Here is a 72,089-nt window from a genome sequence, read left to right on the forward strand (position 1 = left end):
CAATTCCAGCGGTGCTTTTGCTCTCCAAGCAGTCCTTGGAAAAGGCAGTCTATGCATTTTTCCGTAGATGCACCCTTCACATACTTTGTTTACATCTGAGATATCAGGTAGACCAACCACCATATTTTTATCTTTCAATAATTTAAGGCCCTTGAAATTGAGATGTCCATATCTCAAGTGCCATAAAATTGAGTCCTGACTAGTATCAACTTTAAGAGCAAATGTGTCATGTAGTGGCAGAGTCAATGGAAATGTTTTGTTTGGCATCATCTTCACTTTTGCCACTTCAGATTTTTTCTTTTTGTCGAAAATAATACATTGCTCAGCATCAAATGTCAGAGAAAACCCCTTTTTCATTAGTTGGCCAGTGCTTAAGAGATTCTGTGTTAATTCTGGAACATAGTAAACATCAGTAATTTTTTGAGGCTTACCTTCGTTTGAATGAAAGACAATGACTCCTCTGCCTTCAACTTTGAGAGTCTTTCCATCTCCAATCTTTACCTCAGACTTCTGACTTTCATCAAGTTCTGCAAATAGCTCTCGGATTCCGGACATATGATTACTGCAAGCACTGTCAATATACCAGCAGTGGTGTTGTTGCAGTTGCGTATTCATGCATGAAAAAGTTACTTGCGCGTCTCCATCCTGCTCTGAGAAATTAGCCTGATCTCTATTTTGAAACCAGCAATCCTTCTGAGAATGATTTGGAATTTTGCATCTCTTTCCTCTGCCTCGTGTTCGCCAATTTTGATTCCTCCCTCTGTTGCTGCTTTGGTTGTTGTAACTGCTCCGTTTGTTACCATCCTGATGTGAAGCTTCCCTCTTATCAGAGATGTTCATTTTTGCTTGAAAAGCTTGATCCATAGGCTGATTTGCAAATCTTTGTATTCTTTCTTGATGTGCTTCAAGAGCACCCATCAGTTCATCAAGAGTAAGTGTTGCCAGATCTTTAGAAACTTCAATGGCCGCTACCACATGTTCAAATTTTGCAGGAAGGCTTCTCAAGACCTTCATCACAATTTTTTTGTCTTCTAAGGTATCACCATAACTTATAATCTGATTCGTTATGGTTGAAACTTTGGAGAAAAATTCAGAAACAGTTTCGCTTTCTTTCATCTGCATATTATCAAATTCTTTCCAAAGTGATTGGAGTTTTACCAAGATTACTTTGTCATATCCTTGAAACTGCTTCCTCAGGATCTCCCATGCTTCTTTTGAAGTTTTAGCACTCATGATACGCGGAAAGATGGCTTTGCTGACTCCTTGTTGAATAAAAAGAAGAGCTTTTGCATCCTTTTTTCTGTTATTTTTGAATTCAGTTTGTTTGGCTGCTGACCAGGATGTTATCTCCTCCTGAGTTGCTGCTGCTGCTTCGTACCCCTCATCAACTAATTCCCATAGATCATGAGACATAAACAATGTCCTCATTTGAATGCTCCAGAAATCGTAACTCTCACCATTGAAAATCGGAATACTGTTTTGAGCACAGCTGAATATTGAATCATTACTTGTTGCCATGATATTTAAAAAAAAAAGAAGTAATTTGATGATTTGGGTATTTGTAGGAGTGAGATAAGATTAGCTCTGATACCAAATTTGTTGGGTACAGAACTTGAAGAAAACAGAAGATTTTATTGTTTCTTGATAAATTACATGTGCTGCTATAGCAGTCTTTATATAGATAGACAAAGTATCTAGACTCTTCCTAGAATTCATCATTAATTAGATACATGAATAATTTGGAGACTCTTGGTTTCATACATTGAACATTGATCATGACTCTAGGACTAGAATATTCTGGATACTTGGATTATAGGAATTACAAATTATCTTTTTAACAAGGTGCGCGCAAGCTGGCCCGAACACCTTTTCTTGTCAGAAGCTCAGCCTATGGTAAAATACAAAAAGTTAGCAAGTAGTTGTAATCACTCACTACCATATAAGCTTCTAAAAATACAGTTGATACTCAAGCAGACCCCATCAGCTCCGTTCCCCCTCCCCATGTTCATCTGCAAAGGTAAACTCTACGGTACGGCCTTGATCGGCCCAATCTGAGAAGGTGCAGTGCCACCAACTATATGATCGTACTTACAGGTCGACCAGAACTTACAAGTTCCATAACGGCTGAAGTGTGAGCAGACACTCTGCCCCTAAATCATTTACAAGAAAAAAAATAAAAGGTCTAGTTAATTTAGTTGTACCATTGAAATAGAATCTGTATATGGAGCAAAATGGTTACTGCTTAGTAATGCAAGCCCGTAACACTGTTTTAACAGCTATAATAAGTTAATATTCTTGATCTAGCTAAATAATTGAGAGAAGGACTCACAGGTCGCAAAGGTAGTCCTTGGTCATTGAGAGTGACAGCCGTCTCCAATTTTCTGGGGTGGTGGAACCTGCAGGAAGATCTGAACTTGAAATTCCCCGTTCTCATGTAGGAACTGCAGTCAGGCTGTCCAGGTTGTTCAGGAGATTCATCTATGTTCACCTGGCCCCGCGGATGTGCATAGAAGCTGGATTCAGTTGCTGGAACGGCCATCGAAAGTGCTGGGGGGAGGGGGAATAGGCAGAATCCCCATATGTGTTCAAAGGGAAATATAAATTTAGTAAAGGAGAACCATTGTAGTTTGTTAACACCATAAAAGTACCACTTATATTAGTACCAACATGGACTCATAACATTTTAGACCAACAAAAACAATTAAAACAACCATCTTAACTCTTAAGTAATTGCAATCTTATTTTCCAGAGATTGTCACATAAGTTAAGGAATACCTGATATCCATTCCATTCTGCATTTTCAGGAGCAGATGGGGTTGGTGGATAAATAATTCGCCTGAATGGGGTTGGCGGATAGATAACTGGCCTGGAAAAAGCAGTCTCATTTATTGCTTTTGTTGATGACCTACCTCTACCTGGTGAAGTAGTGTCAAGTCCTCCTGCTGCTGTAGGTTTCGGATGATGAAACCTACAGTTTTCACCATACTTGCATGAACCAGTTCTCATGTAGAAAGAACATACTTTCTCCCCCTGTTGCCCAATCAAAAAGCTTATTAGAAAATCTCCACTTAAGTGACAAGGGTAAAGCATATATGCCTACACCTACATTATATTTGACACAAGGATAAACTACTAATAATTATTAATATCTGTAGTAGTTGCAATTAACGAGCAAAATTAATATGAATAAGTAAAAAACACCTTCAGAACCTTATAACTGATCCTATATGGCTGATCTATATCTGCGTCCAACTGATCCTATATGGCTGATCTATATCTGCGTCCACTTTTTGATCAGATAGTAAGAATATCCCTCTTGGTTGAATATGGACTGTATACATACGAAAATTTGGATTCTGTGAAAAAAGGAGAGAAGTTTTACAACTCTAATCGGCAAACCAATAAAGTTCAACTCTGAATTTGGGGTCACTGCAGATTTTCCTTTGCCATGACTATACCAACAAGCTTTTCCGTATTTGCAACCACCCGCTGACAAGTAATACTGCAAAGGAAAAAAGAGGAATATCAAGCGAGGCTGTTATATACTTGCGTAGTTGCATTATAGTTCAGTATTGCCAGATGGAATCAAGCTGAGAAGTAGAACTATAAATTTTTCAATAAAAGTTCATAAGTAGACCCAGAAAAAAAGATATATATTTAATTGTAACCTTGCATTCTGTCTGTCTAGGCTTATCATAAATTTCTTCCTTTTGCTTAAATGTATCCCTGGGAGCCTGCAAAAATTTCACAGTTCATTATTAGGTTAACAAAACATTTTTAAACTCTCTACCACAAATTTTCATAAGAGCAATTGACATAAACCCTTAGTTTAGTAGAAGTAATCACAAGTTGTATTTTACCCGGGGCTTTCTTTGAAGTGGATGATTAAATTTGCATATCGAACCAAACATGCAAGTCCCAGTCCTCATATAAAGCGAACAATCTTCCGTGTAAGGCCTCAAAGGATAATGGCGACTTCCAAAATTTCCATCATTAAACCCCACGGAGTCCTTTTCAGCATTACCGGAACAGTGAGGTTCTTTATCATACTGCGCCTTTCCATTTCTCCCCACTACATCCCCTTCTTCATTCCAATACCAAGGAGGCACCTCCCCATACTGCTCATTTACATGCCTCATATTTTCATAGTTATCAAAATACAGTTGCTCCTAATTAGCTTTAGCTCGTACAGCAACATCATCCCAATTCTCACCCCAACCAGCTTCATAGTCCTCAATCACTTCTTTTCCCTTGTCAGCCATCTTATTCTTTACTTCAAGATTATAACTTTCTTCGACATCCTCACTATCACCACACTTACCACCGTCCTTCATTTCCTTAAAATCACCTTCACTTTCTTCCACCAAACTACGCTTTTCGGGGTTATCTCTTCGATTTTCGTCTCATCTTTAATACCATCCAAGTCAAAATCACCGCCTTCAATCTCAATCTCACTCCAATTGCTCCCCTCCTTATGATTACCCCTTCCTTCATTTTCTTAAAAGCACATTCATTTCCTCCCACAACACAACGGTTTTCAAGGTTTCTCTCTTCAATTTCCGCCTCCAAATTACGATCACCTCCTTCATTCTCAATCTCACTCCACTTACTCCCCTTCTTAACATTACTGTCTTCCTTCATTTCCTTAAAATCTCCTTCATTTCCTTCCACCGCACCACACTTTTCAAGTTTTTTCTCTTCGATAATCCATAGGCTTCCTCTTTAATGTTGGACTTAGGTTGGCACTTTAAGTTGTTCAGGGCCTTAGCTGATTAAAGAGAACCTTAGGCCATATATGAATAATCTTTCCAATAAAGACTTTCGATTTCCAAAGGACTTAAAGCCCCCTTATCTATTGAACTTTTCTCGAAATAATTTCTCTCGAAAGACTTGGCCTTTGCTTCAAATTCCGAAACAGTGTAACTCTTCCCACTCTCCGTCACAGACTTGATCACAGGATGGCCTTTTCCTTGGCAAAAACCAGCTTGCTGCACCCGGGTAGTGAATTCTCCTTTCGGGGAGGCAGAACAGGCCATTAAAGAATTGTTAAGTTGCAAAAATGAGGTTTTCATCGAGGGCGATGAGACAGGGGGTATGAATTCCCCGAAAGGCGAATTCACTACCCGGGTGCAGCAAGTTGGTTCTTGCCAAGGAAAAGGCCATCCTGTGATCAAGTCTGTGAGGGAGAGTGGGAAGAGTTACACTGTTGAGGAATTTGAAGCAAAGGCCAAGTCTTTCGAGAGAAATTATTTCGAGAAAAGTTCAATAGATAAGGGAACTTTAAGTCCTTTGGAAATCGAAAGTCTTTATTGGAAAGATTATTCATCGCCTAAGGTTCTTTTTAATCAGCTGAGGCCATGAACAACTTAGAGTGCCAACCTAAGTCCAACATTAAAGAGGAAGGGTATGGATTATCCGGAGCCAACCAAAAGAGGCAAGTCTTCTAGAGTTAAAGAATCAGCTGAGGCCACAGACCATGAACTACTTAAAGTATCTCAAAATTTGCCTAAGCAACCAGAACCTTATGTAATACATACTAAAGTTCGTATTATCATAAAATTCCTCCTTTTGCTTAAATGTATCCCTAACAGCCTGCATAAAGTTCGCAGTTCATATTTAGGTTAACAAAACACGTTTAACATAGACAGACTACCAAAGCAATAAACACTCTGTACAATCTCCAACCAAAGTAAAAAAGTTGCTATAGTGAAGCAATACATAATAATTTCACTCAAAACCACAAATTTATATATTTATATCCAATATCTTTTAAGAGTTATTGACATAAACCCTTAGTTGAGTAGAAGTAATCAAAACTTGTATAATACCTGGTTTTTCCTCTCAAGTGGATGATTAAATTTGCAATTCGATCCAAACCTGCAAGTCCCAGTTCTAACGAACAAGCTTCCACATCAGGCCTCAAAGGATAATGGCGCCTTCCAAAGTTTTCATCATTTGAGCTCCCTGAATCTTTTTCAGCATTCCTGTACCAATGAGGTCCTTTATCATTTATATCCCTCTCATTTTCATAGTTATCAAAACACTATCGCTCCTGATTAGCTTTAGCTCTTACAGCACCATCATCCCAATTCTCACCCCAACCATCTTCATAGTCCTCAATGATATCATCCCAACACCCCAACCATCTTCATATTCCTCAATGACCTCTTTTCCCTTCAAATCACAATCGCCACCTTTATTCCCAATCTCAATCCAATTACTCCCAATCTCATTTCCTTCCACAACACTACGATTGTTAGGGTCTCTCTCTTCCATTGCCATTTCATCTTCAATACCCTTCAAATCACAATCACCGCCTTCATTCCCAATCTCACTCCTAATACTCCCCTCATCTTTATCCCCATCCTTTATTTCCTTAAAAGCACCTTCTTTTCCATCTTTTTAAGACTTCTCTCTTCAATTTCCGCCTCATCTTTGATACCCTCCAAATCAAGATCACCATCTTCATTCTCAATCTCACTCCACCTACTCCCCTCGTTATCCTCCCCTTCATTCATCTCCTTAGTGTCTCCTACATTTCCTTCCACCACACTACGCTTTTCAGAGTTTGTCTCTTTGATTTCCGCCTCATTTTTAATACCCTCCAATTCACGATCACCGCCTTCATTCTCAATCTCACTCCACTTACTCCCGTCCTTACCCTCACCCCCTTCCTTCATTTCCTTATAATGACCTTCATTTCCTTCCACACCGCCTAAATTTTCGCTTTTTCTCTCTTCGAATTTCGCCTCATCATTAATAAAACATTTCCAATCACGATCACCGACTTGATTCTCATTCTCACACAACTTACTCCCAAACTCATCACCATCTCTAAACCCCCCAAACCACCTTGATTATTCTCACCACCAATTCCTTCCCCAAAGTTCCCACCTTTATCAGAACCCCTCTCTGTTTCGATAGCAAGCACCAACTCCTAACCCTCATCTTCACCACTTAAACCCATCTAGCTTCTTGATCACCAATTAATTCATTATCTAGGGTTTGATAACCAAAATCAAGACTCTGAAACCCTAGCTCTAGGCTTCTGGCTTAATTTCATTTTTTACAGGGTGATTAAACTCATTTGAAGCTCTTGGTTTTTTTTAATAACCCTCCACACCCACCAAATATTTCTCATCAAAAAAACCCCACACAATTTTAGTTAAAAAAGCTCACACACTTCTGCTCTGCTGCAACAAAATGCCTGTCTTTTGCTTCTAATTATGTAGGTATTTATTGTATTTGTGTGAATATAAAGTAGAAAAGGAAAATCCTGACAATAAAAATTAAAATAAAATATGCATGGATAATAATGTACTTTCTCTTTAAAGAAAATGCTTTCTTATCTTTTTTCCTTTTACTCACTATTTTGAAGATCCCAATTTTTTTGAAGATCCCCGATTAATCTTGAAGAAATATTTTATCGATTTATCGATTACACTCGATTTGACTAAAAAACCTCAATTTGTCAAAAAAAAATCTCTGATAATTTCCATTAAATCATGAATCGGCAGATCAACCAATTAGTACCGATTATCGATTTCAGCACCATGCTTTTACTCATAAAACAAATCCTACACATAAATATGTGACTATGGTGCATGACACTGATAATAAATTGATCACATAACAGGGAAATGCATAGCTAAAAAACACGGGTGTATGTAGTGCGTATATCTGATCCTCCTGCAGTTCCTTGCGGAATGTCAGGATGAATGTCTTAAAACTTCCTTAACCTGTACAGAAACAGTCCATGGTATATAGACATGATAACAAAATAAAGTAAAATACATATATTTATGATATATCAAGATATGAGATCTAAACTCCAGAATTATAAATAAATTTCGACCATCTAATCTAAGACAACATTGTGCACATTCCAATGTGGCTGATTAGTCTGTTTCTGAAATTAAGAAGGCTAAATCAACTGTATTATGAAAGACATTCCAAGGACATGTTAAACTAGAAACTACACCTACCTCTGCACATGAGCAACGAGGTTCTTAGCTAATGTTAACTTGCTTCATTTCTCTGTTTCTTCATGCCTTTCGATGCTCATTCTTCGAGCTACCCTGAGTGTCCGGTCTTCCTCCTGTGGCGACTGAAATCTGACACAAAGCGAAATGTTTTGCCACAGCCAGTCTCAGCACAGGTATATGGACGGTCACCTGTATGAACTCTGATATGTTCCGTCCGAGCCCAAGCCCATTTAAACGTCTTGGTGCAGCCTTCCCAAGTGCATTGTAGGGGGCGGTCCTCACGATGCACCTTCTGATGGTGGATCAGATATTTGTGCGACGCAAACTTCTTTCCGCACCCCTTGACCGAGCAGATATTTTTTCCATGGAGCCCCAGCTCTTTTTTGGAGCCAAAGTTCATCATGCATACTTCACATGAATACTTTGCCTCTGCTTTTTTGGAGCTGCTACCAGCTGATGCTTGAATTCCAGAAGCCGATTTTCCTCTGTTACTGGATGTCTTCAGTTCATCTTTTGCTACAACTTTGTGTGAAACATGTTCCGGGTCCTTTGGAGGCTGATTTAACTTTCTTGGCCTGAGTCTAGTGCTCGGCCCACCTTCCAAAATATCAGTGCCCTGGTCATGGGGAGTCTCCTCCTGGATTGGCTTTACCTTGGACTTATTTTTGTAAGTCCTCTTGTATTGTATAATACATTTGTCTTTTCTACTCCCAGAGGCCAAATCAGTTGTTCTATATAAATTGCCGGGCACTACATCAGGTTCTGGTGGCTTAGGTAAATTTTCGGATACTCTAACCTGTTCCTGGTCTGTCGCCTCGGTTGACTCTTCAACCCTTGGAAACTTGCTTGTTTGGGCTGGCTCAAGATCATCCATACCCTTTCTCTTTAATTTTGGAATTGGGTTGGCACTGAAAGAAAGATTGGACCCTTCACTATCTACAGCTGATTTGATTCTTTCCTTGTCTTCTTCAGTGGCTGTCCTGAAGGAAATATCGCTCGAAATTTGTTCTGCTCCCAGTTCATCAGCCACTAGTTTTGCTTCAGCCAGAAACTTGGGATAATCTGCACAATTGTCATTTCTAAATGTTATAAAAGGACAAGTAGCTTAATTTTGACAACTTTGTTCCAGTGTGCACCAAATTGTAAAGACAGTATGCAATTCATCAATAAATATAATGCATTTTACTCTTTATATGCTAATTAATTTGCCAAAAAACCTAAACGAAGACGTTACAGAGGAGAAAGGAGGGCAAAGTTCTAAGCACAGGATATCTCTCTACTGTAATTACAGGGTTATATACAATAACTGAGGTCCGGCGTGGCTTGAGTTCTCGCATTTTTAAATGTGAGAAATAGCAATTAGTTCCATTTCCGGAATTTTTCACGTAAAATAAATAAATAAATTAGTTGCCTTTTCATAAGTTAAAAATGCATCATGGGGCCAAAAGGATGGCACTTTGCCTGTTGAATTTGCTTCATTGTAGAAACTTTAAAGATCCATAATCATACTCACAAGAATATCTCATCAGACCTGACAACAGATTTACAAGCAATTACTTAAAATCACATAATTAAGTACTAACTATTACAACTAAATTATGTACCTGGATGACAAAGGAGTAACATGTGCATGCCCCCAAGCGCATCCAGTTTCTGTTTAACTCCAAAAGCATGCTGAAGACAGAAGACATGTGATGGAAAGGACTCCTCAGCAAGGTCGGATACTGGGGAAAACTCTCTCGCTTCAGTTTCAGAGTCGGAAGCATCCTCATAATTCAAAGCTATAAGAGCAAGTGAGGATATATCCTTGGGTGGTCTACTACTACAGGAAGCTCGCATCGGCCCTGCATTTAATCAAGTAAGATTAAATTGATTGCTAAAGTGAAGTAAAGCACGCCATCACACTACAAAATGTGGGTGTCTTTATACTGCCATATCAGATTACCTTCGTGATATGTATTTTACCTACTTTTCTGAAAGCTTAACCCTTAAATACACTGCACGGGAAACAACTACTATGGCACACACAAAATATAGTATGGGAGTCATAGCATGTCTGTGTTTGAGAAAGGGAGCCGATCTGTTTTCGTAAGCATTTACAAGTTTAGACACACTATAAAGCTACAGAAATGTTTACAACGGGTTTGACTAGAAATTTATACAGAGAAAAGGTCTAAACTAGTATGTAGTATTCATTACCTAAACCAGAATCCAGCACAGCATTCTTGGCAGATCCGGCAGAACGAAACCACCAATTACTAGCAGCAATGTCAGAAGCAACACCACTACCTCCAATATTGCCAAAATCAGCTAGCATGAGATTGTGAACATCTACTTCACCAGGTTTTATGATTGCAGCACAAGCAAAACATAAAACCCCACAAGCTAAACATGGGAAAAGTCCTGCATATGGCAACCACTCACATTGAACAAATCCATTTATGTTCAGGTTCTGAGAAGTCGTGGTGCACGAATAATTAATGTGTTTGTTATATAAAGGAATATTATTACCATCACGCAATTCAGGAAAATTTCCAACGATAAAATCACGGGGAAAAAGGATAGCTGCAGATCCTTTCCCAAGACTGTGAAGCAGGCTGATATCATGCTTCACATCTTGCAGAAAGAGCTCCTTCACCAGCCTTTCCCCTTCACCTTTCTTCTTCTCTTCTAATCCAGAACTTCTTGTTTCCATGCTCGCTGGTCCTCTGAAAATGTGAAATCAGATTTCATCAGAATGTAATTATGACTACATAAATGACTTCATCATGATACTTTCTACATATATGACTGTTCAGCTAAATCATGCAAGATGCAATCATAAACTCGAAGTAATTCATGTAGCATGGACAACCTTGAAGAGAATGACAGCGCAAGATCATAAAGCAATTGGATGTGGGAAATTAATGGAGGAGAGTTTATAGCAGCCCTGCGCATTTCAGCTTCTCTTGCAAACCGCAACCATTCAGGAGTTGCAATCTTTGAAGCTTCCGCACAGTTGAATCCTGTTTGCTTAATAAATGTCAAGATATATATAGTATCAATATAATAATAATACAGACAAAATCCAATGTAAACAGATGTCTAACCATGACTGAATCCTGAGTGGTAAGCCCTTGGAAAAGTGACTACGAATTCTCCTGGATTTTGTACCAACCTGGTTTCACAAGGGAATAAAGGAGGGGGAGGAAATATGTAAAATTGCCAGAAATATATATATATAATTACATAAATACAATTGATGCTCTGTGAGAAGGTCCTAATGATCAAGTCTACATGTGAAGAGTGGGAAGAAGAAAAAATCAGGCCTTTTGTTATTAAAATTCAACAGAAAAAAATAATTGCAAACTAGCATTTACGTAAAACTAATGGAAGATAAGTGTCAACCATGGATATGAAACACTTACCTGCAGCATGGTATGCCTGCGTTTACAATTAATTCCGGAGACAGGACGGTAGTCTTTTGACCAAGAGTAGCATAACTCACTGCAGTTGTTCACACTAAAACCAGTAAGTAATGAAAAAAAATATGCAGAACCATTCAACAGTTTCTATACTATGGTATTCTGAACAATATGTAGAATTTTATAACTGCTTCCCTGCATACAATGCATAAAGCTTCAACCCCGCAGAACTAAACGTTGAATTAGACATACAAATAAGAAGAATGGTTTGTTAAGCATGGCAATGGCAATTTCGGCACCCCAGAAAATCATATCAATTGCAAACAGCACATGTTAAAAGCAAATTATGACAAACTAAATGAGACAAATGGAGCATAATTTCAATAATAACCAAACTCACAGAGAGGATTCATCTCTCCATTATATCCGTGATTACGGATCACATCCTCAAAAGCGGCTGCCGCATGCTGAGGCACTCCATACCAGGTCTTCCTATCCCCGGTGTGCAGATAATTGAGGCTGTGCAGGTCATGATCCTCCACGTGCCACGCAAACCAGCTAAATAACATTCCTATATACACCATTGGGGATGTAACCCCGGGGATATCATCCTTCACAAACCTCAGCAGACACCTTCTGGACCTCGCCGCACCCCTCAAATTCCAATCCGTATCTCCCACATTCAAATCATCACTCAATCCATCTCCTCCCATCTGCTTCTCCAACTCCACAAAAGCTGATATATGCATGTCATTCGCATACTCAACCTCAAAGGGTTTATCAGCACTAGCATTCCAATAAAGGCTTTCGATTTCCAGAGGACCTAAAGCCCCCTTATCAATCGAACTTTTCTTGAAATAATTTTTCTCGAAACACTTTGCCTTTGCTTCAAATTCCTCAACAGTGTAACTTTTCCCACTCTCCCTCACAGACTTAATCACAGGGTGCCCTTTTCCTGGGCAAGAACCAACTTGCTGCACCCGGGTAGTGAACGTAGGCCTTAATTCGCCTTCCGGGGAGGCAGAACAAGCCACCAAAGACTTATTAAGTTGAAAAAAAGTACTTTTCGTCAAGGGCAATGAGACAGGGGGTATAATTTTACATATACCATACACACAAGCTTCTTTCTCAATTTTATGAATATAAGCAATTGGGTCCTCAAATTCTTCGAGGGTCGGACGAAATACGAGAGAGACAGAGTGAAAAGAAAGAGAGTAGCAGTGCTGGTATATTGTGTTTTTTTTGGGGACTAGTACCGGTAATATATAGACAGGGTGCTCCTCATTTTCGATTCAAATTTTTTTCTTTTCGATTTTACCCGCAGAAAAGAGAGAGACTAGGGATGTGTGGATGTGTTTTAGCCAAAACTTTACAAATAAAAGCGGTTATTTAATAAATTTCGGATTTAAGTATGATGAGAATGAAAATATTTTTTACTGTGTTCGGTGTTCAGCCACCTATTTGTGATTTTATCATTAATTTTGAATATCATATGTGTGTATTATCATCTTTTATTCTTGAATTGGATCTCATCTTGTTGAATTTGGCTTGCACTCTTATCTCAATTGCTTACGATTGTGTGCTATCATTTTTTTTATCACTTTAGAGGAGTGAAAGAGCTTCCAAGTTCATTTTTTGAAAACTGAAATATGTTACTCATGATCATATGTCCTTTTAGTTTGTTGATTTTGGATCTTTATGTGATGAATGAAATGTATATTTACTTTCTTTCGTATGTATTTGTGAAAATTTAAAAATTTTATTGGAAAAATATCGTGAAAATAAATGAAATATTATTGACATGGAGGAAAAAATTGAGGTTCTGAATTTTCGGTATAATGAGACCGTAGAATATCGTATTTATATATAATTCCATAGTATGTAGCTTTTAGAGTGTCAGACTATATATATATATAATATATAAGAATTATAAAGTATCATAGTTAACATGTAAGTTGTAGTTTATGATTTTATATATTTAATACAGAATGAGAAGTTTAAATTCTATCTATAGTCAGTTGTAGTTCATTAATATTTCTAAATATCTTGACTCCAAGTTAATTAGAATGATAAACGAGTAAAATGAACATTATTAAAGATTGATAATATATATGATATCATCTCCACTGAAAAGTTGCAGAGCATATGACCTGAAATTTTCTTCGAAACTGCATAATATATGACAGATACTATGATTTGCAAATAGTATTTGAGAAAAGAATATGTGTGTGGCAATATTGAAGAGTACGGATTAAGAAAGATTAGTGTTTGTAAGATTTCAAAAATAGAATTTGTCATCGAAGAATATTGGATGAATAATTGTAAATAGATGAAATAAATACATAATATACTTTAGGGTGTTAATTTTGTTATATACAAATAAAAGGAATCCTTCGAGACATAGATGCATGAAAGAATTAATATGACAAATTTCCCGCGTAGTAAGATTGCAGCTTTCTTATTTGTTGACATCAGATTTTACATAGATTTCACATATACATATTAGGTTGCAATCAGGTTGTAGTGCGTCAGATTTCGTATATGATACGGTTGCAAAGTGTCAGATACAACGTAATGCAAATTTACGAATGTGACTAAAGATATGATTTGCAGAGAGTCTTTGAGAAAAATGTGCATGTTGGTATAGAAGAGTATAAAATAACATATATAATTTTTGGTGATGTGAAAAGCATAATTCGTCAAAAAAAAAACCAAGGATATTGAATAAATATTTATAAATAGATGAAACTTTTGCATCATTTGATTTGATATTATTTTTTTTACAAGTAGGAGGAATCCTTTGACGTATATGGAGAAAAGATTTGAGATGACATACTTACAATAAATGAGATTACATGATATGGAGTTGTGTTATATACATAATGTGGATTATATACTATTAAAAATTACATATTCATGTGCTGGAACCAGTTTTCTCCTTGAGGATGTACCCCGATTCAGTTGCGATGTGAGAATAGTAACTAGGTTCAAAAGTGTGTGAGATAATAACTCCAACTGCTATGTGTGTATAGAAGTATATGAAGACAAACCTCTGCTAGCTCTTTTATTCCGGTCATTCTCTTCTCCTTCGGTCGTGGCTGAAGGGAATCGGAGGTGGGAAAAGTTGTTTCGCTCTTTTATTCCAGTCATTCTCTTCTCCTTCGGTCGTGGCTGAAGGGAATCGGAGGTGGGAAAAGTTGTTTCGCAAAATCTGGGGTGTGAATGTTGAAGTCCAATTTCCTGTTCTGCTCCACGAAGACGTGGTCTTCATGTGTTCAAAGAATAGGTTTTCGTCTATATGAGCTGTGTTTTAGTCCACTATTCCTGGTACTTGAATTTGTCACCGGCATCTAACATGTCCCCAGGCTGGCTTCGGTCAGGCTCGCTTGATCAGAGTCCAACTCGGCCCATCTTCGGGAGAATCCCTAGGTCGGCCTCGCTCTAACTTGTCGGCTGGCTTCGACCTTACCCAAGGGTTTACCATGATTGGACCTATTTGCCATGTGAAACAATGAAACCAAACTTATAACTTGTCAATGCACAAGTTTTATTTGATATTTTACATATTTGAATAATTTAATATGGAGTATAATTTTATTTTATATAATAATAAATTATAAAATATTAATTTTAAAAAATAATATAAAATATATTATCTTTTTATGTAAGTAAAAATAACATAAAATTTTAATTTTATTAGACTGTTGACATGATTTGATTCTTAAACCATTGTCAACATTTTAGGTATCAAAATATACAATTTTATTTCTATAGATACTCACGGTTATGAACTATTTGTATTGAGAGATATAACGACTATAATTCCTCATACTAAACTTCGAATCACATAACCTAATTTTTATTATTTATTATTTAACAATATAATAAAAATGGGGGAATCAATAAATACGCTTACCACAAGTTTACAAATAGGTAAACAAAGAATGGGGGTTATAAGATAAGGACAATGAAATAAATGTCATTTTTATTTTATTTATTGTAGAGCCATCTACTTGTGATTTTGTCATCAAATATTAAAAAATATATGCATGAAATTCTGTCTTTTGTTCTGCAGGATTTGAGCTGATTTTATTAAATTTGGTCATTAGTCTTATCTCAATTGCTTACGATTGTGTGCTACTTTTCTTTGTAATTATCACCTTAGAGGAGTGAAAGAGTTTTCATGTTCAATTTTCTTTTTAAATTAAAAATATGTTGTTCATGCTCATGTGTTTTCTCTTGTTTTCTCTTGTTTGCTATTTTGGATATGTGTATGATACATGTGATGTGCATTGAATATCTTTAATATTTCTTTGTGCTCTATAATTTTTCTGAAATGATGTTGTAGAAGTTATTTAAATTTTAGTTGCAAAAGGTGAAAATAATACTCTTGATATGGAGGAAAGAATTGATATTACGGATTTTTCGTGTAATGAGATTTGAGAAGTGAAAAAAATGTTTTGTTCTTAATTTTTCTACTTTTACAAAATATACATATACATTATAAAATAAGAAAAATATATGCATCAGTCTAGCACTTATTTATTTATTATTTTCTAAAGAAGTGGTTGCGGCATCCAAGTAATGCAACATTTACTACCAAACTTTGGAAGACAAATCTATAAAATTGGGAAGTATGGGGGAAATTTAAACTTAATAACCGGCCGTGAGATTTTAATTATATCAGTTTAAACATTATATTGGAAAACATTGAGACACAAAAGCAAGTAAAATGATAATTATTTTGAGGAAAAAACGTGATCTCGATGTCAATTTTACATCATCTTTGATGGCGGACAATAACTAACATTTTCTGGATGATATATATATCATACATGGCAGGTACCCCTTGCCCCAATGTGAATCCTTCCCTGATTACCTCCGCATATCTGAACCTCCTGCAGCTCCTTGCAGAATGTATAGTGATTGTGTACTTAAACCATGCTTAACCATCTATCAAAATCCATGGCATATAGACAAGATAACAAAAATTAATAGACAGAAGATATGAGAACTATAGTCCATAACTATACAAATTTTTATCATGTAGTTTGGTTCATATAAAATGTAAGACAACATTATGTACATTCCTTTGTGGCTGAAAATTCTATTCTGAAACTGAAAAGACTTAATGAAGCGGCCTGAATCAACGGTAATGTGAAGGAAATTCCAAGGACATGTTAAACTAGAAACGAGGTCCTCTTTTCACCGAGTAGCCTTCTTTGGAGGGTGCTTCCTTGTTCTTGACCTGAGTCTAGTCCTCGGTCCACCTTCCGACTTTCCAGTGCCATGGTCCTGGTCCTGTTTAGATGGAGGAGTCTCCTCCTGGACTGGATTTACCTTGAGCTTATTCCTCCTCTTGTATACAATAATACGTTGATCTTTAGGGGCCTTTCCAGATTCTTCAGCTACAGGAGACTTGCCCCTTGAGGAAGGCTCAACGTCAGCAAGTCTCTTCATCTTCAATGTGCCTTTGGTTTTCTCAGAAGATAAGCAAATTGTGTGACTTCTTGAAGATTTGCTAGGCGTTACGTCAGCTGAAGTATGTCGACTTTGGTTGGCACTGCGAGAAAGATTAGCCCCCAGCTTGGCAGCCCAGTCATCGTTCCCAGGAAAGGACCCTTCACCATCTAAAGCCGACTTGATTCTCTCCTTATCTTCTTCCCTGGCTTCCCTGAAGGAAATGTCACTCCAAATGTGATCCTCCCCAAGTTCATCAGCCATTAATTTTGTTTCAGCCAAAAACTTGGGATAATCTGCCAAATATGCATCGCTAAATATTATAAAAGGACTGGTAGCAGAGAAGGCACGAGTACTATCTAGTAGATTAATTTTAAAAATTTTGTTGCCATATGCACCAAATTGTAAAGACAGTATGCATTTCATCGACAGATATAATGCATTTTACTCTCTGTATGCTAATGAAGTTGCCAAAAAAAACAAAAGGAAACGTTACAAAGAAATGAGGGCAAAGTTGTGAGCACAGGATATCTCTCTACTTCTCTACTGTAATTGAATACAGGTTGACAGCAGATGACAGGGTTATATATAAAAATTGCGGTCTTAGGGTTTGGCTTGGGTTCTTGCATTTTTTAACGTAAGAAATGGCAATTAGTTTCATTTTTGGAAATTTTTGAACGTGTCTGGTCTTCCACTTGTGGCGACTGAAATCTGATACAAAGCGAAATGTTTAGCCATTGGAATTGAGAATGTGGAGATGAAGAAGAAATGTGTGTATTGATTTGTTTGTTTGTTTGTAGATGTGATGAGAATGTGTGAATTGGGGATTGTATTTATAATAAAGGAGGGGGATTGTTGGGCGGGAGTTGAGAGAATCCTGGCCGTGGATTTCAGGGATTGAATGGACGATGATGGATGGATTTGGTGCGGATCGATGACGTGGAGGGATGTTTGTGCTGAAAGATGATTGTATCCGTTGATTTGGATTGTGATAGGCTTTTTATTTATGGGGATTGTATTTTAAATAAAGGAGGGGGATTGTTGGGCGGGAGTTGAGAGAATCCTGGCCGTGGATTTCAGGGATTGAATGGACGATGATGGATGGATTTGGTGCGGATCGATGACGTGGAGGGATGTTTGTGCTGAAAGATGATTGTATCCGTTGATTTGGATTGTGATAGGCTTTTTATTTACGGGGATTGAATTTATAATAAAGGAGGGGGATTGGTGGGCGGGAGTTGAGAGAATCGTGGCCGTGGATTTCAGGGATTGAATGGGCGATGATGGATGGATTTGGTGCGGATCGATGACGTGGAGGCATGTTTGTGCTGAAAGATGATTGTATCCGTTGATTTGGATTGTGATAGGCTTTTTATTTACGGTTGTCAGTGATTTTACAGAAGTGAGGGGCGGATCGATGAGCTGGCTTGTCCCAGTTCATCAGACATTATTTTGTTTCAGCCAGAAACTTGGGATAATCTGCAAAATATGCATAGCTAAATGTTATAAAAGGACTGCTAGCAGAGAAGCCATGACCGCACAAGTGTTTGTGCCTCAATACCTATGCTATTAAGTAGGTTAATTTTAATAACTTGGTTGCAGTATGCACCAAATTGTAAAGGAGTATGCATTTCACAAGTAATTACTTTAAATCAAACAATTAAGTACTAACAATTACAACTAATAATGTACCTGGATGACAAACGAGTAACGTGGGCATGCCCCCAAGAGCATCCAGTTTCTGTTTAAATTCAGCAGCATGCTGAAGACAGAAGACATGTGATTTAAGTGAGTCCTCATCAAGGCCAGGTGCAGGGGAAACTTCTCTCAGTTCACTTTCAAGGTCGGAAGCATCCTCATAGGTCAAAGCTATAAGAGCAAGTAAAGATGTATCCTTTGGAGGTCTACTACAGGATTCTTCAATCCGCCCTGCATTCAATTAAGACAGATTAGATTGATTGCTAAAGTTAAAATCTATAAACTACTGTGTAGCATTCATTACCTAAGCCGGAATCCAGCACAACATTGTTAGCATATCCTGGGGAATGAGACCACCAATCACTAGCAGCAACATCAGAAACAACACCACTACCTCTGATATTGCCACAATCAGCTGGCAAGAGATTATGCTTTCCCACTTCAGTAGGTTTTATGATTGCAGCACAAGCAAAACATAAAACCCCACAAGCTAAGCATGAAAAAAGTCCTGCAGAAGCCAACCGCTCACATTGATCAGGTCCATTTTCTTGAGTGTAAATGTTCTGGTTCTGAGAAGTCGCAGTGCACGAAGAATTAATGTTTTTGCTAAATAGGGAATATTATTACCATTATGCAATTCAGGAAAATTTCTCCTAATAAAATCACGGGGAAAAAGTATAGCGGGAGATCCTTTCCCAAGAGTATGTAGCAGGTTGGTATTATGCGTCACATTTTGCAGAAAAAGCCTCTTTACCAGGCAATCCCCTTCACTTCTTTGTCCAATGCTCACTGGTACCCTGAGAATGTAAAATTACATAAACCTTAATCATGATACAATTATGACCACACATATGACTTTTCATTATGATACTTTCGACATATAAGACTGTTCAACTAAATCATGCAATTAAGAACTCGAGGTAATTCATGTAGAGTGAACCGCCCTGAAGAGAATGATAGTGCAAGATTATAGAGCAATTGAATGTGGGAAACCGATGGAGAGTAGTTTTCTGCAGCCCGACGAATTTCAGCTTCTCCTGCGAACTGCAACTATTCAGGAGTTGCGATATTTGAAGCTTCCGAACAGTTGAATCCTGTGTGCATTAATCAATGTCAAGATAGATAAAGTATAGATATAGTAATATTACAAACAAAATCCAAGGCAAAAAGATGCCTGACCATGACTGAATCCTGAGTGGTAAGCCCTTGGAAAGGTGACGACAAATTCTCCCGGATTTTGGACCAACCTGGTTTGACAAAGGATTAAAGTCACATAAATACATTGCCAGAAATTATACAGTTACATTTTTAGAATTGATGTTCTGTGAAAATGTACTAATGAGAAGATGAAAGAATCAGGCCTCTGGTTGTAAACATTCAGCAGAAAAATATGATTGCAAATTAGCTTTTCAGTAAAACTGATGAAAGATAAGTCTCATCCAGCTACAATTCCATACAGGTTGAAGATTAAAGAGTATTAAAAACATGGAGCATAGAACAGAAAAGAGTTACCTGTAACATGGAATGCCAGCATTAAGAATTACTTCAGGAGACGTGACCGTTGTCTTCTTAGCAAGAGTAGCATAACTAGTAAGTAATGAACAAATATATGCAAAACCCTTCTGAATTAAGTAACAGTTTATACAATGATCACAATATGGTATTCTATATCTGTATAAGAAGATGCTATGAACTGGAAGAATTTATTAAGTGCTCCCCACATAAAATGCACAAAGCTTTAATCTTGAAGTTAACCTTAAATTAGACATACAAATTAGAGAATTGGTTTGTTAAGCAAGTTTATGGCAATTTCGGCACCCCACAAAATCATATCAATTGCATATAGCACATGTTTAAGAGCAAATTATGATAAACATAGAATGAGACAATGTAGCATAATGTCCATATAGACCATTGGGGATGTAACCCCCGGTATGTCATCCTCAATAAACCTCAGCGGGCACCCTTCTGCCCTCGCTGTTCCCCTCAAGTTCCAATCAGTATCTCCCACATTTAAATTATCAGTGAATCCGTCTCAATCTCATACTCAATCTCAAAGGGTATCTGCATTCCCATACTCAATCTCAAAGGGTATCTGCATTCGCATTCCAATAAAGACTTTCGGTTTTCAAAGGACTTAAAGCCCCTTATCTATTGAACTTTTCTCGAAATAATTTCTCTCGAAAGACTTAATCACAATTCACAGGATGGCCTTTTCCTGGGCAAGAACCAACTTCCTGCACCCGGGTAGTAAATGTAGGCCTCAATTCGCCTTCCGGGAAGGCAGAAGAGGCCATTAAAGAATTGTCAAGTTGAAGAAATGTGTTTTTCATTAAGGGCAACAAGACAGGGGGTATGATTTTACATATACCATAAACACAAGCTTCTTTCTAAATTCGATGAATATAAGCGATTGGGTCATTAAACTCCTCAAGAGTTGGATGAAACTCAGGGGCTAAAGGGAGGGTTTTAAACCATCGCAAAACTTCTGTTTTATTGTGACTGTGAGGTTTGTACCCTGCTCTGCCTCTAATTCTTGGCATTGAATTTACAACTAAGAAGATACAACAATTGAACACACACAAAGAAATGTATATATCAAGAAATCAATACATACAAGATCTGTGAAGCTTCCAAAATGGCCACACACAGGGGCTTCAAGAAGAGAGACAGAGCGCAAAGAAATAGATTTTGCTGATATATTCTGTCCTTTCCAGGTACACAGAGATGGTGTCCCTGTTTGGTAATTCTTTTTTTCTTTTTTTCCTTCAAGTTTTCTCAGTGGACTACAGAGAGAATGATAATTGTTCTTGGGTGGTTTAATTAATACGAAATTTGTGATTTTTATTTTACAATTATTAATATACAAAGAGAGTGTCCTGTATAATTCTTTTTTACTTTCTTGTGATATATTGTATTTTTCGAACGTAAGATTGAGTTTTACATCATAGCTAATTATATTTTGCTGACTCTTAGAAATACATCTTTCATGAATTAAATCAGAAAAAACTATAGTGAGTTCTGGTTCGTACTCCCTCCGTCTCAATTTATAGGTCCAGTTTGGAAAAAAAATTTGTCCCAAAATACTTGTCCCTCTCTTTTTTCAATACAAATTTATCTACATATTAATTGTGATTTTTTTGAAACTCAACATTATTCTCATTTCTCAATGCACTAAATCCCTATATTTATTGTGATTTTTTTGAAACTCAACAATATTCTCACTTATCAATGCACTAATGATACATAAGATAAGATTCCATCAAACCAACTTTTTTCTTAATATGTGTGTTTATTCCAAAATGGACTTATAAATTGAGACGGAGGGAGTATTATGCATTTGCTTATGCTATTAATTATTTGTTATCTAAAAGTTAAGATTGAGTTTTACTTCATAGTTGATTGTTGAATTGTTTTTATTGAGTTTTTAGAAATATATCTTTTATGAATTAAATCAGAAAAAATTATTGTGATTGTTGATATTTTAGAAATATATCTTTCAGAAAGAATTATTATCAGTTTTGGTTATAATATTATGCATGCATTTGGTTACGCTATTAATTATTTATTTCCTCAGTTAATTGTTTTTGTTGAGTTTTTAGAAATATATCTATCATGAATTAAATCAAGAATTATAGTGAGTTCTATCCGCCAAGCAAATCTAAAAAAATCGCTTATGAGTAATACAAGTTAATAGGTTGATCCAATAAAGAAAGAATTCCGGCCAATCTGGACTAATCAAAAGAAGCATTATGTTCTGATGCTTTTAGATTGACCAAGATTTGCTTGTAAGTTGGTTAAGTAATTTTCTTATCATGCCTTCGGAAACATGAATCTGGAAACCTTTTGACAGCCGTAGACTGTTTGGGCCATCTACAGGCACATTAATCTTCTGAATATGTTGCCGAAAATCATACTTTTCACCGGAACACATTCGCGCCCTGAACAAGATATACACATATATGCCACTTCAGACTATTATCATAAACCATCCGATTATTCAGCAACCATAGTCTTGATACGTGGAAAACATCACAACATCCTTCAAAAGTCTCGAGTACAAAAAGTTTTCTAAGTATTTGTAATCACCAAGTATTGAGGAATAAAATACAAGGGCAGTATTGACGGTGACTTTGGCGAAGTCTTATCACCAATTAATCAGGATCAGACAAGTGATGCTTCCTCTGACAATGTAATCTTGGAACATGAAGATTAATCACATTCAGTTCTGCTCCCACGAGGTGATAAAGGTGCGCATAGTTCTGTTCAAATGGATGTATCAGAAGGAAGGGACTCATTCAGCCTTCATGTAAATCTTCCGTGATCAGCCCCATCTAAGAAGGCAGTGCCACCAGCTGAATGATCGTACTTGCAGGACGACCCAAACTTACAAGTTCCATAACGGCAGAAGTGTGAGCATACACTCTGACCCTAAATCATTTACGCATAAAGAGACCATTGACTGGCTCTTCCGCCACACTGAGCCATCAATCATTGCGGCCACGGGTACAGGAACGGTTCCCGCTCAATCAATATCTTGCTCATATGATGTTATTACATCATCACTGTCATCAACATCAATTTTTTCTCCTTCAAGTTCATCTACAAATGTGGTTCTCACTAATTATTCACCAAGAATGTGTAATTATGTGGGAAGAGTCGGGGTGAGTCTTCCTTTAAGTTCATCCAAAATGGTGGGAGCCACCATTGTGGGAGCCACCATTGTGGATGAATTTAAAGGAAGACTCACCCCGACTCCTCCCACATTATTAAACATTCTTGGTGAATTGTTGATGAACTTAAAAGATGAAAAAATTGATGTTGATGACTGTAATGATGTAATAACATCATATGAGCTTAGATATCGATTGAGCGGGAACAGTTCTTGTACCAGTGGCCACATGATTGATGACTTAGTGTGGCAGAAGATCCACTCAATGGTCTCCCCATGCGTAAATGATTTAGGGCCAGAGTGTCTACTCACACTTCAGCCGTAAAGTTCATCAACAATGATGCACCTTCCAATTGCTTATCATTAAGGATCATTTGATATGCAGGAGCCAAAAGAGTTCAAAGAGAAATACAAATTTAGCAAAGCAAAACTATGGTATGATGAAGTACTAGGAGCTACAAAAGCATCCTTATCAACCTTGGGAGCTTTGTCATATACATTCTAAGCGTCCGGTGACGAGAAACTAAATATTGTGAAAAACACAGCATAAGAGATAATATTTGAGGACAGACATGTGATTGTACAAGACATAAAAAACAACAAAGGGAAAAATAAACAATGATTTTAACCCACCAAGTTTGTCACGCAGAACTGAAAACAAGAATGTGACAAACTTATTTTGCTTCATAAAATCCACTTCTAGAAATTTTGACTGCGGAAAAGGAGACATTTATAACTTCAAAAAATTCCCCGTAAACAAAACACACAAACATATCTTATGATTCAACCTGCAGGCAATAATTTCAACTATCTTACAGTTACAGCTCATTTAACATTCACATATCAAGAGAGAATATAAACACAGCCAAAAGAAAGTGTGACTTGTTACAATATATCATAAAACTGAATACGCCAAGGAGAAAGAAAATCATGTATACCAGGAGTGAACCACCATATGATCAACCAATCTACCCTCGCCATATGATCAACCAGTTCTCATGTCGCAAGAACATTCTTCTTTCTTCCCTGTCACGCAATCAAAACGCTTATTAGAACATATATTCTTCATCAGGATAAATGGATTAATATCAACAAGCCCTGTAATTTGAAATCCTTTGTCTAATAAAAACAAATCATCACTCATGTCCTTATAAGTGTCTTTATCAACGAGCAAAATCAATATAAATAAGTAAAAAACACCTTCATAACCTTATAAGTGATCATATAGGCTACATCTAAATCTGCATCCAATTTTTCATCAGATACACATAAAAAATTTGAATTCTGTAAAAAAAGGAGAGAAGTTTTACCACTCTAATCGGCAAACCTATTGGATCTTGAAACTCTTCGAGGGTTGGACGAAACTCTGGTGTTAAAGGAAGGGTTTTGAACAATCGAAAACCCTCATAAGAAATTAACACATACAAGATTTGTGGAGCTTCCGGATGGGCCAGATAGAGGGGGCTTTAAGGAAGAGATACGAAAGAGACGGAGTGAAAGGAAAGAGAGACTGCCGGGGCCTGGGTACATATTGTGTTTTGTTTTAGGTATTAGTATCAGCAATATATAGACAGGGTGCCCCTGTTTTTTTAATTTGTTTTTTTTATTCCGGATCTTTCTTGTGATCAATGGGGGGATTTCTTTGCGGTTCCAGATCTTTCTTCTGATCAATGGGGGGATTTCTTTGCGGTTCCGGATCTTTCTTGTGATCAATGGAGTGTGCACTGAATTTCTTTTGTGTGTCTTTGAAGTTTTCAAGTTTTTATTAAAATAATATGGTAAAACTAAATAAACTGTTGTTGATATGAAAGAAAAATTTTAAGTTTCATCTCTCAGGATTTGTGTCGAGATGTCGTATTTCTGGTGTAATGAGACAGAGTGTCTCATTATATATGGACATATACTTACGTGGTATCATATTATAAAATATTTAGGTTTGTAGAGTTAGATTTTACATATAATATGAATTACAGGATATCAGATTTAACATACATATGCAGACCGTAGTTTATGATTTTATAATATAAGACAGACTATAGAGTGCAAGATTCTACATATGATTGAGTTTTTGGTGTTCTGAATACCTCTGCCTCACCTTAATTACTATGATGGACAAGTCTAATGTACATTATCATATATTTATGATATAAATGATATTATCTGCATGAAACATTACGAGTATATAAAAGCAAAGATATATAAAACTCCAAATATATGACATAAAATAAAATCACAGATATTGAAGAGTATGGATTAAGTAAGATTAGTTGTCGGGTAAGACTTCAGAAAAAGAATATGTAATTGAAGAATATCAGATAAGTAATTATAAATTGATCAAACAAGACTGTTAATTCTGTTATGTGAAACTGAAAGGATTATTACGACATATATGTAGGAAAGAATTGATATGACAAGTTTCTATGCAATAAGATTGTTGTTATCGTATTTTCTATATAATGCGAACATCATATCTCTTTTACCCAAATTGGCTGCGGATTTTGCAAATAATAAGGATTACAAAGTGTCAGATTTGACGTCATGGTGTTAGTATGTTTAAATATCTCAACTTCACATTAAACATCGGGGAATTAATAGACATAATGAACGTTATCGTCGATTATTAATATGGAATATATTGATAAAATGAATATTATTTAATATAAATTTATTTATGTATTTTGTGTCATGTTATGTATCTACTAAGGTTAGATTTTTAAACGGCACTAAATTACTTTCATGTTGTGTATTTTTCTTGTCGTGTATTCAACATAAAAACACAACACTAAATTTTTATTTCGTTTTGTGTATAATATTGGAGAGTCTAGCGGATACCTCGATGTCACTTTAACTATTGTGATAAACATGCACATAATGAATGTTATCGTATATTATTAACATAAACAGTATTTTTTTTTGACTTAATATAACATAAACAATATTATCAACAGCTTACTATCTTCAAAAAAAAATAAATTATCAAGAACTTACTAACTTTACACTCTGCTACTTTTCATCCAAAACGCTTAAATACTCATACTTATTTTCTTAGCAGTTGACCTTTCTAACTTTATATTCGCTTCAATTTGCATTTTCCGTCAAAGTTGATACTATTAACATTAAATAAAAAGATGTTTTTCTAATTTTATCATAAAAAGTGAGAAATTTAAATAAATTGATGTTTAATAATATTTTTTATTTTACAACGTAAATAATATATATTTATAAATTCATAAACCTGGATAAAATAATTTATAAAAATATTGTATGTAAATATTTTATTTTTTACTTGCTGCTCATCTAATAATAGAATAAAGTTTAGTATTTACTTGTGTTTATTTGTAATTTTAATGAAAATAAATTTCTCCACAACAAATTCTCAAGCACTCTGAGCAAGATATATACATGGCTGTCACCTTATACTGTTATGAATTGTGATAAACCATTCGATTATCCTGCAACCATAGTCTTCATACGACGGAAACATCACAACAAAGTTTTCTTGTGAGAAGCTCAACCTATGGTAAAATACAAAAAGTTAGCAAGTTGTAATCACTACGATATAAGCTTCTAAAACTACAGTTGATACTCAAGCAGACCCCAGCAGCTCCGTTCCCCCTCCCCATGTTCATCTGCAAAGGTAAACTCTAAGGTACGGCGTTGATCAGCCCAATCTGAGAAGGTGCAGTGCCACCAACTATATGATCGTACTTACAGGTCGACCCAAACTTACAAGTCCCTTACAAGTCATAACGGCTGCAGCTAAATCATTTACAAGACAAAAAAATAAAAGGTCTAGTTAATTTAGTTGTACCATAGAAATAAAATCTGTATATGGAGCAAAATGGTTACTGCTTAGTAATGCAAGCCCGTAAGACTGTTTTAAAAGCTATAATAAGTTAATATTCTTGATCTAGCTAAATAATTGAGAGAAAGACTCACAGGTCGCAAAGGTAGTCCTTGGTCATTAAGAGTGACAACCGTCTCCAATTTCTGGGGTGGTGGAACCTGCAGGAAGATCTGAACTTGTAATTCCCTGTTCTCAAGTAGGAACTGCAATCAGGCTGTCCAGGTCGTTCAGGATATTCATCTACGTTCACCTGGCCCCGCGGATGTGCATAGAAGCTGGATCCAGTTGCTGGAATGGTCATCGAAAGTGCTGGGGGAATAGGCAGAATCCCCTTATGTGTTCAAAGAGAAATATAAATTTAGTAAAGGAGAACCATTGTAGTTTGTTAACACAGATAAAAGCACCACTTATAGTACCAACATGGACTCATAACATTTTAGACCAACAAAAACAATTAAAACAACCATCTTAACTCTTAAGTAAATGCAATCTTATTTTCCAGAGATTGTCACATAAGTTAAGGAATACCTGATATCCATTCCATTCTGCATTTTCAGGAGCAGATGGGGTTGGTGGATAAATAATTCGCCTGAATGGGGTTGGCAGATAGATAATTGGCATGAACGGGGATGGCGGATCGATAACTGGCCTGAAAAAAGCAGTCTCCTTTTATTGCTTTTGTTGATGACCTACCTCTACCTGGGAGTAGTGTCAAGTCCTCCTGCTGCTGTAGGATTCGGATGATGAAAAAGCTTATTAGAAAATCTCCACTTAAGTGACAAGGGTAAAGCATATATGCCTACACCTACATTTTATTTGACACAAGGATGAACTACTAATAATTAATAATATCTGTAGTAGTTGCAATAACGAGCAAAATTAATATGAATAAGTAAAAAACACCTTCAGAACCTTATAACTGATCCTATATGGCTGATCTATATCTGCGTCCACTTTTTGATCAGATAGTAACAATATCCCTCTTGGTTGAATATGGACTGTATACATACGAAAATTTGGATTCTGTGAAAAAAGGAGAGAAGTTTTACAACTCTAATCGGAAAACCAATAAAGTTCAACTCTGAATTTGGGGTCACTGCAGCATTTCCTTTGCCATGACTATACCAACAAGCTTTTCTGTATTTGCAACCACCCGCTGACAAGTAATACTGCAAAGGAAAAAAGAGGAATATCAAGCGTGGCTGTTATATACTTGGGTAGTTGCATTATAGTTCAGTATTGCCAGATGGAATCAAGCTGAGAAGTAGAACTATAAATTTTTCAATAAAAATTCATAAGTAGACCCAGAAAAAAAGATATATATTTAATTGTAACCTTGCATTCTGTCTGTCTAGGCTTATCATAAATTTCTTCCTTTTGCTTAAATGCATCCCTGGAAGCCTGCAAAAAGTTCAAAGTTCATTATTAGGTTAACAAAACATTTTTAAACTCTCTACCACATATTTTCATAAGAGCAATTGACATAAACCCTTAGTTTAGTAGAAGTAATCACAAGTTGTATTATACCCGGGGCTTTCTTTGAAGTGGATGATTAAATTTGCATATCGAACCAAACATGCAAGTCCCAGTCCTCATATAAAACGAATAATCTTCCGTGTAAGGCCTCAAAGGATAATGGCGACTTCCAAAATTTCCATCATTAAACCCCACGGAGTCCTTTTCAGCATTACCGGAACAGTGAGGTTCTTTATTATACTGCGCCTTTCCATTTCTCCCCACTGCATCCCCTTCTTCATTCCAATACCAAGGAGGCACCTCCCCATACTGCTCATTTACATGCCTCATATTTTCATAGTTATCAAAGTACAGTTGCTCCTAATTAGCTTTAGCTCGTACAGCAACATCATCCCAATTCTCACCCCAACCAGCTTCATAGTCCTCAATCACTTCTTTTCCCTTGTCAGCCATCTTATTCTTTACTTCAAGACTATAACTTTCTTCGACATCCTCACTATCACCACACTTACCACCATCCTTCATTTCCTTAAAATCACCTTCACTTTCTTCCACCAAACTACAGTTTTCGGTGTTTCTCTCTTCGATTTTCGTCTCATCTTTAATACCATCCTAGTCAAAATCACCGCCTTCAATCTCAATCTCACTCCAATTGCTCCCCTCCTTATGATTACCCCTTCCTTCATTTTCTTAAAAGCACATTCATTTCCTCCCACAACACAACGGTTTTCAAGGTTTCTCTCTTCAATTTCCGCCTCCAAATTACGATCACCTCCTTCATTCTCAATCTCACTCCACTTACTCCCCTTCTTAACATTACTGTCTTCCTTCATTTCCTTAAAATCTCCTTCATTTCCTTCCACCGCACCACACTTTTCAAGTTTTTTCTCTTCGATAATCCATAGGCTTCCTCTTTAATGTTGGACTTTGGTTGGCACTTTAAGTTGTTCATGGCCTTAGCTGATTAAAGAGAACCTTAGGCCATATATGAATAATCTTTCCAATAAAGACTTCCGATTTCCAAAGGACTTAAAGCCCCCTTATCTATTGAACTTTTCTCGAAATAATTTTTCTCGAAAGACTTGGCCTTTGCTTCAAATTCCGAAACAGTGTAACTCTTCCCACTCTCCGTCACAGACTTGATCACAGGATGGCCTTTTCCTTGGCAAAAACCAGCTTGCTGCACCCGGGTAGTGAATTCTCCTTTCGGGGAGGCAGAGCAGGCCATTAAAGAATTGTTAAGTTGCAAAAATGAGGTTTTCATCGAGGGCGATGAGACAGGGGGTATGATTTTACATATACCATGCACAGAAGCCTCTTTTTCGATTTGATAAATATAAGCGATTGGATCCTTAAACTCCTCAAGAGTTGGATGAAACTCAGGGGCTAAACTGAGGGTTTTAAGCCACTGCAAAACCTCTGTTTTATTGTGACTTTGTGGTTTGTACCCTGTTCTGCCTCTAATAATTCTTGCCATTGAATTTACGAAAAGAAGATACGTAAAATCACTACCCCTGTTTCATTGCCCTTGATGAAAGCCTCATTTCTGCAACTTAACACTTCTTTAATGGCCTGTTCTGCCTCCCCGAAAGGCGAATTCACTACCCGGGTGCAGCAAGTTGGTTCTTGCCAAGGAAAAGGCCATCCTGTGATCAAGTATGTGAGGGAGAGTGGGAAGAGTTACACTGTTGAGGAATTTGAAGCCAAGGCCAAGTCTTTCGAGAGAAATTATTTCAAGAAAAGTTCAATAGATAAGGGGGCTTTAAGTCCTTTGGAAATCGAAAGTCTTTATTGGAAAGATTATTCATCGCCTAAGGTTCTTTCTAATCAGCTGAGGCCATGAACAACTTAGAGTGCCAACCTAAGTCCAACATTAAAGAGGAAGGGTATGGATTATCCGGAGCCAACCAAAAGAGGCAAGTCTCCTAGAGTTAAAGGATCAGCTGAGGCCACAGACCATGAACTACTTAAAGTATCTCAAAATTTGCCTAAGCAACCAGAACCTTATGTAATACATACTAAAGTTCGTATTATCATAAAATTCCTCCTTTTGCTTAAATGTATCCCTAACAGCCTGCATAAAGTTCGCAGTTCATATTTAGGTTAACAAAACACGTTTAACATAGACAGACTACCAAAGCAATAAACTCTCTGTACAATCTCCAACCAAAGTAAAAAAGTTGCTATAGTGAAGCAATACATAATAATTTCACTCAAAACCACAAATTTATATATTTATATCCAATATCTTTTAAGAGTTATTGACATAAACCCTTAGTTTAGTAGAAGTAATCAAAACTTGTATAATACCTGGTTTTTCCTCTCAAGTGGATGATTAAATTTGCAATTCGATCCAAACCTGCAAGTCCCAGTTCTAACGAACAAGCTTCCACATCAGGCCTCAAAGGATATTGGCGCCTTCCAAAGTTTTCATCATTTGAGCTCCCTGAATCTTTTTCAGCATTCCTATACCAATGAGGTCCTTTATCATTTATATCCCTCTCATTTTCATAGTTATCAAAACACTGTCGCTCCTGATTAGCTTTAGCTCTTACAGCACCATCATCCCAATTCTCACCCCAACCATCTTCATAGTCCTCAATGATATCATCCCAACACCCCAACCATCTTCATATTCCTCAATGACCTCTTTTCCCTTCAAATCACAATCGCCACCTTTATTCCCAATCTCAATCCAATTACTCCCAATCTCATTTCCTTCCACAACACTACGATTGTCAGGGTCTCTCTCTTCGATTGCCATTTCATCTTCAATACCCTTCAAATCACAATCACCGCCTTCATTCCCAATCTCACTCCTAATACTCCCCTCATCTTTATCCCCATCCTTTATTTCCTTAAAAGCACCTTCTTTTCCATCTTTTTAAGGTTTCTCTCTTCAATTTCCGCCTCATCTTTGATACCCTCCAAATCAAGATCACCATCTTCATTCTCAATCTCACTCCACTTACTCCCCTCGTTATCCTCCCCTTCATTCATCTCCTTAGTGTCTCCTACATTTCCTTCCACCACACTACGCTTTTCAGAGTTTCTCTCTTTGATTTCCGCCTCATTTTTAATACCCTCCAATTCACGATCACCGCCTTCATTCTCAATCTCACTCCACTTACTCCCGTCCTTACCCTCACCCCCTTCCTTCATTTCCTTATAATGACCTTCATTTCCTTCCACACCGCCTAAATTTTCGCTTTTTCTCGCTTCGAATTTCGCCTCATCATTAATAAAACCTTTCCAATCACGATCACCGACTTGATTCTCATTCTCACACAACTTACTCCCAAACTCATCACCATCTCTAAACCCCCCCAAACCACCTTGATTATTCTCACCACCAATTCCTTCCTCAAAGTTCCCACCATTATCAGAACCCCTCTCTGTTTCGATAGCAAGCACCAACTCCTAACCCTCATCTTCACCACTTAAACCCATCTAGCTTCTTGATCACCAATTAATTCATTATCTAGGGTTTGATAACCAAAATCAAGACTCTGAAACCATTTCATTTTTTACAGGGTGATTAAACTCATTTGAAGCTCTTGGTTTTTTTTAATAACCCTCCACACCCACCAAATATTTCTCATCAAAAAAACACCACACAATTTTAGTTAAAAAAGCTCACACACTTCTGCTCTGCTGCAACAAAATGCCTGTCTTTTGCTTCTAATTATGTAGGTATTTATTGTATTTGTGTGAATATAAAGTAGAAAAGGAAAATCCTGACAATAAAAATTAAAATAAAATATGCATGGATAATAATGTACTTTCTCTTTAAAGAAAATGCTTTCTTATCTTTTTTCCTTTTACTCACTATTTTGAAGATCCCGATTTTTTTGAAGATCCCCGATTAATCTTGAAGAAATATTTTATCGATTTATCGATTACACTCGATTTGACTAAAAAACCTCAATTTGTCAAAAAAAATCTCTGATAATTTCCAATAAATCATGAATCGGCAGATCAACCGATTAGTTCCGATTATCGATTTCAGGACCATGCTTTTACTCATAAAACAAATCCTACACATAAATATGTGACTATGGTGCATGACACTGATAATAAATTGATCACATAACAGGGAAATGCATAGCTAAAAAACACGGGTGTATGTAGTGCGTATATCTGATCCTCCTGCAGTTCCTTGCGGAATGTCAGGATGAATGTCTTAAAACTTTCTTAACCTGTACAGAAACAGTCCATGGTATATAGACATGATAACAAAATAAAGTAAAATACATATATTTATGATATATCAAGATATGAGATCTAAACTCCAGAATTATAAATAAATTTCGACCATCTAATCTAAGACAACATTGTGCACATTCCAATGTGGCTGATTAGTCTGTTTCTGAAATTAAGAAGGCTAAATCAACTGTATTATGAAAGACATTCCAAGGACATGTTAAACTAGAAACTACACCTACCTCTGCACATGAGCAACGAGGTTCTTAGATAATGTTAACTTGCTTCATTTCTCTGTTTCTTCATGCCTTTCGATGCTCAATCTTCGAGCTACCCTGAGTGTCCTGTCTTCCTCCTGTGGCGACTGAAATCTGACACAAAGCGAAATGTTTTGCCACAGCCAGTCTCAGCACAGGTATATGGACGGTCACCTGTATGAACTCTGATATGTTCCGTCCGAGCCCAAGCCCATTTAAACGTCTTGGTGCAGCCTTCCCAAGTGCATTGTAGGGGGCGGTCCTCACGATGCACCTTCTGATGGTGGATCAGATATTTGTGCGACGCAAACTTCTTTCCGCACCCCTTGACCGAGCAGATATTTTTTTCATGGAGCCCCAGCTCTTTTTTGGAGCCAAAGTTCATCATGCATACTTCACATGAATACTTTGCCTCTGCTTTTTTGGAGCTGCTACCAGCTGATGCTTGAATTCCAGAAGCCGATTTTCCTCTGTTACTGGATGTCTTCAGTTCATCTTTTGCTACAACTTTGTGTGTAACATGTTTCGGGTCCTTTGGAGGCTGATTTAACTTTCTTGGCCTGAGTCTAGTGCTCGGCCCACCTTCCAAATTATCAGTGCCCTGGTCATGGGGAGTCTCCTCCTGGATTGGCTTTACCTTGGACTTATTTTTGTAAGTCCTCTTGTATTGTATAATACATTTGTCTTTTCTACTCCCAGAGGCCAAATCAGTTGTTCTTGATAAATTGCCAGGCACTACATCAGGTTCTGGTGGCTTAGGTAAATTTTCGGATACTCTAACCTGTTCCTGGTCTGTCGCCTTGGTTGACTCTTCAACTCTTGGAAACTTGCTTCTTTGGGCTGGCTCAAGATCATCCATACCCTTTCTCTTTAATTTTGGACTTGGGTTGGCACTGAAAGAAAGATTGGACCCTTCACTATCTACAGCTGATTTGATTCTTTCCTTGTCTTCTTCAGTGGCAGTCCTGAAGGAAATATCGCTCGAAATTTGTTCTGCTCCCAGTTCATCAGCCACTAGTTTTGCTTCAGCCAGAAACTTGGGATAATCTGCACAATTGTCATTTCTAAATGTTATAAAAGGACAAGTAGCTTAATTTTGACAATTTTGTTCCAGTGTGCACCAAATTGTAAAGACAGTATGCAATTCATCTATAAATATAATGCATTGTAGTATTTTACTCTTTATATGCTAATTAATTTGCCAAAAAACCTAAACGAAGACGTTACAGAGGAAAAAGGAGGGCAAAGTTCTGAGCACAGGATATCTCTCTACTGTAATTACAGGGTTATATACAATAACTGAGGTCTGGCGTGGCTTGAGTTCTCGCATTTTTAAGTGTGAGAAATAGCAATTAGTTCCATTTCCGGAATTTTTCACGTAAAATAAATAAATAAATTAGTTGCCTTTTCATAAGTTAAAAATGCATCATGGGGCCAAAAGGATGGCACTTTGCCTGTTGAATTTGCTTCATTGTAGAAACTTTAAAGATCCATAATCATACTCACAAGAATATCTCATCAGACCTGACAACAGATTTACAAGCAATTACTTAAAATCACATAATTAAGTACTAACTATTACAACTAATTATGTACCTGGATGACAAAGGAGTAACATGTGCATGCCCCCAAGCGCATCCAGTTTCTCTTTAACTTCAAAAGCATGCTGAAGACAGAAGACATGTGATGGAAAGGACTCCTCAGCAAGGTCAGATACTGGGGAAAACTCTCTCGCTTCAGTTTCAGAGTCGGAAGCATCCTCATAATTCATAGCTATAAGAGCAAGTGAGGATATATCCTTGGGTGGTCAGATACTGGGGAAAACTCTCTCGCTTCAGTTTCAGAGTCGGAAGCATCCTCATAATTCATAATTCATACCATACTAATATAGTATGGGAGTCTTAGCATGTCTGTGTTTGAGAAAGGGAGCCGATCTGTTTTTGTAAGCATTTACAAGTTTAGACACTATAAAGCTACAGAAATGTTTACAACGGGTTTGACTAGAAATTTATACAGAGAAAAGGTCTAAACTAGTATGTAGTATTCATTACCTAAACCAGAATCCAGCACAGCATTCTTGGCAGATCCGGCAGAACGAAACCACCAATTACTAGCAGCAATGTCAGAAGCAACACCACTACCTCCAATATTGCCAAAATCAGCTAGCATGAGATTGTGAACATCTACTTTACCAGGTTTTATGATTGCAGCACAAGCAAAACATAAAACCCCACAAGCTAAACATGGGAAAAGTCCTGCATATATATTGAAACCACTCACATTGAACAAATCCATTTATGTTCAGGTTCTGAGAAGTCGTGGTGCACGAATAATTAATGTGTTTGTTATATAAAGGAATATTATTACCATCACGCAATTCAGGAAAATTTCCAACGATAAAATCACGGGGAAAAAGGATAGCTGCAGATCCTTTCCCAAGACTGTGAAGCAGGCTGATATCATGCTTCACATCTTGCAGAAAGAGCTCCTTCACCAGCCTTTCCCCTTCACCTTTCTTCTCTTCTAATCCAGAACTTCTTGTTTCCATGCTCGCTGGTCCTCTGAAAATGTGAAATCAGATTTCATCAGAATGTAATTATGACTACATAAATGACTTCATCACGATACTTTCTACATATATGACTGTTCAGATAATCATGCAAGATGCAATCATAAACTCAAAGTAAGTCATGTAGCATGGACAACCTTGAAGAGAATGACAGCGCAAGATCATAAAGCAATTGGATGTGGGAAATTAATGGAGAAGAGTTTATAGCAGCCCTGCGCATTTCAGCTTCTCTTGCAAACCGCAACCATTCAGGAGTTGCAATATTTGAAGCTTCCGCACAGTTGAATCCTGTTTGCACAATAAATGTCAAGATAAATATAGTATCGATATAATAATAATACAGACAAAATCCAATGTAAACAGATGTCTAACCATGACTGAATCCAGAGTGGTAAGCCCTTGGAAAAGTGACTACGAATTCTCCTGGATTTTGTACCAGCCTGGTTTCACAAGGGAATAAAGGAGGGGGACGAAATATGTAAAATTGCCAGAAAATTCTATAATTACATAAATACAATTGATGCTCTGTGAAAAGGTTTTAATGATCAAGTCTACATGTGAAGAGTGGGAGGAAGAAACAATCAGGCCTTTTGTTATAAACATTCAGCAGAAAAAGATAATTGCAAACTAGCATTTACGTAAAACTAATGGAAGATAAGTGTCAACCATAGATATGAAACACTTACCTGCAACATGGTATGCCTGCATTTACAATAACTTCCGGAGACAGGACGGTAGTCTTTTGACCAAGAGTAGCATAACTCACTGCAGTTGTTCACACTAAAACTAGTAAGTAATGAACAAAAATATGCAGAACAATTCAGCACTTTCTATACTATGGTATATATTCTGAACAATATGCAGAATTTTACAAGTGTTTCCCCGCATAAAATGCATAAAGCTTCAACCCCACAGAACTAAACGTTAAATTAGACATACAAATAAGAAAAATGGTTTGTTAAGCATGGCAATGGCAATTTCGGCACCCCGCAAAATCATATCAATTGCAAACAGCACATGTTAAAAGCATACTATGACAAACATAAAATGAGACAAATGGAGCATAATTTCAATAATAACCAAACTCACAGAGAGGATTCATCTCTCCATTATATCCGTGATTACGGATCACATCCTCAAAAGCGGCTGCCGCATGCTGAGGCACTCCATACCAGGTCTTCCTATCCCCGGTGTGCAGATAATTGAGGCTGTGCAGGTCATGATCCTCCATGTGCCACGCAAACCAGCTAAATAACATTCCTATATACACCATTGGGGATGTAACCCCAGGGATATCATCCTTCACAAACTTCAGCAAACACCTTCTGGACCTGGCCGCACCCCTCAAATTCCAATCCGTATCTCCCACATTCAAATCATCACTCAATCCATCTCCTCCCCTCCGCTTTTCCAACTCCACAAAAGCCGATATGTGCATGTCATTCGCATACTCAACCTCAAAGGGTTTCTCAGCATTAGCATTCCAATAAAGTGTCTCAATTTCCAAAGGACTTAAAGCCCCTTTATCTATCGAACTTTTCTTAAAATAATTCCTCTCCAAAGACTTGGCCTTTGCTTTAAATTCCTCAACAGTGTAACTCCTACCACTCTCCCTCACAGACTTAATCACAGGGTGCCCTTTTCCTGGGCAAGAACCAACTTGCTGCACCCGGGTAGTGAACGTAGGCCTTAATTCGCCTTCCGGGGAGGCAGAACAGGCCACCAAAGACTTATTAAGTTGAAAAAAAGTACTTTTCGTCAAGGGCAATAAGACAGGGGGTATAATTTTACATATACCATACACACAAGCTTCTTTCTCAATTTTATGAATATAAGCAATTGGGTCCTCAAATTCTTCGAGGGTCGGACGAAATTCAGGGGCTAAAGGGAGGGTTTTAAGCCATTGCAAAACCTCTGTTTTGTTACAAGGGCGTGGTTTATACCCTGCTCTGCCTCTAATTCTTGCCATTGAATTTACCAAAAAAGTATACAACAATTAAACAGACACCAAGAAATGTATATATCAAGAAATTAATACATACAAGATATGTGTAGCTTTCAGAAGGGCCTGATACAGGGGCTTTGAAGAAGAGATACGAGAGAGACAGAGTGAAAAGAAAGAGAGTAGCAGTGCTGGTATATTGTGTTTTTTTTGGGGACTAGTACCGGTAATATATAGACAGGGTGCTCCTCATTTTCGATTCAATTGTTTTCTTTTCGATTTTACCCGCAGAAAAGAGAGAGACTAGGGATGTGTGAATGTGTTTTAGCCAAAACTTTACAAATAAAAGCGGTTATTTAATGAATTTCGGATTTAAGTATGATGAGAATGAAAATATTTTTTACTGTGTTCGGTGTTCAGCCACCTATTTGTGATTTTATCATTAATTTTGAATATCATATGTGTGTATTATCATCTTTTATTCTTGAATTGGATCTCATCTTGTTGAATTTGGCTTGCACTCTTATCTCAATTGCTTACAATTGTGTGCTATCATTTTTTTTATCACTTTAGAGGAGTGAAAGAGCTTCCAAGTTCATTTTTTGAAAACTGAAATATGTTACTCATGATCATATGTCCTTTTAGTTTGTTGATTTTGGATCTTTATGTGATGAATGAAATGTATATTTACTTTCTTTCGTATGTATTTGTGAAAATTTAAAAATTTTATTGGAAAAATATCGTGAAAATAAATGAAATATTATTGACATGGAGGAAAAAATTGAGGTTCTGAATTTTCGGTATAATGAGACCGTAGAGTATCGTATTTATATATAATTCCATAGTATGTAGCTTTTAGAGTGTCAGACTATATATATATATAATATATAAGAATTATAAAGTATCATAGTTAACATGTAAGTTGTAGTTTATGATTTTATATATTTAATACAGAATGAGAGGTTTAAATTCTACCTATAGTCAGTTGTAGTTCATTAATATTTCTAAATATCTTGACTCCAAGTTAATTAGAATGATAAACGAGTAAAATGAACATTATTAAAGATTGATAATATATATGATATCATCTCCACTGAAAAGTTGCAGAGCATATGACCTGAAATTTTCTTCGAAACTGCATAATATATGACAGAAAACTATGATTTGCAAATAGTATTTGAGAAAAGAATATGTGTGTGGCAATATTGAAGAGTACGGATTAAGAAAGATTAGTGTTTGTAAGATTTCAAAAATAGAATTTGTCATCGAAGAATATTGGATGAATAATTGTAAATAGATGAAATAAATACATAATATACTTTAGGGTGTTAATTTTGTTATATACAAATAAAAGGAATCCTTTGAGACATAGATGCATGAAAGAATTAATATGACAAATTTCCCGCGTAGTAAGATTGCAGCTTTCTTATTTGTTGACATCAGATTTTACATAGATTTCACATATACATATTAGGTTGCAATCAGGTTGTAGTGCGTCAGATTTCGTATATGATACGGTTGCAAAGTGTCAGATACAACGTAATGCAAATTTACGAATGTGACTAAAGATATGATTTGCAGAGAGTCTTTGAGAAAAATGTGCATGTTGGTATAGAAGAGTATAAAATAACATATATAATTTTTGGTGATGTGAAAAGCATAATTCGTCAAAAAAAAACCAAAGATATTGAATAAATATTTATAAATAGATGAAACTTTTGCATAATTTGATTTGATATTATTTTTTTTACAAGTAGGAGGAATCCTTTGACGTATATGGAGAAAAGATTTGAGATGACATACTTACGGTAAATGAGATTACATGATATGGAGTTGTGTTATATACATAATGTGGATTATATACTATTAAAAATTACATATACATGTGCTGGAACCAGTTTTCTCCTTGAGGATGTACCCCGATTCAGTTGCGATGTGAGAATAGTAACTAGGTTCAAAAGTGTGTGAGATAATAACTCCAAGTGCTATGTGTGTATAGAAGTATATGAAGACAAACCTCTGCTAGCTCTTTTATCCCGGTCATTCTCTTCTCCTTCGGTCGTGGCTGAAGGGAATCGGAGGTGGGAAAAGTTGTTTCGCTCTTTTATTCCAGTCATTCTCTTCTCCTTCGGTCGTGGCTGAAGGGAATCGGAGGTGGGAAAAGTTGTTTCGCAAAATCTGGTGTGTGAATGTTGAAGTCCAATTTCCTGTTCTGCTCCACGAAGACGTGGTCTTCATGTGTTCAAAGAATAGGTTTTCGTCTATATGAGCTGTGTTTTAGTCCACTATTCCTGGTACTTGAATTTGTCACGGGCATCTAACATGTCCCCAGGCTGGCTTCGGTCAGGCTCGCTTGATCAGAGTCCAACTCGGCCCATCTTCGGGAGAATCCCTAGGTCGGCCTCGCTCTAACTTGTCGGCTGGCTTCGACCTTACCCAAGGGTTTACCATGATTGGACCTATTTGCCATGTGAAACAATGAAACCAAACTTATAACTTGTCAATGCACAAGTTTTATTTGATATTTTACATATTTGAATAATTTAATATGGAGTATATTTTTATTTTATTTAATAATAAATTATAAAATATTAATTTTAAAAAATAATATAAAATATATTATCTTTTTATGTAAGTAAAAATAACATAAAATTTTAATTTTATTAGACTGTTGACATGATTTGATTCTTAAACTATTGTCAACATTTTAGGTATCAAAATATACAATTTTATTTCTATAGATACTCACGGTTATGAACTATTTGTATGAGAGATATAACGACTATAAGTCCTCATACTAAACTTCGAATCACATAACCTAATTTTTATTATTTATTATTTATTATTTAACAATATAATAAAAATGGGGGAATCAATAAATACGCTTACCACAAGTTTACAAATAGGTAAAGAAAGAATGGGGGTTATAAGATAAGGACAATGAAATAAATGTCATTTTTATTCTATTTATTGTAGAGCCATCTACTTGTGATTTTGTCATCAAATATTAAAAAATATATGCATGAAATTCTGTCTTTTGTTCTGCAGGATTTGAGCTGATTTTATTAAATTTGGTCATTAGTCTTATCTCAATTGCTTACGATTGTGTGCTACTTTTCTTTGTAATTATCACCTTAGAGGAGTGAAAGAGTTTTCATGTTCAATTTTCTTTTTAAATTAAAAATATGTTGTTCATGCTCATGTGTTTTCTCTTGTTTTCTCTTGTTTGCTATTTTGGATATGTGTATGATACATGTGATGTGCATTGAATATCTTTAATATTTCTTTGTGCTCTAAAATTTTTCTGAAATGATGTTGTAGAAGTTATTTAAATTTTAGTTGCAAAAGGTGAAAATAATACTCTTGATATGGAGGAAAGAATTGATATTACTGATTTTTCGTGTAATGAGATTTGAGAAGTGAAAAAAATGTTTTGTTCTTAATTTTTCTACTTTTACAAAATATACATATACATTATAAAATAAGAAAAATATTTGCATCAGTCTAGCACTTATTTATTTATTATTTTCTAAAGAAGTGGTTGCGGCATCCAAGTAATGCAACATTTACTACCAAACTTTGGAAGACAAATCTATAAAATTGGGAAGTATGGGGGAAATTTAAACTTAATAACCGGCCGTGAGATTTTAATTATATCAGTTTAAACATTATATTGGAAAACATTGAGACACAAAAGCAAGTAAAATGATAATTATTTTGAGGAAAAAACGTGATCTCGATGTCAATTTTAGATCATCTTTGATGGCGGACAATAACTAACATTTTCTGGATGATATATATATCATACATGGCAGGTACCCCTTGCCCCAATGTGAATCCTTCCCTGATTACCTCCGCATATCTGAACCTCCTGCAGCTCCTTGCAGAATGTAAAGTGATTGTGTACTTAAACCAGGCTTAACCATCTATCAAAATCCATGGCATATAGACAAGATAACAAAAATTAATAGACAGAAGATATGAGAACTATAGTCCATAACTATACAAATTTTTATCATGTAGTTTGGTTCATATAAAATGTAAGACAACATTATGTACATTCCTTTGTGGCTGAAAATTCTATTCTGAAACTGAAAAGACTTAATGAAGCGGCCTGAATCAACGGTAATGTGAAGGAAATTCCAAGGACATGTTAAACTAGAAACGAGGTCCTCTTTTCACCGAGTAGCCTTCTTTGGAGGGTGCTTCCTTGTTCTTGACCTGAGTCTAGTCCTCGGTCCACCTTCCGACTTTCCAGTGCCATGGTCCTGGTCCTGTTTAGATGGAGGAGTCTCCTCCTGGACTGGATTTACCTTGAGCTTATTCCTCCTCTTGTTACGTTGATCTTTAGGGGCCTTTCCAGATTCTTCAGCTACAGGAGACTTGCCCCTTGAGGAAGGCTCAACGTCAGCAAGTCTCTTCATCTTCAATGTGCCTTTGGTTTTCTCAGAAGATAAGCAAATTGTGTGACTTCTTGAAGATTTGCTAGGCGTTACGTCAGCTGAAGTATGTCGACTTTGGTTGGCACTGCGAGAAAGATTAGCCCCCAGCTTGGCAGCCCAGTCATCGTTCCCAGGAAAGGACCCTTCACCATCTAAAGCCGACTTGATTCTCTCCTTATCTTCTTCCCTGGCTTCCCTGAAGGAAATGTCACTCCAAATGTGATCCTCCCCAAGTTCATCAGCCATTAATTTTGTTTCAGCCAAAAACTTGGGATAATCTGCCAAATATGCATCGCTAAATATTATAAAAGGACTGGTAGCAGAGAAGGCACGAGTACTATCTAGTAGATTAATTTTAAAAATTTTGTTGCCATATGCACCAAATTGTAAAGACAGTATGCATTTCATCGACAGATATAATGCATTTTACTCTCTGTATGCTAATGAAGTTGCCAAAAAAAAACAAAAGGAAACGTTACAAAGAAATGAGGGCAAAGTTGTGAGCACAGGATATCTCTCTACTTCTCTACTGTAATTGAATACAGGTTGACAGCAGATGACAGGGTTATATATAAAAATTGCGGTCTTAGGGTTTGGCTTGGGTTTTTGCATTTTTTAACGTAAGAAATGGCAATTAGTTTCATTTTTGGAAATTTTTGAAGGTGTCTGGTCTTCCACTTGTGGCGACTGAAATCTGATACAAAGCGAAATGTTTTGCCATTGGAATTGAGAATGTGGAGATGAAGAAGAAATGTGTGTATTGATTTGTTTGTTTGTTTGTAGATGTGATGAGAATGTGTGAATTGGGGATTGTATTTATAATAAAGGAGGGGGATTGTTGGGCGGGAGTTGAGAGAATCCTGGCCGTGGATTTCAGGGATTGAATGGACGATGATGGATGGATTTGGTGCGGATCGATGACGTGGAGGGATGTTTGTGCTGAAAGATGATTGTATCCGTTGATTTGGATTGTGATAGGCTTTTTATTGATGGGGATTGTATTTTAAATAAAGGAGGGGGATTGTTGGGCGGGAGTTGAGAGAATCCTGGCCGTGGATTTCAGGGATTGAATGGACGATGATGGATGGATTTGGTGCGGATCGATGACGTGGAGGGATGTTTGTGCTGAAAGATGATTGTATCCGTTGATTTGGATTGTGATAGGCTTTTTATTTACGGGGATTGAATTTATAATAAAGGAGGGGGATTGGTGGGCGGGAGTTGAGAGAATCGTGGCCGTGGATTTCAGGGATTGAATGGGCGATGATGGATGGATTTGGTGCGGATCGATGACGTGGAGGCATGTTTGTGCTGAAAGATGATTGTATCCGTTGATTTGGATTGTGATAGGCTTTTTATTTACGGTTGTCAGTGATTTTACAGAAGTGAGGGGCGGATCGATGAGCTGGCTTGTCCCAGTTCATCAGACATTATTTTGTTTCAGCCAAAAACTTGGGATAATCTGCAAAATATGCATAGCTAAATGTTATAAAAGGACTGCTAGCAGAGAAGGCATGACCGCACAAGTGTTTGTGCCTCAATACCTATGCTATTAAGTAGGTTAATTTTAATAACTTGGTTGCAGTATGCACCAAATTGTAAAGGAGTATGCATTTCACAAGTAATTACTTTAAATCAAACAATTAAGTACTAACAATTACAACTAATAATGTACCTGGATGACAAACGAGTAACGTGGGCATGCCCCCAAGAGCATCCAGTTTCTGTTTAAATTCAGCAGCATGCTGAAGACAGAAGACATGTGATTTAATAAGTGAGTCCTCATCAAGGCCAGGTGCAGGGGAAACTTCTCTCAGTTCACTTTCAAGGTCGGAAGCATCCTCATAGGTCAAAGCTATAAGAGCAAGTAAAGATGTATCCTTTGGAGGTCTACTACAGGATTCTTCAATCCGCCCTGCATTCAATTAAGACAGATTAGATTGATTGCTAAAGTTAAAATCTATAAACTACTGTGTAGCATTCATTACATAAGCCGGAATCCAGCACAACATTGTTAGCATATCCTGGGGAACGAGACCACCAATCACTAGCAGCAACATCAGAAACAACACCACTACCTCTGATATTGCCACAATCAGCTGGCAAGAGATTATGCTTTCCCACTTCAGTAGGTTTTATGATTGCAGCACAAGCAAAACATAAAACCCCACAAGCTAAGCATGAAAAAAGTCCTGCAGAAGCCAACCGCTCACATTGATCAGGTCCATTTTCTTGAGTGTAAATGTTCTGGTTCTGAGAAGTCGCAGTGCACGAAGAATTAATGTTTTTGCTAAATAGGGAATATTATTACCATTATGCAATTCAGGAAAATTTCTCCTAATAAAATCACGGGGAAAAAGTATAGCGGGAGATCCTTTCCCAAGAGTATGTAGCAGGTTGGTATTATGCGTCACATTTTGCAGAAAAAGCCTCTTTACCAGGCAATCCCCTTCACTTCTTTGTCCAATGCTCACTGGTACCCTGAGAATGTAAAATTACATAAACCTTAATCATGATACAATTATGACCACACATATGACTTTTCATTATGATACTTTCGACATATAAGACTGTTCAACTAAATCATGCAATTAAGAACTCGAGGTAATTCATGTTGAGTGAACCGCCCTGAAGAGAATGATAGTGCAAGATTATAGAGCAATTGAATGTGGGAAACCGATGGAGAGTAGTTTTCTGCAGCCCGACGAATTTCAGCTTCTCCTGCGAACTGCAACTATTCAGGAGTTGCGATATTTGAAGCTTCCGAACAGTTGAATCCTGTGTGCATTAATCAATGTCAAGATAGATAAAGTATAGATATAGTAATATTACAAACAAAATCCAAGGCAAAAAGATGCCTGACCATGACTGAATCCTGAGTGGTAAGCCCTTGGAAAGGTGACGACAAATTCTCCCGGATTTTGGACCAACCTGGTTTGACAAAGGATTAAAGTCACATAAATACATTGCCAGAAATTATACAGTTACATTTTTAGAATTGATGTTCTGTGAAAATGTACTAATGAGAAGATGAAAGAATCAGGCCTCTGGTTGTAAACATTCAGCAGAAAAATATGATTGCAAATTAGCTTTTCAGTAAAACTGATGAAAGATAAGTCTCATCCAGCTACAATTCCATACAGGTTGAAGATTAAAGAGTATTAAAAACATGGAGCATAGAACAGAAAAGAGTTACCTGTAACATGGAATGCCAGCATTAAGAATTACTTCAGGAGACGTGACCGTTGTCTTCTTAGCAAGAGTAGCATAACTAGTAAGTAATGAACAAATATATGCAAAACCCTTCTGAATTAAGTAACAGTTTATACAATGATCACAATATGGTATTCTATATCTGTATAAGAAGATGCTATGAACTGGAAGAATTTATTAAGTGCTCCCCACATAAAATGCACAAAGCTTTAATCTTGAAGTTAACCTTAAATTAGACATACAAATTAGAGAATTGGTTTGTTAAGCAAGTTTATGGCAATTTCGGCACCCCACAAAATCATATCAATTGCATATAGCACATGTTTAAGAGCAAATTATGATAAACATAGAATGAGACAATGTAGCATAATGTCCATATAGACCATTGGGGATGTAACCCCCGGTATGTCATCCTCAATAAACCTCAGCGGGCACCCTTCTGCCCTCGCTGTTCCCCTCAAGTTCCAATCAGTATCTCCCACATTTAAATTATCAGTAAATCAGTCTCAATCTCATACTCAATCTCAAAGGGTATCTGCATTCCCATACTCAATCTCAAAGGGTATCTGCATTCGCATTCCAATAAAGACTTTCGGTTTTCAAAGGACTTAAAGCCCCTTATCTATTGAACTTTTCTCGAAATAATTTCTCTCGAAAGACTTAATCACAATTCACAGGATGGCCTTTTCCTGGGCAAGAACCAACTTCCTGCACCCGGGTAGTAAATGTAGGCCTCAATTCGCCTTCCGGGAAGGCAGAAGAGGCCATTAAAGAATTGTCAAGTTGAAGAAATGTGTTTTTCATTAAGGGCAACAAGACGGGGGTATGATTTTACATATACCATAAACACAAGCTTCTTTCTAAATTCGATGAATATAAGCGATTGGGTCATTAAACTCCTCAAGAGTTGGATGAAACTCAGGGGCTACAGGGAGGGTTTTAAACCATCGCAAAACTTCTGTTTTATTGTGACTGTGAGGTTTGTACCCTGCTCTGCCTCTAATTCTTGGCATTGAATTTACAACTAAGAAGATACAACAATTGAACACACACAAAGAAATGTATATATCAAGAATCAATACATACAAGATCTGTGAAGCTTCCAAAATGGCCACACACAGGGGCTTCAAAGAAATAGATTTTGCTGATATATTGTGTCCTTTCCAGGTACACAGAGATGGTGTCCCTGTTTGGTAATTCTTTTTTTCTTTTTTTCCTTTAAGTTTTCTCAGTGGACTACGGAGAGAATGATAATTGTGCTTGGGTGGTTTAATTGATACGAAGTTTTGTGATTTTTATTTTACAATCATTACAAAGAGGGTGTCCTGTATAATTCTTTTTACTTTCTTGTGATATATTGTATTTTTCGAACGTAAGATTGAGTTTTACATCATAGCTAATTATATTTTGCTGACTCTTAGAAATATATCTTTCATGAATTAAATCAGAAAAAACTATAGTGAGTTCTGGTTCGTACTCCCTCCGTCTCAATTTATAGGTCCAGTTTGGAAAAAAAATTTGTCCCAAAATACTTGTCCCTCTCTTTTTTCAATACAAATTTATCTACATATTAATTGTGATTTTTTTGAAACTCAACATTATTCTCATTTCTCAATGCACTAAATCCCTATATTTATTGTGATTTTTTTGAAACTCAACAATATTCTCACTTATCAATGCACTAATGATACATGAGATAAGATTCCATCAAACCAACTTTTTTCTTAATATGTGTGTTTATTCCAAAATGGACTTATAAATTGAGACGGAGGAAAGTATTATGCATTTGCTTATGCTATTAATTATTTGTTATCTAAAAGTTAAGATTGAGTTTTACTTCATAGTTGATTGTTGAATTGTTTTTATTGAGTTTTTAGAAATATATCTTTTATGAATTAAATCAGAAAGAATTATTGTGATTGTTGATATTTTAGAAATATATCTTTCAGAAAGAATTATTATCAGTTTTGGTTATAATATTATGCATGCATTTGGTTACGCTATTAATTATTTATTTCCTCAGTTAATTGTTTTTGTTGAGTTTTTATAAATATATCTATCATGAATTAAATCAAGAATTATAGTGAGTTCTATCCGCCAAGCAAATCTAAAAAAATCGCTTATGAGTAATACAAGTTAATAGGTTGATCCAATCAAGAAAGAATTCCGGCCAATCTGGACTAATCAAAAGAAGCATGATGTTCTGATGCTTTTAGATTGACCAAGATTTGCTTGTAAGTTGGTTAAGTAATTTTCTTATCATGCCTTCGGAAACATGAATTGGAAACCTTTTGACAGCCGTAGACTGTTTGGGCCATCTACAGGCACATTAATCTTCTGAATATGTTGCCGAAAATCATACTTTTCACCGGAACACATTCGCGCCCTGAACAAGATATACACATATATGCCACTTCAGACTATTATCATAAACCATCCGATTATTCAGCAACCATAGTCTTGATACGTGGAAAACATCACAACATCCTTCAAAAGTCTCGAGTACAAAAAGTTTTCTAAGTATTTGTAATCACCAAGTATTGAGGAATAAAATACAAGGGCAGTATTGACGGTGACTTTGGCGAAGTCTTATCACCAATTAATCAGGATCAGACAAGTGATGCTTCCTCTGACAATGTAATCTTGGAACATGAAGATTAATCACATTCTGTTCTGCTCCCACGAGGTGATAAAGGTGCGCATAGTTCTGTTCAAATGGATGTATCAGAAGGAAGGGACTCATTCAGCCTTCATGTAAATCTTCCGTGATCAGCCCCATCTAAAAAGGCAGTGCCACCAGCTGAATGATCGTACTTGCAGGACGACCCAAACTTACAAGTTCCATAACGGCAGAAGTGTGAGCATACACTCTGACCCTAAATCATTTACGCATAAAGAGACCATTGCCTGGCTCTTCCGCCACACTGAGCCATCAATCATTGCGGCCACGGGTACAGGAACGGTTCCCGCTCAATCAATATCTTGCTCATATGATGTTATTACATCATCACTGTCATCAACATCAATTTTTTCTCCTTCAAGTTCATCTACAAATGTGGTTCTCACTAATTATTCACCAAGAATGTTTAATTATGTGGGAAGAGTCGGGGTGAGTCTTCCTTTAAGTTCATCCAAAATGGTGGGAGCCACCATTGTGGATGAATTTAAAGGAAGACTCACCCCGACTCCTCCCACATTATTAAACATTCTTGGTGAATTGTTGATGAACTTAAAAGATGAAAAAATTGATGTTGATGACTGTAATGATGTAATAACATCATATGAGCTTAGATATCGATTGAGCGGGAACAGTTCTTGTACCAGTGGCCACATGATTGATGACTTAGTGTGGCAGAAGATCCACTCAATGGTCTCCCCATGCGTAAATGATTTAGGGCCAGAGTGTCTACTCACACTTCGGCCGTAAAGTTCATCAACAATGATGCACCTTCCAATTGCTTATCATTAAGGATCATTTGATATGCAGGAGCCTAAAGAGTTCAAAGAGAAATACAAATTTAGCAAAGCAAAACTATGGTATGATGAAGTACTAGGAGCTACAAAAGCATCCTTATCAACCTTGGGAGCTTTGTCATATACATTCTAAGCGTCCGGTGACGAGAAACTAAATATTGTGAAAAACACAGCATAAGAGATAATATTTGAGGACAGACATGTGATTGTACAAGACATAAAAAACAACAAAGGGAAAAATAAACAATGATTTTAACCCACCAAGTTTGTCACGCAGAACTGAAAACAAGAATGTGACAAACTTATTTTGCTTCATAAAATCCACTTCTAGAAATTTTGACTGCGGAAAAGGAGACATTTATAACTTCAAAAAATTCCCCGTAACCAAAACACACAAACATATCTTATGATTCAACCTGCAGGCAATAATTTCAACTATCTTACAGTTACAGCTCATTTAACATTCACATATCAAGAGAGAATATAAACACAGCCAAAAGAAAGTGTGACTTGTTACAATATATCATAAAACTGAATACGCCAAGGAGAAAGAAAATCATGTATACCAGGAGTGAACCACCATATGATCAACCAATCTACCCTCGCCATATGATCAACCAGTTCTCATGTCGCAAGAACATTCTTCTTTCTTCCCTGTCACGCAATCAAAACGCTTATTAGAACATATATTCTTCATCAGGATAAATGGATTAATATCAACAAGCCCTGTAATTTGAAATCCTTTGTCTAATAAAAACAAATCATCACTCATGTCCTTATAAGTGTCTTTATCAACGAGCAAAATCAATATAAATAAGTAAAAAACACCTTCATAACCTTATAAGTGATCATATAGGCTACATCTAAATCTGCATCCAATTTTTCATCAGATACACATAAAAAATTTGAATTCTGTAAAAAAAGGAGAGAAGTTTTACCACTCTAATCGGCAAACCAATTGGATCTTGAAACTCTTCGAGGGTTGGACGAAACTCTGGTGTTAAAGGAAGGGTTTTGAACAATCGAAAACCCTCATAAGAAATTAACACATACAAGATTTGTGGAGCTTCCGGATGGGCCAGATAGAGGGGGCTTTAAGGAAGAGATACGAAAGAGACGGAGTGAAAGGAAAGAGAGACTGCCGGGGCCTGGGTACATATTGTGTTTTGTTTTAGGTATTAGTATCAGCAATATATAGACAGGGTGCCCCTGTTTTTTTAATTTGTTTTTTTTATTCCGGATCTTTCTTGTGATCAATGGGGGGATTTCTTTGCGGTTCCAGATCTTTCTTCTGATCAATGGGGGGATTTCTTTGCGGTTCCGGATCTTTCTTGTGATCAATGGAGTGTGCACTGAATTTCTTTTGTGTGTCTTTGAAGTTTTCAAGTTTTTATTAAAATAATATGGTAAAACTAAATAAACTGTTGTTGATATGAAAGAAAAATTTTAAGTTTCATCTCTCAGGATTTGTGTCGAGATGTCGTATTTCTGGTGTAATGAGACAGAGTGTCTCATTATATATGGACATATACTTACGTGGTATCATATTATAAAATATTTAGGTTTGTAGAGTTAGATTTTACATATAATATGAATTACAGGATATCAGATTTAACATACATATGCAGACCGTAGTTTATGATTTTATAATATAAGACAGACTATAGAGTGCAAGATTCTACATATGATTGAGTTTTTGGTGTTCTGAATACCTCTGCCTCACCTTAATTACTATGATGGACAAGTCTAATGTACATTATCATATATTTATGATATAAATGATATTATCTGCATGAAACATTACGAGTATATAAAAGCAAAGATATATAAACTCCAATATATGACATAAAATAAAATCACAGATATTGAAGAGTATGGATTAAGTAAGATTAGTTGTCGGGTAAGACTTCAGAAAAAGAATATGTAATTGAAGAATATCAGATAAGTAATTATAAATTGATCAAACAAGACTGTTAATTCTGTTATGTGAAACTGAAAGGATTATTACGACATATATGTAGGAAAGAATTGATATGACAAGTTTCTATGCAATAAGATTGTTGTTATCGTATTTTCTATATAATGCGAACATCATATCTCTTTTACCCAAATTGGCTGCGGATTTTGCAAATAATAAGGATTACAAAGTGTCAGATTTGACGTCATGGTGTTAGTATGTTAAATATCTCAACTTCACATTAAACATCAGGGAATTAATAGACATAATGAACGTTATCGTCGATTATTAATATGGAATATATTGATAAAATGAATATTATTTAATATAAATTTATTTATGTATTTTGTGTCATGTTATGCATCTACTAAGGTTAGATTTTTAAACGGCACTAAATTACTTTCATGTAGTGTATTTTTCTTGTCGTGTATTCAACATAAAAACCCAACACTAAATTTTTATTTCGTTTGTGTATAATATTGGAGAGTCTAGTGGATACCTCGATGTCACTTTAACTATTGTGATAAACATGCATAATGAATGTTATCGTATATTATTAACATAAACAGTATTTTTTTTGACTTAATATAACATAAACAATATTATCAACAGCTTACTATCTTCAAAAAAAATAAATTATCAAGAACTTACTAACTTTACACTCTGCTACTTTTCATCCAAAACGCTTAAATACTCATACTTATTTTCTTAGCAGTTGACCTTTCTAACTTTATATTCGCTTCAATTTGCATTTTCCGTCAAAGTTGATACTATTAACATTAAATAAAAAGATGTTTTTCTAATTTTATCATAAAAGTGAGAAATTTAAATAAATTGATGTTTAATAATATTTTTTATTTTACAACGTAATAATATATATTTATAAATTCATAAACCTGGATAAAATAATTTATAAAAATATTGTATGTAAATATTTTATTTTTTACTTGCTGCTCATCTAATAATAGAATAAAGTTTAGTATTTACTTGTGTTTATTTGTAATTTTAATGAAAATAAATTTCTCCACAACAAATTCTCAAGCACTCTGAGCAAGATATATACATGGCTGTCACCTTATACTGTTATGAATTGTGATAAACCATTCGATTATCCTGCAACCATAGTCTTCATACGACGGAAACATCACAACAAAGTTTTCTTGTGAGAAGCTCAACCTATGGTAAAATACAAAAAGTTAGCAAGTTGTAATCACTACGATATAAGCTTCTAAAACTACAGTTGATACTCAAGCAGACCCCAGCAGCTCCGTTCCCCCTCCCCATGTTCATCTGCAAAGGTAAACTCTATAAGGTACGGCGTTGATCAGCCCAATCTGAGAAGGTGCAGTGCCACCAACTATATGATCGTACTTACAGGTCGACCCAAACTTACAAGTCCCTTACAAGTCATAACGGCTGCAGCTAAATCATTTACAAGACAAAAAAATAAAAGGTCTAGTTAATTTAGTTGTACCATAGAAATAAAATCTGTATATGGAGCAAAATGGTTACTGCTTAGTAATGCAAGCCGTAAGACTGTTTTAAAAAGCTATAATAAGTTAATATTCTTGATCTAGCTAAATAATTGAGAGAAAGACTCACAGGTCGCAAAGGTAGTCCTTGGTCATTAAGAGTGACAACCGTCTCCAATTTCTGGGGTGGTGGAACCTGCAGGAAGATCTGAACTTGTAATTCCCTGTTCTCAAGTAGGAACTGCAATCAGGCTGTCCAGGTCGTTCAGGATATTCATCTACGTTCACCTGGCCCCGCGGATGTGCATAGAAGCTGGATCCAGTTGCTGGAATGGTCATCGAAAGTGCTGGGGGAATAGGCAGAATCCCCTTATGTGTTCAAAGAGAAATATAAATTTAGTAAAGGAGAACCATTGTAGTTTGTTAACACAGATAAAGCACCACTTATAGTACCAACATGGACTCATAACATTTTAGACCAACAAAACAATTAAAACAACCATCTTAACTCTTAAGTAAATGCAATCTTATTTCCAGAGATTGTCACATAAGTTAAGGAATACCTGATATCCATTCCATTCTGCATTTTCAGGAGCAGATGGGGTTGGTGGATAAATAATTCGCCTGAATGGGGTTGGCAGATAGATAATTGGCATGAACGGGGATGGCGGATCGATAACTGGCCTGAAAAAAGCAGTCTCCTTTATTGCTTTTGTTGATGACCTACCTCTACCTGGGAGTAGTGTCAAGTCCTCCTGCTGCTGTAGGATTCGGATGATTAAAAAGCTTATTAGAAAATCTCCACTTAAGTGACAAGGGTAAAGCATATATGCCTACACCTACATTTTATTTGACACAAGGATGAACTACTAATAAGTAATAATATCTGTAGTAGTTGCAATAACGAGCAAAATTAATATGAATAAGTAAAAAACACCTTCAGAACCTTATAACTGATCCTATATGGCTGATCTATATCTGCGTCCACTTTTTGATCAGATAGTAACAATATCCCTCTTGGTTGAATATGGACTGTATACATACGAAAATTTGGATTCTGTGAAAAAAGGAGAGAAGTTTTACAACTCTAATCGGCAAACCAATAAAGTTCAACTCTGAATTTGGGGTCACTGCAGCATTTCCTTTGCCATGACTATACCAACAAGCTTTTCTGTATTTGCAACCACCCGCTGACAAGTAATACTGCAAAGGAAAAAAGAGGAATATCAAGCGAGGCTGTTATATACTTGCGTAGTTGCATTATAGTTCAGTATTGCCAGATGGAATCAAGCTGAGAAGTAGAACTATGAATTTTTCAATAAAAATTCATAAGTAGACCCAGAAAAAAAGATATATATTTAATTGTAACCTTGCATTCTGTCTGTCTAGGCTTATCATAAATTTCTTCCTTTTGCTTAAATGCATCCCTGGAAGCCTGCAAAAAGTTCAAAGTTCATTATTAGGTTAACAAAACATTTTTAAACTCTCTACCACATATTTTCATAAGAGCAATTGACATAAACCCTTAGTTTAGTAGAAGTAATCACAAGTTGTATTATACCCGGGCTTTCTTTGCACCTTCAGCCGTAAAGTTCATCAACAATGATGCACCTTCCAATTGCTTATCATTAAGGATCATTTGATATGCAGGAGCCTAAAGAGTTCAAAGAGAAATACAAATTTAGCAAAGCAAAACTATGGTATGATGAAGTACTAGGAGCTACAAAAGCATCCTTACAACCTTGGGAGCTTTGTCATATACGTTCAAAGCGTCCGGTGACGAGAACATAAATATTGTGAAAAACACAACATAAGAGATAATATTTTAAGGACAGACATGTGATTGTACAACATAAAAAACAACAAAGGGAAAATTAACAATGATGATTTCAACACACAAGTTTGTCACGCAGAACTTAAAACAAGAATGTTTACAAACTTATTTTTCTTCATAAAATCCACGTCTAGAAATTTTGACTGCGGAAAAGGGGACACTTATAACTTCAAAAATTTCCCCGTAACCAAAACACACAAACATATCTTATGATTCAACCTGCAGGCAATAATTTCAACAATCTTACAGTTACAGCTCATTTAACATTCACATATCAAGAGAGTGTGACTGTTATAATATATCATAAAACTGAATACGCCAAGGAGAAAGAAAATCATGTATACCGGGAGTGAACCACCATATGATCAACCAATCATACCCTCGCCATAATCAACCGTTCTCATGTCGCAAGAACATTCTCTTTTCTCCCTGTCACGCAATCAAAACGCTTATTAGAACATATATTCTTCATCAGGATAAATGGATTAATACAACAAGCCCTGTAATTTGAAAACATGTCAATAAAAACAATCATCACTCAGTCCACAAAAGAAATATACATTTACCACCGACAAGATTCTTCATAAACTGTCTTATTAACGAGCAAAATCAATATAAATAGTAAAAAAACACCTTCATAACCTTATAAGTGATCATATAGGCTACATCTAAATCTGCATCCAATTTTTCATCAGACACACATAAAAATTTGGATTCTGTAAAAAATGGAGAGAAGTTCTACTACCCTAATCGGCAACCAATTGGATCTTGAAACTCTTCGAGGGTTGGACGAAACTCTGGTGTTAAAAGAAGGGTTTTGACCCATCGAAAACCCTATGTTCTGTCGTAAGAAATTAACACATACAAGATTTGTGGAGCTTCCGGATGGGCCAGATAGAGGGGGCTTTAAGGAAGAGATACGAAAGAGACAAAAGTGAAAGGAAAGAGAACTGGCTGGGGCCTGGGTACATATGTGTTTTGTTTTAGGTATTAGTACACATATAGACGGGGTGCCCCTGTTTTTTTAATTTGTTTTTTTTATTCCGGATCTTCTTGTGATCAATGTGAGAATTCTTTGCGTTTCCGGATCTTTCTTGTGATCAATGGAGTGTGCACTGAATTTCTTTTATGTGTGTTTGTAGAATTTTCAAGTTTTTATTAAAAAATATGGTAAAACTAAATAAACTATGGTTGATATGAAAGAAAAATCTAAAGTTTCGTCTCTTAGGATTTGTGTTGAGATGTCGTATTTCTGGTGTAATGAGATAGATGGTCTCATTATATATGGACATATCCTTACGTGGATCATATTTAAAATATTTAGGTTTTTAGAGTTAGATTTTACATATAATATGAATTACAGGATATCAGATTTAATATACATATGCAGACCGTAGTTTATGATTTTATATATAGACAGACTATACAGTGCAAGATTCTACATATGATTGAGTTTTAGTGTTCTGAATACCTCTGCCTCACCTTGATTACTACGATGGACAAGTCAATGTACATTATCATATATTTATAATAAATGATATTATCTGCATGAAACATTACGAGTATATAAAAGCAAAGAATATAAAAACTCCAAATATATGACATAAATAAAATCACAGATATTGAAGAGTAGGGATTAAGTAAGATTAGTTGTCGAGTAAGACTTCAGAAGAAGATATGTAATTGAAGAATATTGGATAAGTAACTATAAATTGATCAAACAAAACTGTTAATCTGTTATGTGAAACGGAAAGGATTCTTACGACATATATGTAAGAAAGAATTGATATGACAAGTTTCTATGCAATAAGATTGTTGTTGTCGTATTTTCCATATAATGCAATCATATATCTCTTTTACCCAAATTGGCTGCAGGGTGTCGGATTTTGCAAATAATAAAGATTACAAAGTGTCAGATTTGACGTCATGGTGTTAGTATGTTTAAATATCTCGACTTCACATTAACCATCAGGGAATTAATAGACAAATGCACATTATCGTCGATTATTAATATGAATATATATTGAATAAATGAATATTATTAATATAAATTTATTTATGTATTTTGTGTCATGTTAGGTATCTACAAGGTTAGATTTTAAACGGCACTAAATTATTTTCATGTAGTGTATTTTTCTTGTCGTGTATTCAACATAAAAACACAACACAAATTTTTATTTCGTTTGTGTGATAATATTGGAGAGTCTAGTGGATACCTCGATGTCACTTTACCTATTGTGATAAACATGCATAATGAATGTTATCGTATTATTAACATAAACAGTACTTTTTTGGACTAATATAACATAACAATATTATCAACAGCTTACTATCTTCAAAAAAAAAAAAATACAAGAACTTACTAACTTTACACCCTGCTACTTTTCATCCAAAACGCTTAAATACCAACTTATTTCTTAGCAGTAGACCTTTCTAACTTTATATTCGCTTCAATTTGCATTTTCCGTCAAAATTGATTCTATTAAACATTAAATAAAAAGATGTTTTTCTAATTTTATCATAAAAAGTGAGAAATTAAATAAATTGATGTTTAATAATATTTTTTATATTACAATGTAAATAACATATATTTATAAATTCATAAACCAGGATAAAATAATTTATAAAATTTTGTATGTAAATATTTTATTTTTTACTTGCGCTCATCTAAATAGAATAAAGTTTAGTATTTACTTTGGTTCTTTTTATATTTTGTAATTTTAATGAAATAATTTTTCCAGAACAAATTTGCAAGCCCTCTGAGCAAGATATATACATGGCTGTCACCTTATACTGTAGAATTATGATAAACCATTCCATTACCGCAACCATAGTCTTCATACGACGGGAACATCACAACAAAGTTTCTTGTCAGACCACCACGGGGTGTCCCAGATGGTTGGCACAAGTGGCGCTTGAGGCTTGCTCCCTGGAGGTCACAAGTTCGATTCCCTAAGTATACTCCGGAAGTAAGTGGGTTACCATGCTCGGGGATATGAATGTGCTAGTAGCCTAACCAGATTAGTTGAGGTGCGCGCAAGCTGGCCCGAACACCTTTTCTTGTCAGAAGCTCAGCCTATGGTAAAATACAAAAAGAAGAGCTTTTGCATCCTTTTTCTGTTATTTTTGAATTCAGTTTGTTTGGCTGCTGACCAGGATGTTATCTCCTCCTGAGTTGCTGCTGCTGCTGTAGACCCTCATCAACTAATTCCCATAGATCATGAGACATAAACAATGTCCTCATTTGAATGCTCCAGAAATCGTAATCTCACCATTGAAAATCGGAATACTGTTTTGAGCACAGCTGAATATTGAATCATTACTTGTTGCCATGATATTTAAAAAAAAAGAAGTAATTGATGATTTGGGTATTTGTAGGAGTGAGATAAGATTAGCTCGGATACCAAATTTTGTTGGGTACAGAACTTGAAGAAAACAGAAGATTATTGTTTCTTGATAAATTACATGTGCTGCTATAGCATCTTTATATAATAGACAAAGTATCTAGACTCTTCCTAGAATTCATCATTAATTAGATACATGAATAATTGGAGACTCTTGGTTTCATACATTGAACATTGATCAGACTCTAGGACTAGAATATCTGGATACTTGGATTATAGGAATTACAATTATCTTTTTAACAAGGTGCGCGCAAGCTGGCCCGAACACCTTTTCTTGTCAGAAGCTCAGCCTATGGAAAATACAAAAAGTTAGCAAGTAGTTGTAATCACTCACTACCATATAAGCTTCTAAAAATACAGTTGATACTCAAGCAGACCCCATCAGCTCCGTTCCCCCTCCCCATGTTCATCTGCAAAGGAAACTCTACGGTACGGCCTTGATCGGCCCAATCTGAGAAGGTGCAGTGCCACCAATAGATGATCGTACTTACAGGTCGACCAGAACTAACAAGTTCCATAACGGCTGAAGTGTGAGCAGACACTCTGCCCCTAAACATTACAAGACAAAAAATAAAAGGTCTAGTTAATTTAGTTGTACCATTGAAATAGAATCTGTATAGGGAGCAAAATGGTTACGATGCTAGTTGCAAGCCCGTAACACTGTTTAAAACAGCTATAATAAGTTAATATTCTTGATCTAGCTAAATAATTGAGAGAAGGACTCACAGGTCGCAAAGAGTCCTTGGTCAGGAGATGACAGCCGCTCCATTTTCTGGGGTGGTGGAACCTGCAGGAAGATCTGAACTGAAATTCCCGTTCTCATGTAGGAACTGCAGTCAGGCTGTCCAGGTGTTCAGGAGATTCATCTATGTTCACCTGGCCCCGGGATGTGCATAGAAGCTGGATTCAGTGCTTGGAACGGCCACGAAAGTGCTGGGGGAGGGGGAATAGGCAGAATCCCATATGGTTCAAAGGGAAATATAAATTTAGTAAAGGAGAACCATTGTAGTTTGTTAACAACCATAAAAGTACCACTTATATTTTTAAAAATCTAAAAATATTAGCAAAAATAGTAGGACTCGGAATCTTTCATTTGGATGTAATACCATTCATAAAAAATGTGTAAAACTCAATATATAATATTTTCAAAATTTCGACTAACGATAGAGTAATATTTTTGATACAAATTTTTCTAATGAGTGTCTAATTTGAGTCAATTTGGAAATCAGTCACTCAATTGATACATTTGGACGAAACGAGTCACCAACTTGATATTTATCCCATTTCTATATTAACGAGCAAAATTAAATTTTTCATCAGATATATCAATTATTAAAATATATATTTAAAAAAGTTCTTAATTGTCACTATTGTTTCTACGTATCTCCAAATAACCGGTGCTTGAATTTGCAGCTAATGCCTCCCACTACTATTTACAGCATACTTCATAGATATTGTATAAAAGAAGTGATGTGAAAAAATTATTAAAATATATTAAAAAATAGTGATCACATAACAGGGAAATGCATGGTTACATTGAAAAAAATTGTTACAACAGGCCATATATGGTGCAGTGAAGGTCGAGATGTAGCAAGTGTTGTGTAAACAAACACTATGGTATTATCACTGAGCAGATATTTTTGTCATGGAGCCCCAGCTCTGTTTTGGAGCCAAAGTTGATCATGCAACCCTCATGGTCACAAGAACACTTTGCGTCCGCTTTTTTTGACCTTCGGCCAGCTGATGCCTGAATTCCAGAAGCCGATTTTGCTCTGATACTAGATGTCTTCAGATCATCTTTTTTCTTCAACTTTGTGTGTAACATGTTTCGGATCCTTCTTTGGAGGCTGATTTATCTTTCTTGGCATGAGTCTAGTGCTCGGTCCACCTTCAAACCTCTCTTCCATATTAGCATCAAACTTTTCAGCACCCTGGTCATGGTTCTGTTCAGGCGGAGGAGTCAGCTTTACCTTCAGCTTATTTGTGTAAGTCCTCTTGTACTGTATAATACATTTATCCATCTCAGTTTATATGGCCCAGCCTACAATGTCAACTCCTTATAATTACCTAAAATATTAGCAAGATCTCTTAAATGGGTATCATCTCATCTTGCCGGCCCAACCAATCTTATCAATTACTTAAAAATATCTAGGACACCAGTAACTTATTTCTCCAAAGAAAAACCGTAATCCAAGTAGTAGTCTTGTCTCCAAATCTTTCCAGATCCCTTGTGATGAATTTCATCAACGTTGCAGGGCACAACCCACCTTCTACTACTTATAAATACCTAGGATATTGGTAACTTATTTCTCCAATAAAAACCCTGTAGCCATGGTCTTTAGACCTTTCCAGATCTCTTCTCATCATGGCTTTCATCTAACCTTGCACCACCCAGCCCACCTTGTATACTATTTATAAATACCTAGGATATTAGTATCTTATTTACTAAGTGCCAAGACCATGTAATATAAGTTTATGATCTTTATATTACATGGTCTTGGCACTTAGTAAATAAGTTACTAATGTCCTAGGTATGTATAAGTAGTAGACAAGCTGTGCTGGTCGGTGCAGGGTGAGATGAAACCCATGAGATGAGAAGAGATCTGGAAAGATCTGAGGACCGCTACATGGTTTTTATTGGATAAATAAGTTACTAATATCCTAGGTATTCATAAGTAGGGGAGAAGGTGGGCTGTGCCGTGCAACATTAATTCATCACAAGGGATCTAGATGATCTGGATACAAGACTGCTACCTAGATTAGGGTTTTCCTTTGGAGAAATAAGTTACTGGTGTGCATAGTTCTGTTCAAATGGATGTATCAGAAGGAAGGGACTCATTCAGCTTTCATGTTAATCTTCCGTGATCAGCCCCATCTAAGAAGGCAGTGCCACCAGCTGAATGATCGTACTTGCAGAACGACCCAAACTTACAAGTTCCATAACGGCAGAAGTGTGAGCATACACTATGGACCTAAATCATTTACGCATGAGGAGACCATTGATTGGATCCTCCGCCACACTGAGCCATCAATCATTGCGGCCACGGGTACAGTAACTGTTCCCGCTCAATCAATATCTTGCTCATATGATGTTATTTCATCATCACTGTCATCAACATCAATTTTTTCTCCTTCAAGTTCATCTAAAAATGTGGTTCCCACTAATTATTCACCAAGAATGTTTAATCATGTGGGAAGAGTCGGGGTGAGTCTTCCTTTAGGTTCATCCAAAATGGTGGGAGCCACCATTGTGGGAGCCACCATTGTGGATGAATTTAAAGGAAGACTCACCCCGACTCCTCCCACATTATTAAACATTCTTGGTGAAAAATTATTGGGAACCACTTTTGTTGATGAACTTAAAGATCGAAAAAATTGATGTTGATGACTGTAATGATGTAATAACATCATATGAGCTAGATATCGATTGAGCAGGAACAGTTCTTGTACCAGTGGCCGCAATGATTGATGGCTCAGTGTGGCGGAGGATCCACTCAATGGTCTCCCCATGCGTAAATGGGCCAGAGTGTCTACTCACACTTCAGCCGTAAAGTTCATCAACAATGATGCACCTTCCAATTGCTTATCATTAAGGATCATTTGATATGCAGGAGCCTAAAGAGTTCAAAGAGAAATACAAATTTAGCAAAGCAAAACTATGGTATGATGAAGTACTAGGAGCTACAAAAGCATCCTTATCAACCTTGGGAGCTTTGTCATATACGTTCATAAGCGTCCGGTGACGAGAAACTAAATATTGTGAAAAACACAACATAAGAGATAATATTTTAAGGACAGACATGTGATTGTACAAGACATAAAAAACAACAAAGGGAAAATTAACAATGATGATTTCAACACACAAGTTTGTCACGCAGAACTTAAAACAAGAATGTTTACAAACTTATTTTTCTTCATAAAATCCACGTCTAGAAATTTTGACTGCGGAAAAGGGGACACTTATAACTTCAAAAATTTCCCCGTAACCAAAACACACAAACATATCTTATGATTCAACCTGCAGGCAATAATTTCAACTATCTTACAGTTACAGCTCATTTAACATTCACATATCAAGAGAGTGTGACTTGTTATAATATATCATAAAACTGAATACGCCAAGGAGAAAGAAAATCATGTATACCGGGAGTGAACCACCATATGATCAACCAATCTACCCTCGCCATATGATCAACCAGTTCTCATGTCGCAAGAACATTCTTCTTTCTTCCCTGTCACGCAATCAAAACGCTTATTAGAACATATATTCTTCATCAGGATAAATGGATTAATATCAACAAGCCCTGTAATTTGAAATCACATGTCTAATAAAAACAAATCATCACTCATGTCCACAAAAGAAATATACATTTACCACCGACAAGATTCTTCATAAACTGTCTTTATTAACGAGCAAAATCAATATAAATAAGTAAAAAACACCTTCATAACCTTATAAGTGATCATATAGGCTACATCTAAATCTGCATCCAATTTTTCATCAGACACACATAAAAATTTGGATTCTGTAAAAAATGGAGAGAAGTTCTACTACCCTAATCGGCAAACCAATTGGATCTTGAAACTCTTCGAGGGTTGGACGAAACTCTGGTGTTAAAAGAAGGGTTTTGACCCATCGAAAACCCTATGTTCTGTCGTAAGAAATTAACACATACAAGATTTGTGGAGCTTCCGGATGGGCCAGATAGAGGGGGCTTTAAGGAAGAGATACGAAAGAGACAAAAGTGAAAGGAAAGAGAGACTGCTGGGGCCTGGGTACATATTGTGTTTTGTTTTAGGTATTAGTATCAGCAATATATAGACGGGGTGCCCCTGTTTTTTTAATTTGTTTTTTTTTATTCCGGATCTTTCTTGTGATCAATGTGAGAATTTCTTTGCGGTTCCGGATCTTTCTTGTGATCAATGGAGTGTGCACTGAATTTCTTTTATGTGTGTTTGTGAAATTTTCAAGTTTTTATTAAAAAAATATGGTAAAACTAAATAAACTATTGTTGATATGAAAGAAAAATCTAAAGTTTCGTCTCTTAGGATTTGTGTTGAGATGTCGTATTTCTGGTGTAATGAGATAGATGGTCTCATTATATATGGACATATACTTACGTGGTATCATATTTAAAATATTTAGGTTTTTAGAGTTAGATTTTACATATAATATGAATTACAGGATATCAGATTTAATATACATATGCAGACCGTAGTTTATGATTTTATATATATAAGACAGACTATACAGTGCAAGATTCTACATATGATTGAGTTTTTAGTGTTCTGAATACCTCTGCCTCACCTTGATTACTACGATGGACAAGTCTAATGTACATTATCATATATTTATGATATAAATGATATTATCTGCATGAAACATTACGAGTATATAAAAGCAAAGATATATAAAACTCCAAATATATGACATAAAATAAAATCACAGATATTGAAGAGTATGGATTAAGTAAGATTAGTTGTCGAGTAAGACTTCAGAAGAAGAATATGTAATTGAAGAATATTGGATAAGTAACTATAAATTGATCAAACAAAACTGTTAATTCTGTTATGTGAAACTGAAAGGATTCTTACGACATATATGTAAGAAAGAATTGATATGACAAGTTTCTATGCAATAAGATTGTTGTTGTCGTATTTTCCATATAATGCAATCATTATATCTCTTTTACCCAAATTGGCTGCAGGGTGTCGGATTTTGCAAATAATAAAGATTACAAAGTGTCAGATTTGACGTCATGGTGTTAGTATGTTTAAATATCTCGACTTCACATTAAACATCAGGGAATTAATAGACATAATGCACATTATCGTCGATTATTAATATGAAATATATTGATAAAATGAATATTATTTAATATAAATTTATTTATGTATTTTGTGTCATGTTATGTATCTACTAAGGTTAGATTTTTAAACGGCACTAAATTATTTTCATGTAGTGTATTTTTCTTGTCGTGTATTCAACATAAAAACACAACACTAAATTTTTATTTCGTTTTGTGTATAATATTGGAGAGTCTAGTGGATACCTCGATGTCACTTTACCTATTGTGATAAACATGCATAATGAATGTTATCGTATATTATTAACATAAACAGTACTTTTTTGGACTTAATATAACATAAACAATATTATCAACAGCTTACTATCTTCAAAAAAAAAAAAATTATCAAGAACTTACTAACTTTACACCCTGCTACTTTTCATCCAAAACGCTTAAATACTCATACTTATTTTCTTAGCAGTAGACCTTTCTAACTTTATATTCGCTTCAATTTGCATTTTCCGTCAAAATTGATTCTATTAACATTAAATAAAAAGATGTTTTTCTAATTTTATCATAAAAAGTGAGAAAATTAAATAAATTGATGTTTAATAATATTTTTTATATTACAATGTAAATAACATATATTTATAAATTCATAAACCAGGATAAAATAATTTATAAAAATTTTGTATGTAAATATTTTATTTTTTACTTGCTGCTCATCTAATAATAGAATAAAGTTTAGTATTTACTTTTGTTCTTTTATATATTTGTAATTTTAATGAAATAAATTTTTCCAGAACAAATTTGCAAGCCCTCTGAGCAAGATATATACATGGCTGTCACCTTATACTGTTATGAATTATGATAAACCATTCCATTATCCTGCAACCATAGTCTTCATACGACGGGAACATCACAACAAAGTTTTCTTGTCAGACCACCACGGGGTGTCCCAGATGGTTGGACACAGTGGCGCTTGAGGCTTGCTCCCTTGAGGTCACAAGTTCGATTCCCTAAGTACTCCGGAAGTAAGTGGGTTACCATGCTCGGGGATATGAATGTGCTAGTAGCCTAACCAGATTAGTTGAGGTGCGCGCAAGCTGGCCCGAACACCTTTTCTTGTCAGAAGCTCAGCCTATGGTAAAATACAAAAAGAAGAGCTTTTGCATCCTTTTTTCTGTTATTTTTGAATTCAGTTTGTTTGGCTGCTGACCAGGATGTTATCTCCTCCTGAGTTGCTGCTGCTGCTTCGTACCCCTCATCAACTAATTCCCATAGATCATGAGACATAAACAATGTCCTCATTTGAATGCTCCAGAAATCGTAACTCTCACCATTGAAAATCGGAATACTGTTTTGAGCACAGCTGAATATTGAATCATTACTTGTTGCCATGATATTTAAAAAAAAAGAAGTAATTTGATGATTTGGGTATTTGTAGGAGTGAGATAAGATTAGCTCTGATACCAAATTTGTTGGGTACAGAACTTGAAGAAAACAGAAGATTTTATTGTTTCTTGATAAATTACATGTGCTGCTATAGCAGTCTTTATATAGATAGACAAAGTATCTAGACTCTTCCTAGAATTCATCATTAATTAGATACATGAATAATTTGGAGACTCTTGGTTTCATACATTGAACATTGATCATGACTCTAGGACTAGAATATTCTGGATACTTGGATTATAGGAATTACAAATTATCTTTTTAACAAGGTGCGCGCAAGCTGGCCCGAACACCTTTTCTTGTCAGAAGCTCAGCCTATGGTAAAATACAAAAAGTTAGCAAGTAGTTGTAATCACTCACTACCATATAAGCTTCTAAAAATACAGTTGATACTCAAGCAGACCCCATCAGCTCCGTTCCCCCTCCCCATGTTCATCTGCAAAGGTAAACTCTACGGTACGGCCTTGATCGGCCCAATCTGAGAAGGTGCAGTGCCACCAACTATATGATCGTACTTACAGGTCGACCAGAACTTACAAGTTCCATAACGGCTGAAGTGTGAGCAGACACTCTGCCCCTAAATCATTTACAAGACAAAAAATAAAAGGTCTAGTTAATTTAGTTGTACCATTGAAATAGAATCTGTATATGGAGCAAAATGGTTACTGCTTAGTAATGCAAGCCCGTAACACTGTTTTAACAGCTATAATAAGTTAATATTCTTGATCTAGCTAAATAATTGAGAGAAGGACTCACAGGTCGCAAAGGTAGTCCTTGGTCATTGAGAGTGACAGCCGTCTCCAATTTTCTGGGGTGGTGGAACCTGCAGGAAGATCTGAACTTGAAATTCCCCGTTCTCATGTAGGAACTGCAGTCAGGCTGTCCAGGTTGTTCAGGAGATTCATCTATGTTCACCTGGCCCCGCGGATGTGCATAGAAGCTGGATTCAGTTGCTGGAACGGCCATCGAAAGTGCTGGGGGGAGGGGGAATAGGCAGAATCCCCATATGTGTTCAAAGGGAAATATAAATTTAGTAAAGGAGAACCATTGTAGTTTGTTAACACCATAAAAGTACCACTTATATTAGTACCAACATGGACTCATAACATTTTAGACCAACAAAAACAATTAAAACAACCATCTTAACTCTTAAGTAATTGCAATCTTATTTTCCAGAGATTGTCACATAAGTTAAGGAATACCTGATATCCATTCCATTCTGCATTTTCAGGAGCAGATGGGGTTGGTGGATAAATAATTCGCCTGAATGGGGTTGGCGGATAGATAACTGGCCTGGAAAAAGCAGTCTCATTTATTGCTTTTGTTGATGACCTACCTCTACCTGGTGAAGTAGTGTCAAGTCCTCCTGCTGCTGTAGGTTTCGGATGATGAAACCTACAGTTTTCACCATACTTGCATGAACCAGTTCTCATGTAGAAAGAACATACTTTCTCCCCCTGTTGCCCAATCAAAAAGCTTATTAGAAAATCTCCACTTAAGTGACAAGGGTAAAGCATATATGCCTACACCTACATTATATTTGACACAAGGATAAACTACTAATAATTATTAATATCTGTAGTAGTTGCAATTAACGAGCAAAATTAATATGAATAAGTAAAAAACACCTTCAGAACCTTATAACTGATCCTATATGGCTGATCTATATCTGCGTCCAACTGATCCTATATGGCTGATCTATATCTGCGTCCACTTTTTGATCAGATAGTAAGAATATCCCTCTTGGTTGAATATGGACTGTATACATACGAAAATTTGGATTCTGTGAAAAAAGGAGAGAAGTTTTACAACTCTAATCGGCAAACCAATAAAGTTCAACTCTGAATTTGGGGTCACTGCAGATTTTCCTTTGCCATGACTATACCAACAAGCTTTTCCGTATTTGCAACCACCCGCTGACAAGTAATACTGCAAAGGAAAAAAGAGGAATATCAAGCGAGGCTGTTATATACTTGCGTAGTTGCATTATAGTTCAGTATTGCCAGATGGAATCAAGCTGAGAAGTAGAACTATAAATTTTTCAATAAAAGTTCATAAGTAGACCCAGAAAAAAAGATATATATTTAATTGTAACCTTGCATTCTGTCTGTCTAGGCTTATCATAAATTTCTTCCTTTTGCTTAAATGTATCCCTGGGAGCCTGCAAAAATTTCACAGTTCATTATTAGGTTAACAAAACATTTTTAAACTCTCTACCACAAATTTTCATAAGAGCAATTGACATAAACCCTTAGTTTAGTAGAAGTAATCACAAGTTGTATTTTACCCGGGGCTTTCTTTGAAGTGGATGATTAAATTTGCATATCGAACCAAACATGCAAGTCCCAGTCCTCATATAAAGCGAACAATCTTCCGTGTAAGGCCTCAAAGGATAATGGCGACTTCCAAAATTTCCATCATTGAACCCCACGGAGTCCTTTTCAGCATTACCGGAACAGTGAGGTTCTTTATCATACTGCGCCTTTCCATTTCTCCCCACTACATCCCCTTCTTCATTCCAATACCAAGGAGGCACCTCCCCATACTGCTCATTTACATGCCTCATATTTTCATAGTTATCAAAATACAGTTGCTCCTAATTAGCTTTAGCTCGTACAGCAACATCATCCCAATTCTCACCCCAACCAGCTTCATAGTCCTCAATCACTTCTTTTCCCTTGTCAGCCATCTTATTCTTTACTTCAAGATTATAACTTTCTTCGACATCCTCACTATCACCACACTTACCACCGTCCTTCATTTCCTTAAAATCACCTTCACTTTCTTCCACCAAACTACGCTTTTCGGGGTTATCTCTTCGATTTTCGTCTCATCTTTAATACCATCCAAGTCAAAATCACCGCCTTCAATCTCAATCTCACTCCAATTGCTCCCCTCCTTATGATTACCCCTTCCTTCATTTTCTTAAAAGCACATTCATTTCCTCCCACAACACAACGGTTTTCAAGGTTTCTCTCTTCAATTTCCGCCTCCAAATTACGATCACCTCCTTCATTCTCAATCTCACTCCACTTACTCCCCTTCTTAACATTACTGTCTTCCTTCATTTCCTTAAAATCTCCTTCATTTCCTTCCACCGCACCACACTTTTCAAGTTTTTTCTCTTCGATAATCCATAGGCTTCCTCTTTAATGTTGGACTTAGGTTGGCACTTTAAGTTGTTCATGGCCTTAGCTGATTAAAGAGAACGTTAGGCCATATATGAATAATCTTTCCAATAAAGACTTTCGATTTCCAAAGGACTTAAAGCCCCCTTATCTATTGAACTTTTCTCGAAATAATTTCTCTCGAAAGACTTGGCCTTTGCTTCAAATTCCGAAACAGTGTAACTCTTCCCACTCTCCGTCACAGACTTGATCACAGGATGGCCTTTTCCTTGGCAAAAACCAGCTTGCTGCACCCGGGTAGTGAATTCTCCTTTCGGGGAGGCAGAGCAGGCCATTAAAGAATTGTTAAGTTGCAAAAATGAGGTTTTCATCGAGGGCGATGAGACAGGGGGTATGATTTTACATATACCATGCACAGAAGCCTCTTTTTCGATTTGATAAATATAAGCGATTGGATCCTTAAACTTCTCAAGAGTTGGATGAAACTCAGGGGCTAAACTGAGGGTTTTAAGCCACTGCAAAACCTATGTTTTATTGTGACTTTGTGGTTTGTACCCAGTTCTGCCTCTAATTCTTGCCATTGAATTTACGAAAAGAAGATACGTAAAATCACTACCCCTGTTTCATTGCCCTTGATGAAAGCCTCATTTCTGCAACTTAACACTTCTTTAATGGCCTGTTCTGCCTCCCCGAAAGGCGAATTCACTACCCGGGTGCAGCAAGTTGGTTCTTGCCAAGGAAAAGGCCATCCTGTGATCAAGTCTGTGAGGGAGAGTGGGAAGAGTTACACTGTTGAGGAATTTGAAGCAAAGGCCAAGTCTTTCGAGAGAAATTATTTCGAGAAAAGTTCAATAGATAAGGGGGCTTTAAGTCCTTTGGAAATCGAAAGTCTTTATTGGAAAGATTATTCATCGCCTAAGGTTCTTTTTAATCAGCTGAGGCCATGAACAACTTAGAGTGCCAACCTAAGTCCAACATTAAAGAGGAAGGGTATGGATTATCCGGAGCCAACCAAAAGAGGCAAGTCTTCTAGAGTTAAAGAATCAGCTAAGGCCACAGACCATGAACTACTTAAAGTATCTCAAAATTTGCCTAAGCAACCAGAACCTTATGTAATACATACTAAAGTTCGTATTATCATAAAATTCCTCCTTTTGCTTAAATGTATCCCTAACAGCCTGCATAAAGTTCGCAGTTCATATTTAGGTTAACAAAACACGTTTAACATAGACAGACTACCAAAGCAATAAACACTCTGTACAATCTCCAACCAAAGTAAAAAAGTTGCTATAGTGAAGCAATACATAATAATTTCACTCAAAACCACAAATTTATATATTTATATCCAATATCTTTTAAGAGTTATTGACATAAACCCTTAGTTTAGTAGAAGTAATCAAAAGTTGTATAATACCTGGTTTTTCCTCTCAAGTGGATGATTAAATTTGCAATTCGATCCAAACCTGCAAGTCCCAGTTCTAACGAACAAGCTTCCACATCAGGCCTCAAAGGATAAAGGCGCCTTCCAAAGTTTTCATCATTTGAGCTCCCTGAATCTTTTTCAGCATTCCTGTACCAATGAGGTCCTTTATCATTTATATCCCTCTCATTTTCATAGTTATCAAAACACTGTCGCTCCTGATTAGCTTTAGCTCTTACAGCACCATCATCCCAATTCTCACCCCAACCATCTTCATAGTCCTCAATGATATCATCCCAACACCCCAACCATCTTCATATTCCTCAATGACCTCTTTTCCCTTCAAATCACAATCGCCACCTTTATTCCCAATCTCAATCCAATTACTCCCAATCTCATTTCCTTCCACAACACTACGATTGTCAGGGTCTCTCTCTTCCATTGCCATTTCATCTTCAATACCCTTCAAATCACAATCACCGCCTTCATTCCCAATCTCACTCCTAATACTCCCCTCATCTTTATCCCCATCCTTTATTTCCTTAAAAGCACCTTCTTTTCCATCTTTTTAAGATTTCTCTCTTCAATTTCCGCCTCATCTTTGATACCCTCCAAATCAAGATCACCATCTTCATTCTCAATCTCACTCCACTTACTCCCCTCGTTATCCTCCCCTTCATTCATCTCCTTAGTGTCTCCTACATTTCCTTCCACCACACTACGCTTTTCAGAGTTTGTCTCTTTGATTTCCGCCTCATTTTTAATACCCTCCAATTCACGATCACCGCCTTCATTCTCAATCTCACTCCACTTACTCCCGTCCTTACCCTCACCCCCTTCCTTCATTTCCTTATAATGACCTTCATTTCCTTCCACACCGCCTAAATTTTCGCTTTTTCTCTCTTCGAATTTCGCCTCATCATTAATAAAACCTTTCCAATCACGATCACCGACTTGATTCTCATTCTCACACAACTTACTCCCAAACTCATCACCATCTCTAAACCCCCCAAACCACCTTGATTATTCTCACCACCAATTCCTTCCCCAAAGTTCCCACCTTTATCAGAACCCCTCTCTGTTTCGATAGCAAGCACCAACTCCTAACCCTCATCTTCACCACTTAAACCCATCTAGCTTCTTGATCACCAATTAATTCATTATCTAGGGTTTGATAACCAAAATCAAGACTCTGAAACCCTAGCTCTAGGCTTCTGGCTTAATTTCATTTTTTACAGGGTGATTAAACTCATTTGAAGCTCTTGGTTTTTTTTAATAACCCTCCACACCCACCAAATATTTCTCATCAAAAAAACCCCACACAATTTTAGTTAAAAAAGCTCACACACTTCTGCTCTGCTGCAACAAAATGCCTGTCATTTAGAAAAGGAAAATCCTGACAATAAAAATTAAAATAAAATATGCATGGATAATAATGTACTTTCTCTTTAAAGAAAATGCTTTCTTATCTTTTTTCCTTTTACTCACTATTTTGAAGATCCCGATTTTTTTGAAGATCCCCGATTAATCTTGAAGAAATATTTTATCGATTTATCGATTACACTCGATTTGACTAAAAAACCTCAATTTGTCAAAAAAAATCTCTGATAATTTCCATTAAATCATGAATCGGCAGATCAACCAATTAGTTCCGATTATCGATTTCAGCACCATGCTTTTACTCATAAAACAAATCCTACACATAAATATGTGACTATGGTGCATGACACTGATAATAAATTGATCACATAACAGGGAAATGCATAGCTAAAAAACACGGGTGTATGTAGTGCGTATATCTGATCCTCCTGCAGTTCCTTGCGGAATGTCAGGATGAATGTCTTAAAACTTCCTTAACCTGTACAGAAACAGTCCATGGTATATAGACATGATAACAAAATAAAGTAAAATACATATATTTATGATATATCAAGATATGAGATCTAAACTCCAGAATTATAAATAAATTTCGACCATCTAATCTAAGACAACATTGTGCACATTCCAATGTGGCTGATTAGTCTGTTTCTGAAATTAAGAAGGCTAAATCAACTGTATTATGAAAGACATTCCAAGGACATGTTAAACTAGAAACTACACCTACCTCTGCACATGAGCAACGAGGTTCTTAGCTAATGTTAACTTGCTTCATTTCTCTGTTTCTTCATGCCTTTCGATGCTCATTCTTCGAGCTACCCTGAGTGTCCGGTCTTCCTCCTGTGGCGACTGAAATCTGACACAAAGCGAAATGTTTTGCCACAGCCAGTCTCAGCACAGGTATATGGACGGTCACCTGTATGAACTCTGATATGTTCCGTCCGAGCCCAAGCCCATTTAAACGTCTTGGTGCAGCCTTCCCAAGTGCATTGTAGGGGGCGGTCCTCACGATGCACCTTCTGATGGTGGATCAGATATTTGTGCGACGCAAACTTCTTTCCGCACCCCTTGACCGAGCAGATATTTTTTTCATGGAGCCCCAGCTCTTTTTTGGAGCCAAAGTTCATCATGCATACTTCACATGAATACTTTGCCTCTGCTTTTTTGGAGCTGCTACCAGCTGATGCTTGAATTCCAGAAGCCGATTTTCCTCTGTTACTGGATGTCTTCAGTTCATCTTTTGCTACAACTTTGTGTGAAACATGTTCCGGGTCCTTTGGAGGCTGATTTAACTTTCTTGGCCTGAGTCTAGTGCTCGGCCCACCTTCCAAAATATCAGTGCCCTGGTCATGGGGAGTCTCCTCCTGGATTGGCTTTACCTTGGACTTATTTTTGTAAGTCCTCTTGTATTGTATAATACATTTGTCTTTTCTACTCCCAGAGGCCAAATCAGTTGTTCTATATAAATTGCCGGGCACTACATCAGGTTCTGGTGGCTTAGGTAAATTTTCGGATACTCTACCCTGTTCCTGGTCTGTCGCCTCGGTTGACTCTTCAACCCTTGGAAACTTGCTTCTTTGGGCTGGCTCAAGATCATCCATACCCTTTCTC

At 36.4% G+C, this 72,089-nt stretch overlaps 6 protein-coding genes across 7 annotated transcripts in view; all 6 read right to left on the reverse strand.

Annotated features, from left to right (window-relative positions):
- Positions 1–2,646: 2,646 nt before the first annotated feature.
- LOC108195638 (zinc finger CCCH domain-containing protein 67-like) lies at positions 2,647–4,722 on the reverse strand. Its single transcript, XM_017362617.2, has 4 exons — positions 3,861–4,722; positions 3,669–3,734; positions 3,202–3,502; positions 2,647–3,030 (listed from the first exon to the last, which is right to left on the reverse strand). The coding sequence occupies exons 1-3, from the start codon at positions 4,137–4,139 to the stop codon at positions 3,272–3,274; spliced, it is 576 nt and encodes a 191-aa protein (XP_017218106.2). The 5' UTR covers positions 4,140–4,722; the 3' UTR covers positions 2,647–3,030; positions 3,202–3,271.
- Positions 4,723–7,823: 3,101 nt separating this feature from the next.
- On the reverse strand, positions 7,824–9,824 carry LOC108195053 (lysine-specific demethylase REF6-like). The gene is made up of 2 exons (XM_064082089.1): positions 9,590–9,824; positions 7,824–9,047 (listed from the first exon to the last, which is right to left on the reverse strand). The coding sequence occupies exons 1-2, from the start codon at positions 9,822–9,824 to the stop codon at positions 8,074–8,076; spliced, it is 1,209 nt and encodes a 402-aa protein (XP_063938159.1). The 3' UTR covers positions 7,824–8,073.
- Positions 9,825–10,158: 334 nt separating this feature from the next.
- On the reverse strand, positions 10,159–21,097 carry LOC108203921 (lysine-specific demethylase REF6-like). Its single transcript, XM_064082090.1, has 7 exons — positions 20,990–21,097; positions 11,790–12,568; positions 11,393–11,471; positions 11,075–11,142; positions 10,840–10,990; positions 10,497–10,693; positions 10,159–10,388 (listed from the first exon to the last, which is right to left on the reverse strand). Exons 1-7 carry the CDS (start codon positions 21,088–21,090, stop codon positions 10,159–10,161), a joined length of 1,605 nt encoding a protein of 534 aa, XP_063938160.1. The 5' UTR covers positions 21,091–21,097.
- Positions 21,098–33,075: 11,978 nt separating this feature from the next.
- Positions 33,076–37,540, reverse strand: LOC135147999 (lysine-specific demethylase REF6-like). The gene is made up of 8 exons (XM_064082091.1): positions 36,661–37,540; positions 36,258–36,336; positions 35,944–36,011; positions 35,709–35,859; positions 35,370–35,563; positions 35,054–35,257; positions 34,599–34,775; positions 33,076–34,049 (listed from the first exon to the last, which is right to left on the reverse strand). The coding sequence occupies exons 1-8, from the start codon at positions 37,538–37,540 to the stop codon at positions 33,076–33,078; spliced, it is 2,727 nt and encodes a 908-aa protein (XP_063938161.1).
- A 28,213-nt stretch (positions 37,541–65,753) lies between these two features.
- Positions 65,754–67,726, reverse strand: LOC135148034 (zinc finger CCCH domain-containing protein 67-like). The gene is made up of 4 exons (XM_064082182.1): positions 66,841–67,726; positions 66,649–66,714; positions 66,182–66,482; positions 65,754–66,010 (listed from the first exon to the last, which is right to left on the reverse strand). Exons 1-3 carry the CDS (start codon positions 67,117–67,119, stop codon positions 66,252–66,254), a joined length of 576 nt encoding a protein of 191 aa, XP_063938252.1. The 5' UTR covers positions 67,120–67,726; the 3' UTR covers positions 65,754–66,010; positions 66,182–66,251.
- A 3,317-nt stretch (positions 67,727–71,043) lies between these two features.
- Positions 71,044–72,089, reverse strand: part of LOC135148033 (lysine-specific demethylase REF6-like) — a 4,148-nt gene continuing 3,102 nt past the window's right edge. For both annotated transcript variants that reach the window (XM_064082180.1, XM_064082179.1), the window contains exon 8: positions 71,044–72,089. This exon is cut by the window's right edge and continues 178 nt beyond it. In XM_064082180.1, the coding sequence (XP_063938250.1) occupies positions 71,294–72,089 (796 nt within the window). In that variant the 3' untranslated portion in view covers positions 71,044–71,293.

This window comes from Daucus carota, chromosome 7 (genome assembly GCF_001625215.2).
Source record: "Daucus carota subsp. sativus chromosome 7, DH1 v3.0, whole genome shotgun sequence".
Classification (NCBI taxonomy): Eukaryota; Viridiplantae; Streptophyta; class Magnoliopsida; order Apiales; family Apiaceae; genus Daucus; species Daucus carota.

Bases quoted from the DNA above. Each gene is read 5' to 3' on its own strand.
- LOC135147999 (XM_064082091.1), bottom strand. From the start codon at position 37,540: ATGGCAAGAATTAGAGGCAGAGCAGGGTATAAACCACGCCCTTGTAAC. The intron at 35,860-35,943 runs GTTAGACATCTG...TTGTGCAAACAG, and splicing joins CCACTCTGGATTCAGTCATG to GATTCAACTGTGCGGAAGCT. The intron at 35,564-35,708 runs GTTGTCCATGCT...TCACATTTTCAG, and splicing joins GCGCTGTCATTCTCTTCAAG to AGGACCAGCGAGCATGGAAA.
- LOC108203921 (XM_064082090.1), bottom strand. From the start codon at position 21,090: ATGCCAAGAATTAGAGGCAGAGCAGGGTACAAACCTCACAGTCACAAT. The intron at 12,569-20,989 runs TCCAACTCTTGA...TCTCGTATTTCG, and splicing joins CCTTTAGCCCCTGAGTTTCA to TCCGACCCTCGAAGAATTTG. The intron at 10,694-10,839 runs GTTGTCCATGCT...TCACATTTTCAG, and splicing joins GCGCTGTCATTCTCTTCAAG to AGGACCAGCGAGCATGGAAA.
- LOC135148034 (XM_064082182.1), bottom strand. From the start codon at position 67,119: ATGAGGCATGTAAATGAGCAGTATGGGGAGGTGCCTCCTTGGTATTGG. The intron at 66,715-66,840 runs GTAAAATACAAC...AAATTTTTGCAG, and splicing joins CACTTCAAAGAAAGCCCCGG to GCTCCCAGGGATACATTTAA. The intron at 66,483-66,648 runs GTTACAATTAAA...TTTCCTTTGCAG, and splicing joins CTAGACAGACAGAATGCAAG to TATTACTTGTCAGCGGGTGG.
- LOC108195638 (XM_017362617.2), bottom strand. From the start codon at position 4,139: ATGAGGCATGTAAATGAGCAGTATGGGGAGGTGCCTCCTTGGTATTGG. The intron at 3,735-3,860 runs GTAAAATACAAC...AAATTTTTGCAG, and splicing joins CACTTCAAAGAAAGCCCCGG to GCTCCCAGGGATACATTTAA. The intron at 3,503-3,668 runs GTTACAATTAAA...TTTCCTTTGCAG, and splicing joins CTAGACAGACAGAATGCAAG to TATTACTTGTCAGCGGGTGG.
- LOC108195053 (XM_064082089.1), bottom strand. From the start codon at position 9,824: ATGCGAGCTTCCTGTAGTAGTAGACCACCCAAGGATATATCCTCACTT. The intron at 9,048-9,589 runs GTACATAATTTA...ACAATTGTGCAG, and splicing joins GTTACTCCTTTGTCATCCAG to ATTATCCCAAGTTTCTGGCT.